At 37.9% G+C, this 72,089-nt stretch overlaps 3 protein-coding genes across 3 annotated transcripts; 1 reads left to right on the top strand and 2 right to left on the bottom strand.

The window, feature by feature from the left end:
• Window positions 1-1,692: 1,692 nt before the first annotated feature.
• Window positions 1,693-6,295, bottom strand: LOC140230230 (uncharacterized). Its single transcript, XM_072310411.1, has 4 exons — window positions 6,239-6,295; window positions 5,508-5,688; window positions 3,624-3,686; window positions 1,693-1,755 (listed from the first exon to the last, which is right to left on the bottom strand). The coding sequence occupies exons 2-4, from the start codon at window positions 5,680-5,682 to the stop codon at window positions 1,733-1,735; spliced, it is 261 nt and encodes an 86-aa protein (XP_072166512.1). The 5' UTR covers window positions 5,683-5,688; window positions 6,239-6,295; the 3' UTR covers window positions 1,693-1,732.
• Window positions 6,296-11,824: 5,529 nt separating this feature from the next.
• Window positions 11,825-26,090, bottom strand: LOC140229410 (succinate dehydrogenase [ubiquinone] cytochrome b small subunit A, mitochondrial-like). Its single transcript, XM_072309661.1, has 4 exons — window positions 25,956-26,090; window positions 20,249-20,359; window positions 19,523-19,667; window positions 11,825-15,299 (listed from the first exon to the last, which is right to left on the bottom strand). Exons 1-4 carry the CDS (start codon window positions 25,981-25,983, stop codon window positions 15,134-15,136), a joined length of 450 nt encoding a protein of 149 aa, XP_072165762.1. The 5' UTR covers window positions 25,984-26,090; the 3' UTR covers window positions 11,825-15,133.
• Window positions 26,091-26,511: 421 nt separating this feature from the next.
• On the top strand, window positions 26,512-63,820 carry LOC140229950 (uncharacterized). Its single transcript, XM_072310150.1, has 19 exons — window positions 26,512-26,631; window positions 28,391-28,497; window positions 31,110-31,154; window positions 32,206-32,292; window positions 33,279-33,345; window positions 34,325-34,396; window positions 37,284-37,372; window positions 38,698-38,854; window positions 39,810-39,887; window positions 40,400-40,494; window positions 41,722-41,827; window positions 42,762-42,910; window positions 43,915-43,975; window positions 45,099-45,173; window positions 45,876-46,143; window positions 50,710-50,767; window positions 62,115-62,247; window positions 62,868-62,939; window positions 63,688-63,820. Exons 1-19 carry the CDS (start codon window positions 26,575-26,577, stop codon window positions 63,793-63,795), a joined length of 1,884 nt encoding a protein of 627 aa, XP_072166251.1. The 5' UTR covers window positions 26,512-26,574; the 3' UTR covers window positions 63,796-63,820.
• The last annotated feature ends 8,269 nt before the right edge of the window (window positions 63,821-72,089 follow it).

Raw genomic sequence — 72,089 nt, 5'->3', positions numbered from 1 at the left:
ACGTGGAAAACACATGGCAGCCCCCTCTCCCACCTTATAGTCACGGAAATACCAATATTTACATTGCTTAGACAGGTTTATACCAAGTCATCTTTTCTGCGATTTATTCTTTGAGGATATTATTTAAACACACTCTTTGCTAACAATTTTGATAAATTTGTGGGGTTCTCTCTCTCACACACACTGTCTCTCTCTTTCTCGTTTTTGTTTCTTTTATTGTTTTCACATACTCTTTCGTATCCTTGATTATCAACATCTTACATGTCTTACATCATTACAGTGTCGAAATAATGTTCGTTCTTTTCGGTTCTTTTTGTAGCCTTAACTTGATTGCATGGTCTACACGTATGATGATTGTAGCTGGAATTCCACAAAATATTCTTTAGATCACATTCGTCATTATTCAAATACTCATAGGCGTATATACGATTGTCTTTAAACCATGTAACCCCTGAACCAATGTAAATGCCATAGCACGTATCCAATAGGTGTAGTATACTTGTATCTTGTTTTTGATAGTTTTGAAGGCCTTGGAGAAGTTCAGGAAGATTCATCCTGTATAAGGGACATTTTCGAAGGAGTGTTTCTGTTTTTTTTTTTTTTTTTTTTTTTGTTTTTTTTTTTTTAGTATGATCTGATTTACCAAGGGACCTGCGGCTGTACAAGCTTGCTTTTACGCAGGCCCCATCATATTTTTTCGCATCATGACCACAGTTCAACTCGCATGTATACAGACCTTGTGTTTATAACGAGACAAAATTTTATAAATTCCGGTGAAGTTTCATCTAATTTATATTTTGTATAATTTTCGTTTTTATATACACTGTACTTTATTGTAATATGTGAGAAAAATGAAAATAAATTGAAATGAAATGAAAGGAATTGAAATGAGGGTTTTGTAGCGCATGAGATGTATGTTTTTTTTTTTTAAACGAAACTAAGCTGAAATTGATTTTTAAAAAGTTATGTGATTGAAAATATTTCAGTTCTAGTTCATTATATTTCTGTTAATTCAAAACCAAACATATACAAAGAAATTCGTCCATAATCATTCATGTCTTCGTTGTCTCCATTTCTTCAATGTATATGATATATCGGAATAATCTTAGCAATGTTCATATTTGGAGACACAATTAATGCCACTCTCTATATAAACATTTTTTGATAAAGACATAACTTTAAATTATTTCACATCACTCAATGCATAATTACTTGGTCAATCCTTTGGTGAATTTTGTCACATGCTATCACGCACAAATGCACACACGACCAAATACACACGAACACACACACACACACACACACAGAGTGGCACCCACTTCCTTGAACAACATAGTTCTGGTCTTCTTTACACCTTGTAACGCAATTTTATCTGATATACGCTTTTCAACTTTTTAATTATACAGTGTATACTGTGTTCCAGTCGTCAACAATCAGCAACCAAAATAATAGTTGAACTATTTCCGACACTGCACAAAAAACAGACGTCAAATCATTTTGTCTGTGCTTTGCATAATCATTTCTTATCTTTATTCATATCTTTAATGAATATGCTGTCTTCTCAGGGAAATGCATAACCCTTCTATAAGGCAGCGGAAAAGATCAGTAACAACCCGTCAAGTCTATGTAGCACTGCGCAGTGCATGATGTCGTGCATAGTCTCCACTCAAGTCTGATCTGTACATTGCCAGTTTCCGTTCATCAAGGAGGCCGTCCGGAGTGGTGAGGGCGTTTAGATGGCTCCACCACCGGCACCTGTTGGAAGAATAAATAACGATTGATATAAGGCTAACATGTTAAAAGGCAAACTTGGAAAACAAAACAAGACAAAAGAACCCACAACGTGTATGGTATACATACAATTAAGTGAGAATTAAAATAAATTGCTTTGATATAATAAATTTATATACAGATAGGCATAGCTTTTATCAATCTTTACATGCTTGAACATTTTCACGAAATTTTGGAAGAATTCTCCTGTATAGTTGCCTGGGAGACGTAACATAGCACTATAGAAAAAGTGCACAAATTGGACATGCAATATTTCTTTTATGTCTGTTTATTTTTATTATATCAGGGCATCAGGGTAGGGAAAATAAAATGCTGAGCAAAATGATGCTGGGGTGTATCTGGAGGAGGGGGATGTTGTGGAGGAAAGAACTTGAGAAGGGGATGTCCCTAAATATGGGAAAGCCCCTAGATTGCAGGCAAACATCTACATGGAGGGAAATAGAGGAGTTGTGTATACACTGCCAACCTGACCCGCTGGGATCAAAGTCAGAATAAGAGGAAGAGGAAGACCTCTATCGTATGTCCAAAAAAAAAAATAAAAATACAAGGGGACCCTCTCCAAAATGATAACTCTAAAAATAGTGTATCAATCCAAATACGATTTTAGGGTATGAAACTATACCTTATTACCCACATTTTACACAAAAAACAACAACAAATCCGATTTGCTTCAGTGGTCAAAGAGAAATGTGGAGTTTTGTAGAGCATGTCAGGAATCCCTTCCCTGCAAGTTTTGTCCGTTGTGTTCACATATTATGCAGTCCCAAGAGCATCCAAGTGCCTAAACTTGGAAGAATCAGACCCATGACATGCGTTACAATGATCCACATATCTCTGTGACTACTCAACCAAACGGAATGGGGCTGTCTGCATAATATAGCTAAGATGTTATATCTTAAGACACTGAAGTAGCATTAAGACAGTTAAATCATATTGGAAGTTATCAATGCAAAAATCCGATTGTATTTTTTTTTTTAGGGGGGGACATACTGTACTGAACTATACTATAGGTTGCAACTGATTGACAAATTGCCCCACATCGACGTAAATAAGCACTGAATTGATCAGTGTTTTAGTAGTAGCCATGATAAAAATCATGGGCGTACATACTCGAGCAGGATTCGAACCTACGACCTCCTGATCACCGGACAGGCGTCATCTCCACTAGACCACCGAGCTTTCGCCCGACAGCAAGTGTTGGTTCTAATCCTTATAGCATGCAGCGGGTATACTATAGGTGTTGACTATATACTGAGCTTCCTGGCGGCAGACATGGCGCTGTTGGAGTCGGTAGAGTCGATATCGTCATGATCGAGGAGAAAATTCCGATAGAGAGCGAAGCGAGCCAGATAAACCAAGGCTCTTGCGCGCATGCTCGACCCGATATTTACTCTATTGCCCCAGTCACACAGACATCCCGGATCACTCCGGACCACCCCGGATCTGATCCGGGGAGAGATCCGTGTTGACGCCGGGAGGCCAACACGGCAACTTTTGGAGGTCAAAAACATCCGGCGTCATCCGGGGACTGCCGTGTCGGCAAAGCAATCCGGGGTGGTCCGTGTGGCTGCCGTGTAGCTGCCGTGTTGATCCGTGTAGATGCCGTGTTTGTCCGTGTAGACGCCGCGCTCTTCCGGCCTTATCCGTATAGCTGCCGTGTTGATACCGTGTGTACAGTCATACCAAAATCCCGGATCTTCCCGGACGTCCCCTGATCACCGTGCAGATCCTTGAGCATCCGTGTTTATATGTGACTGGGGCATACACTCTATACGAACTCCAATCGAGGCCATCGACAATACTAGTAATAGAGGCTGAAGATGGTGACTTACCTCCGCAGTATGCCACCTTGCCACCACGCCTCATACACCAACAGCCGGGGGCGCCTTCGCAAGCTAATGCCGAAAGAGGAAGGCAGGGAGACAAGAAAGACAGTGTTCAAACGATTATTGGAAATTGAATATTTGAATGAAAAATTCCCCACGTCCGAATTTGGCTTTCACATTTGGTAGCTCCTTGCGATGTAATGCAAAATGGTAATTATTCATTTTTTTTTTCTATGTCATGAAATTTGTATTACACAATATTTCCCTAACTTAAGAATATGGACTCTTATGGACTTAAAGAGGAAATCCAGTCTAAATATGAGTTAGTCTGATGATAAAGAATGAACTTTTACGAGTTCAACAGTGAAAATTTGACTTGAATATGCAAATGAGTGAGCTAACCATGTCATACCCGCACATTTTTCCATTGATCGTGTAAAAAAAAAAAAAGAAATGACGAAAATTCAGCGTTTCTGTCTTTGAAGTCTGAAACATGACGTTATTCCTGGTTGAATAACTGCAGAATAGTGATCAGTTAGATATAAGAGGATTTAAGCCTAAGGCATAATTGCATTTGAATGAAAAACTGGAAATTTCACAATTTTATGTACAAACTATGATTATGATAAGTTAATTGTATAGGGGATGACATATTCACTTTGCCATTTGCATATTCAGAACAATATGCCTGTTCAATACTGTTTCCCCCCGAAATAGTGAAACCTCAAAATGTCATAACTTCCTTATTTTCAGTCTGATTTCGATCAATAATTTATACAGTTGAACTTGTAATACTTTACTCTTTCTTATGAGACTAACTTATATTTGGACTTGATTTCCCCTTTAAGGCTTTTTCGTATAGACATTGATATGAACACAAGCAAATTACAAAGTCTGCACGTTTTGATTAGAATAGGTTGGTATCATACACTGAAACTCAATCTTAACATGCTAATCGTATCTGAGATGCCCGTTGTCATGATTGTAATTGTATTGACAAAGAACACTTTGATGGTGAACATTTCTTAGTTAATGTACCCAATCGCAGTTTAAACAATTTATTTGATATTGCAACTATCAATGGTTCGATATGATTCTATGCTGCAAAAAAAAAGACATAGTTTTTCTCCTTCTTCTTCTTCTTCTTCTTCTTCTTCTTCTTCTTCTTCTGTATGAAAAATATACTTAATACAGATGACAATACTGTTTCGGATTTGATTGAATGCTTCAATGTCAGTTTATCTGAGTTCTCATCTGTAAATTAGCGGAATAAACCAGGAAAATGTATCTCTACACTATAATCAGGAAAATAGATGTGAACAATCAGAGCCTTTTTCGTAGGTCACGCTGATTTAAGCTTAGTATTATGACTGGTCATCTTTTCACGTTTAACTTAAATACGTACCCTAAGAATCTTGCGCCGTGAGAGTATCTATCTTATGGCAGACTAAAATAACTATATTAGTACACACCATGTGCACACAGTGACGAAATAGCTTCTTGGAACTGCAAGAGAGATTACCTCACCAAGTATCTTGTATTAACAATGATTAAGATATCTTCAGCTGATTATACATTTTGTCTTCTCCGAGCATTTGTAACTTAGATTTCCAACTCCTATCAACTGCAATTTCCATGATTATTATCAGTTTCATTATGTTTTCGTTTCAGCTATACCACGTACAATCCTAAATAAAGCGTTGTGATTATTGAAAAGAACCTCTGAATTAAACATATGCCTGCAATTCAACTGTTGGCAAACCATCATAGTACTTTATGACACAAGAGACACACTGCCCTGCATGGGGCGGGATACGTAATGATATATACTATCATAGTCCTGTGAACAACAGGACGATTGGGGGGGGGGGGGGATTACGTAACACTCACCCTTGTATTTCCTCATGCTTTGGCCCCTCTTCTCCGCCAGCCAGAAGTCCTGCATGACCGGGTCCCTCTTCATGAACTCGACGTCGGCTGCGACCTCCTCGTCGGTAGGGTCGAATTCGAAGGCCATGGCTACCACCAGCAGGGCCATGAATGCGATGAAAACTTTGGTTGCCATGGTTTCCTGTGAGCCAACATAGTAGAGATATTATGAAAAGAGTTTTCTAAACTTTGAAAATCTCAACATAAACTACGCATATTTTTTTTTAGCATCCAACAGTACCCTGAGTATTTACAGACGATTTCACAGTGTTCATTTTCATTCAAGTTACGCACTTTGATGGCATCTGCTTTTAAGAACTTTCAAGGAGGTCAGTGCTGGACAATCATATTGCAATAAATGAACACAGGAAGAAAAATGAGCACCCAAATACCGAAAAACCAAAAGCCAGAGTAAGTATACTCGTATCGTTTATTTGTTTGTTTGTTTGGTTGGTTGATTGTTGTTGTTTTTCTTAGACTTCTCTGGTATGCGAGAAAAGAAAGATGACATTAACAGTGGGTATACAAAAAATGATATCGATCCGGAAAGTCAAAGAATGTAATTTTGGCCCCAGTGAGCACCGCCCACCCTCTCCCCACCAGGATCAAGGGCTATAAGGTAGAGTCGTACTTATAACCCTTTGAAATCTACCTACAAACATGAAACATTTTTTCACAGGTATCATACTCACTGTTGATGTCTTGGATTGAACTGCAGCCGATCAGTGCTTCTTTCGATCTTGATGCTCCGGGACCTGTGCTCTCAACGAAAGAATCTTCCTGCCATTTATACTATTTCAGCCATTTATATTCGTCTCTCTAAGAAATGACGCCACTGTCATAAAAAAAAAAATCAGTCATCGAAAAAAAAAGAGAAAATAAAACCAACGACAAGAATTCTTCTAAAAGTATTGCAAAGAAATTCTTTGACTGAGACCAATCAGCTGGAATGACCCGAGCATGTTCCATGTGAATGTTTTAATTGCATAACACTGTCGTCAACCCGCTGGACGCTTTCGATATAGCTTATTTCACACAATTTCACGCTCGAAAAATAATAAGTGAGATACAAAGAAGAATAAATGACTCTACGATGCTCTATTTTACACTGTAGTTCCACATCTAATCGTGTGAATCAAACCATGATAAACAAGCATTTTAAGAATCCTTCATTAACGTGAATAACTTTACATAAGATGCAGCAAGCACAGTTTCAAAGGAGCAGAACGAGGCGACAGCTATAGGAAAAAGGCTGATGGCTGTTGGCGTATTACAATCATAATGTTATGTTGAGAGAGTCACTTATTCCTCTCTCTCTCTCTGTTACATTATACTGGTTCATAGTACTGCTTGTTAAGCTTTTAAATTTTTGCAAGATAATTTGAAACCACGTTATGAAATAGTTAAGAGCATACAATAAATAAGAGGAATTCAAAGTTTCTTTGAAGAAAATCGGATCTTTAATGGCTGAGATATCCAAAAACAAAGAAAAGGAAAGCGATCCTATATAATAAAAGGTGTGTGATGATTAATTATGTAGATATCTCAGCCATTTCAAAACCAATTTTCATCAAATAAACTTTGAATTCCTCGTAGAGTCATATGGTCTTTCACATTATTTCATAAGAGGTTTTTCATTATCTTTAAAAAAAAAAATCATCATCATCAAAAAAAAAAACTTTGGAACCCTCAAAGTCCCTCTCAACCAAAACTGTACCACCCCTTTAATATCCACTGACGACACTTTGACAGACAAGTTGGCTTTGCACAGCAGAATTACAGAACGAAGCAATAAGCAGGTGACAGTGTGCTCACAGGAATGTGCATTATTGATCACAAGCAAAGAAAGAGAAAATACACTGTATTATATGTCATTATGTTTTTTTTTATGAAAACGCTAAATCAATTATGTTATGTGACACATTGTATCCAAAAGAAAAAAAAAATGTCGATTCAGATTCAGTAAGTTTCACTTCTCCACTTGTATGAAACAAATCAATATGGCATAATAAAAAATTTTCACATTGAAATATACACAAAAAATTCTCATTTCAAAGATGAAATTATAAGAATACATGTACGTATATTATCTAGTATGTTCCATAGTATATGTTAAAGTATACGGGTGGAGGAGACCGTTATCAATAAGCAAATCGCTTGACTTTGATAACGGCCTCTGTATATGGACATTATGGTTTATTACAGTTCTCTCTGTCTTTAACTGAAGGAACAAAACACGTATCACACAAAATAAACAACGTAAACAGTCGAGTATGTCCTTTGTCATTTGACTGAGAAGGATGACACACTGTCGCATTCATAGCTAGCTACACAATCAGTAGAGAAATGCAATTGAATGATGCATAATTCCTCCACATCCCACCACTTCCCCCCGTCTCACCCTCTCTCTTCTTGCTTTGTATTTTTAGTAAAAGTTTATTTATGATCGCTCTCTCTCTCTCTCTTTCTCTCTCTCTCATTCTCATTATGTGCAAATAATTCGTAAAATATTATTTCATGAATAAGAAATGATGTTTTTATAATCAATGTTCTGTGAATGGTCCAACATTGTTACCACGTGACATTTATCGATTACGTTATGATTCTCGATTGTAAGCTATAGTTCTTTTATTCATAGACAAAACTTAGCTTAGACAAAGCAAAGTTATAGATACGCTCTGTTTACTGTAACAAATGGTACATGCTCTTCCATGCACTTCTAACCAGTATACTCCAAACACATGCTTAGCCCTGTACAGAACAGTTCTTCTATACAAAGATATGCATTTTGTCGTGAGTGTGACAGTGCATACAAGGTTATTTACTACTTTTAATGTATAATAATGCAGGGCCATACATTAAGGTGGAAAAGGGTAAGGGGTAGATACTTCAACAAAAGGGTAATTTTAGGCAGTTGAGAAATCTCAAGCCTATGTTATCAACTGTACTGGGAATGATGAAAACGGAGGAAAATTGGACAAAATAAAAACAGAATAGGATCATAGAAACGATTGTTTTATAGGCGTAAGAATCGAAACATTGGCATGGACGCCAGTACAACAAAAAACCATGCATGTGTGTTCAAACAACGAACTCAGTTGCACTGCCATTGACCAGATTGGAGCGAGACGGCAGGCATAACTGATTGCTCTTGTTCATAACTGCATTATTAGAATGTTCTTGGCCCATCTTTACTGTTGTTTGAGTTTGTGAAACATGTTGAAGATTTCCAGTACAAAATTTGGGGGAGGGGAATGACTTGAAGGAGAAAAATCATGTGGAAATACATTATTTCACGCTTGCTTCTAAACTATACTTGAAGAAAACGGCAGTACGGGAGAGTGCTGTATTTCCTTCACTATACACAGTCATGACGGTAATGAAGGGAAACTTCTAAGCTTAATAAATTTGTTATTTTAGTGTAGGGATATCAGGAAATTAACAGTGTACTTAATATTTTTATCATCTTGTGTTTATCTTTAAACCGAAAATGGAAAAGCGCTAAGTTATGAATACCGGATTTGAAAAAAAAAAAATGAAAGTAGGCTGCGCATCTCATTCTTTCCGTTGCACGTGAAGTTTGTTAAGAGAGAGGAGGGGGGGGGGGGGAGAAAAGAACTTATAACTTCAGATGCACACATACATCATAAACATACGAACAAACACACACTCAACCTAATACATCAAACTAACTCACCATCTGTTTACCTTCTCATCCGCTTGACTACGTTGTCTCCATCCCCCACTTCCTTTCGGACGGTCTGAGGACTTTAATTTAGGGACTTTATTACGCCCTGTCTCCCGGTCGTCGTCCCGGAACACGGAGCAACGGTCATGTGTAAAACTCTATTAGAGAGGACCTAGTTATTGGCAGGTGTGGAGGGCTCTGCTAATATTTGTAAATACCAACACAGACACTGTGCGCATTGCTGTGGCGGCCCTCCGGGTTTTGGTTGACTGGCCAGCCGCCGCCGCTGGGCAGCGGAAGCGAGGTCTTCTTTCTGCGCCACAAAGCTGACCGAGAAAACAGCTGTCATATCGCAATGTTGGTATAATACATGATATACTTCAGAGTCAATCTTTCTCTCCCTCCCTCTCCCTCTCTCTCTCTCTCTCTCTCTCTCTCTCCCTGTGTGTGTGTGTGTGTGTGTGTGTGCCTGTGTTCTCTTCCACTCTCTTTCATATGTATGACATTTTTATATATAAATATATGCTAATCATACAGATATATATTTCATGAGTATGGAATATATGAATATATATATATATATATATGTATATATATATATGATATAAAGATATTAATAGTACACTTCATATAAATGAAATATATCAATATATAATAACAATATAACGTGTATCACTAATCTCTCTCTCTCTCTCTCCTATTCGATCTCCCTCTTCCCCTATGTCTGTCTGTATTCTCTTCCTCTCTCTTTCATATACATGACATTCTTATATGATACATAAATTATAAAAAGATATATACATTTCATATATATGAGCTACATCAATATAAAATAACAATATAATATATGACATTTTTTATATATGATACATATATGCTAATCATACAGATACATATTTCATATGTATGGAATATATGAATATATATATGCATATATATATGCATATATATATATATCTGATATAGACACATATATATATATATATATATATATATATATATATATATATATATTTCATATAGGCCTAAATGAAATATATCAGTATGTAATAACAATATAACGTGTATCACTAATCTCTCTCTCTCTCTCTCTCTCCTCGATCTCCCTCCCCCTTGTCTCTCTGTATTCTCTTACGCTCTCTTTCATTTTATGAAATATTTGTATAATACATATGTGATATAAAGATATGAATATAATATTATACGTATATACATGCCTAATATACGCAGAGAAATAGAGAGAGGAGAGATGATATTTAAACCTTCTCCAGTCACATAGTACACATTCAGAAGTCTTGAGTTAATATGGGTTTTTTTTTCATAGACTTCTTCACTAAATGCTGATATCGTTGTCGGTAATAAAATAAGGTGATGATATCACGGTGTCACAAGACTTACATTTGTATAAACACAAATGCTCATATAATGTTATTCACCTTTTTTGAGATACATTGTGATCACTAATTGAAGGATGTTGAAAGGTCAAGGGTAATATACTTCTTCCTGATAATGCACAGAAGGAATGAAATTATATTAGTTTTAGCACAGATCCTCCCTCTATTTACACACACACACACACACACACACACACACACACACACACAAACAAACAAACAAACAATCATTCTTTCTTTTTCTTTCTTTTTAATCTGAAACGATCGAACAATATTGTGCATCAGCTATCCATTATACCCTGTCATCCCTCATCAGGCATTATGACTATGACCTGCGTTTTCAACCATCCCGCCCTTCTTTTACCATACTTGGGTCCCTGTGGTATAGAGTATAGGACTCTTGACTTGAGAACGGAGGTATACCGAGTTCTGAGTCCTTCAGAGTTCTTAAAGGAGATATATAATATAATATATATATGTAATATATAACATATGATATATAATATCTAATACCTAATATATTATATATTATATATAATATATTATATATAATAATACATGCCATATAAATTATGTGGATGGCAGCACTGAAACTTTAAAAATTCTTTACATTTTAAGTTGTCAAGAGAGATTATTTAATTTTCCTGACTTTGCTGACGTGTTCTACTCTGCGTTCATAATAGATTATAATTACCATACGGTAATTGCTAAATTTTTATTGTCATCACCATTAGATGGACAAAGAGGGCGAAAACGTCTGTAGTCAAAGAGAAATGAAGGCCAAGTATCATGAGGAATGAGTGAAGGCAGAGATATTTCTCATAATACTTGACTTTCATTCCCCTTTGATTACAGACGTTTTCGCCCTCTTTGTCCATCTAATAATAATTACAATAGTAATATTTTCATTATCATTATTGTAATTACAATTACAATTATAATTACAATTACAATTATAATTACAATAATTTTATAACAGTATTATCATAAGCACTAATACTGTATCAGTTGTAGAAAGTAGAAGCAGTAGTAGTAGCAGCAACAGCAGTACATAGCAGTAGCAGTAGTACGTGTAGTAGCTGTAGCAGAGTATCATTGTCATCATTAATCATCAGCTTGTGCATCATCACCATAATCATCAGCATAATCAGGAGGAACAGGTGACACAATGAATGCACCAGTGGTAATACCACAAATAATATCATACTGACCCCCAAGGACCAGTTTATTGGGATATATTGACAATATATCACACGGCAGCATGCCGCCGTATCGCTGCCTCTTTAAAAATGTCATACATCATGAAGAATAACACACAACTTATACAAATACACACACACACATACTCAGGTCTGTTCAAGTCGACCAATCTTTGCAAGATGAATTAAGATTGCCACAAGATAGAACAAACAGTTTAACGTCCATGCCATGGCATAACAATAAATCTTTCTGATTGAAAAACCCTTTTCTTTCTCAAAAATGTGAAATAGCACTGTTTGCTAGAAAAGACAAAAATTATTAAATATGTGCTGTGCCATATGCTTACCTACAGCCACACCCCCAAAGAAGGGCACCGAACTTATGCCTAGATACAAATATTGTAGGGTTATACAGAGAAGAACTGTGACACACAACTTAAGACCACCTGGAACCAAGCCCTTAATAACCATACCTCCATATTCAAAGAAAGAAAATGTCAAAGGGTTGAATATTTCAGGCTGCTGTCGTACACCAATCTATCAAGTAATCACTGTTGACTTCAACTCGTCGAAAATTTAGAGTGATTCCAGTTTGAACATCTGCAAACAATGAGTGGACACAAACTTGGCCAATATGACAGTTGGATGTACATGTTAAACTCTTACCATTCATTATCAAAAGCAAGATTCAGACAAAATTTTTGCAGTTCTCAGTGAATTTGACAGTTATGCAGACTTTTGGAAAAGTATTTTTCATAATTTTCCATTCCTTGCAAACACGTCCACTGTCTTATTGGTACCTAACATCATAATAAACACATTTACATATACTGTACATGTATTTGAAATCTTTTCCAAAAGTTTAAATTTGACTGTGCATAATGAACACCAAAAAAAAAAATGATGCTGAGAGGTATATACTTTTTATTTGCTGTAAGCTTGCAATTTCAAACATTTCAATAAGAACCAAAAAAAAAAAAAAAAAAAGCTTATTGATGTCCATACAAAATTACACTTCTTCCACAACAGCAAAAACTTGTCCTTCAATTTTGAGTTTATGAAGCTTTCCCTTACATACTTTGATGGGTGATGTTTTGTAAGCCTCACATAATTTGGTCATTGGCCTGCAAAAGGATACAACTCGTTTCAGTATCATTAAACCAGCTGTAGTACATCTTTGCGAGGTGGCGGTATTCAGGAAATCACAACACAGACGTGGAGAAGAATACATGTTGCAATCATTTGTATGACATCACAATAATCTCTATTACATCACAATTATTTATGTATGACACATACAAAAAAAAAAAAACATACATCATGGTGCTTATGGCCCATACATTAGGTGACTTATTGAATAGTTTCCATTTTTATATTTTTGCAGATGCATCGACTATTTTTTCCAACTTTTCCTCTTTCGTATGTTCTGTCCACCTTCCTTTCTTAATGTAAGCAAAACAAACAAAGTGACTAACAACGTTTGAGTCTGTCTGGCTTCCCATAGTGTAATGTTTTCCACTGTAGACTCTCAATGACAGCAGACACACATAGGCCAAAAAACTGTAATATCACTGCTTCCATTCAGCAGTTCATTCTGACAGTAATTTGAAGGACCATCGCTCATAGAAAATACATGCCTCACCCGCTCACATTTGCATTGTTATTTCTGTTTTTGTTTAAATACGTTCACACTGGGCTCCCCACTGGCTTATGGTTATATGACCTGTGTAAGCTTCTTAGATTGAAAGTGCGGAGGTAAAAGAGAAAATACATGTCAGTTAAATCTGTGTGTTTGCCCACATCTGGAGTATGCCAACTGATTTTACACCAGTCCCTGATAATGTATACAACGGGACTGCACAGTTTGAATATGTGCTGAAGATACTGCTTGCAAGCTTGGAAGATGGGTGAAGAAATGGAAAGGTTATCGAAAAGCAACGAGATCCTCACAGAGTTTGTGAAAGCTGCGAGAACAATCAGATGAAGGGCTTGACACAAACAGGAGTCAAACTACACCACATGTGTATTTGTGCCCGCATGTTCAAACTTAATACAGTTACAATACAACAAAATCATTAAGTATGGATCTAACATGCCGATAAAAGGGAAGATCATACTTTTCCATTTTCTTCTCCTCATATTGCCACAGATATTATAAGGCATAAAAAATTGGGGCAATTTTGAAAGAGTTCCAAGCTTTCTTTAGCCCATATTATCTACTGACAGATTACACAACTCTTTTGATTATCCCAAGTACAGTTTACTACCAAAGGACATATGATGACATAAATGGTATCCTGGGGTACCAAATAAAAATCAGCCATTTTGTTGAATTATTTATTTTTTTAAAAAGGTTGTACCCTGGGTGCCAAAAAGAGGAAATTATTTTGGTGCTGGAGCTAGCACGCGCTAGCCACTGCACTGCACTGCACTGCACTAAAGCACACGCTAGTGGTATCGCAGCTTCCATGCACGTATAGTATAACATGCAGTGGCATGGGAATGCTATGTACACGCACACACAGTGCATTCATTTTTCTCTGGCTGTCCTCGAGTGGACGTGAGGTGGCGCTACACAACGCGGTTAGCCGGGGTACTACGGTACCCCGGGGTTAAGTGTGATGCATCATATTCAGAAGAATAATAAGCAAATCAGTAGGGGCAAGTCTGACTACCCTTTAGTATTAAAATCACTAGATAACAGTACTCACGACTGCTTTTCATTGCATCTGCCAGTACAATTGTACATTGCGCAATTTATAGTGAAATTTTGCTATAGGAATGAGTTCTGTGAAATGGGTCTCAATGGAAAAAACAGTTAACAGGTATACTACCAGGTTCAAGTAGGCGAAAAGCTCTGTGTATATGAGGGACACATAGCCTTTAGAATGGAAAGGATCCAATAGTAATAGAGGTAATTAACAATCGTGGACCTCACAGTGGTCAGATAAAGAAAAAAATCCTCTACAACAAGTGAGCCACGAATCTTACTAGCACAATCAACGCTATTTTCTTGCTAAAGGCATGCTGTGGAAAAGCACACCTTCCAAAGGGCCACGTGTCTTTCACCTCTAGGTGATCTTGAACTTAAAGTTGCAAGAGGAATGAATCTTTACATACATCCTTCGGCAGACCGACAGATCGAATCAACGGGAATTCCAGGGGGCAGCAGTCTCTTTTTAACTCATCCACACAGAGCACAAAGCACACTGGGTAGTAAATGTCTACAAAATAATCTGGGTAATGATGCCAGTGGGGAGCCCGGCGCTGCAGCATCTGGGCATGGGAGGGAAGAAGACCACGTCACTATGACGACCAGAGCATCATGACGGCCTTCGTCAGCCCCACGTCGTTGTAGTTGAAGTAGCAGAGGCCGGCGAAGGAGAGAGCAGAGATGGCAACCAGGGAGTAGTTGGCAACCTTCGATATCGTATCGCCGTGGACGTAGTCGATCAGAACTTGTTCCACTCCCCTGGAAGTTCAACACAAAAGATTTTATACTGTATTTAGCTCATGCAGCAAACTTTGGTGTTGCATACCTTTTCTTAATAATGGATTTTATTCTTGCACTTGTCAAAGGATTTTGTGGAACTACAAATTAAAATATTGAGAGCAGATGCTGACATTTGCAATCCTTTACACTTTCAACAAAATTTTTGGTAAATACATACAATGTGTAACCTAAATAAGGGTAGCTGTAGTGATAGTTTGGCCTAAAACTTCTGCTAAATGGGTTCATCAGTAAAGGCCTAATATGCTCTTCAAGTTTACTTTTACAACATACTTCCGAATTATCAGGATCTTCCAGCTGTCATGTCATCAAAATCATAGGTGGAAGCAAGCCACATAACTTGAAATTTGACATGTGACCATACATTCATTTTAACTCCCTACTTTTAATTTATTAGCAATCACCAGTCACTTCTGTAAAATCAACATATCAAACACAGCATGAGAGATGGATGAAATGAGCAGATATCACAATATTTTGATAACACTAGATCTGAACTAATGCAATGCATCATGTAATCATATGAAGATATAATGAAATAAGATGAAATAAAATGAGAATACAGTTGTACACTACTGGGGTTAAATTGCTTTTTATCTTTTCTTTTCTTTTCTTTCTTTCTTTTTTTTTTTTGGGGGGGGGAGGGGTAACTCTAGTATCTTATGCACAATATACTATAAAAAAAATAATAATAATGCAACACACAGCACACATACAACAGTGAAGTGTAGAAAGTATACAGGAGTAAATCTAGAAATCCACCTCCATCAACTATGTAGTGCTCAGTCCGGAACACATTCTTTGACTTCAACATGTGTGGTCAAGATAGCTCTATTCTCTCATGGATGTACTTCTACAACTCCATCGAGGCACACCAATTTCACACACCTGGTTCAACAAGTTTCATTTGTTGTTGTTTTTTTAGCATGTTTTGTATGTCTTTATTTTTGTTGGAAACTAAAAAGTAAAAAAATGAAATAAATGCAAGGAATTATTGAATGATACAAAAAAAATAATCAATTTCAAATCATACTTTCATCATCATAATTTAAGGACGTTCCTCAGTTGAGTTTGTGCGCATCCTAGCTGCGCAGGTGTCAGTGACGTAACAAAGAGCGTAGAAGCGCACGCACGAGTGATGAGCTGAGCTAGCTGAGCTGAGCAGCTGCTAGTAGATCGAGCTACAGTGTTGTATGTGTACGTACGGATACCCGACAGCTCCCCACCGCGGCCGCGCCGGGCAGCCGCGCAGCCTGGGCGGCCTCGCTCGGCTCGCGTGCCGACTGTAGGCGTTACAATCTGTACATACCATGCAAAGTTCAGCGGTCCGAGCCGCATATACATGGTCATTGTAGCACAACACTGATTGACGGAATCGCGAAGCTTGGAAGTGGAACAGAGCTGTTTCCATTTTCAATCCATAGATCTGTTTTGTGACATGAAGTTCATTATCCGGTCATCAACATGGTAAAGTCGAGTGCTAAGGTACCAAGGGCCTATAGGCCCTAGTCGGGGTCGATAAGGCTCACTAGTCTATTGGACTAGGTGTTAAAACAACAACAACAACAACAATAACAACAACAACAACAAAACAAGCATATGACACACATTTCATCTTTAGGTCTAGCAGCTAAAACAATCTGAGTGTCTCTGTTAAAATTTAAATTAGATCTAAACTTGTCATTACTAGTATAATAATACAAAATATTGGGTTTTTTATTTTTGGTTACAAAATACAAGATCACGAAAGTGTTATCAGACAAGACTATTCATCACTTTCACCATTCATATATTATTTTTTTTATTACCAAATCTGGTGTAACAAAAGGAGAATCATTTGTTTTTGTTTTGTTTGTTTTTTGTTTTTTGTGTTTTTTTTTTTGGGGGGGGGGGGCAGGTACTTCTCCATAGCTTACAACACGCACTTTACCAACCACTGCAACAACCAACACATGCAATCTACAATCAACGTCATTGTATTAAGATTTGTTTTTCATTTGGAGGACCGTCAGACTAATGCCAAAACTCCCATTTCCTTATATTTATTCTTCTTCCTCCATTATCACTTTTTGTACATGGTTACAGCAAGTGGGTAAAACAAACAAACAAGCGTGCATATCAATATTATATGGAGTTTTCCACGCTTGCATCCACATAATATCATTATGGCTGTGGAAGGGAAATGATAACAAAAACGCACATCGACCTTTCTTTCTGAATATTTTTCACCATATCACTGCAATTGTGATATGTTTTTTTGTTTGTTTGTGTGTGTGTGTGTGTTTTTTTTTTAAGAAAATGGGGTTTCGAGTGAACCGCATGAGATTCATGCATCCTAGCAGGGTATATCCCTGCATTGGTTCCTGACTAGATTTGGGGGTCTTACGATGATATCCGTCGCAAGGAGGCTCTGCTAGCACTAAAACGAGCACATGAACCCCCCCCCCCCCCCCATTTTTACAATTCTTCTGCATTAAGTAACCATTCTTCTACAATTTGATAAAGTTTCGTAAAATTGACATGGGTTTTGAATGTACAGCATGACATTCACGAACCCCACCTTATAATCAGGACACCCACGAAAGGTTTATTCCCAGATTTTGGGGTCCGGTGAGGTGATTTCTATCATCTGGGGATGCTGCCAGCACAAGAATTAGGACATGAACCTCCACTTTTTATTGTTTTTCTGGAATTAGTAAGCCTTCTTCTATAATTTGGCAAAGTTTCGTGAAAATGACATGGGTTTTGAATGAACAGCTAGCATAAGTTTTATGAACCCACTTGTCAGGGTATCCCTGCATAGGTTCTTGACCAGATTTTGGGGACTTACGATGATATATGTCGCATGTGGGCGCTGCTAGCACAAAAACGAGCACATGAACCCCAACTTTTAATTATCTTTCTGGAATAAGTAAGCCTCTGTCTACAATTTGGTAAAGTTTCGTGAAATTGACATGGGTTTTGAATGAACAGCATAAGCCTAATGAACTCATCTTGTCAGGGTATCCCTGCATAGGTTCTTGACCAGATTTTGGGGACTTACGATGATATATGTCGCATGAGGGCGCTGCTAGCACAAAAACGAGCACATGAACCCCCACTTTTTATTATTTTTCTGGAATAAGTAAGCCTTCGTCTACAATTTGGCCAAGTTTCGTGAAAATGACATGGGTTTTGAATGTACAGCATGAGATTTATGAACTCACCCTGCCAGGGCGTCCATGCGTAGGTTCCTGACCAGATTTTGGGGTCGTACCATAGTATATGTCGCATGGGGGAGCTGCTAGCATAAAAACGAGCACATGAACCCCCACTTTTGATTGTTTTTCTGGTATAAGTGAGCCTTTTTCTACAATTTGGTCAATTTTCATGAATTTGACATGGGTTTTGAATGTACAGCATAAGTTTTATGAACCCACCCTGTCAGGGCATCCCTGCATAGGTTCCTGACCAGATTTTGGGGACTTACGATGATATATGTCGCATAGGGGTGCTGCTAGCACAAAAACGAGCACATGGACCCCCACTTTTGATTGTTTTTCTGGAATAAGTAAGCGTCTGTCTACAATTTGGTAAAGTTTCGTGAAATTGACATGGGTTTTGAATGTACAGCATAAGTTTTATGAACGTTGTCCTTTTGCTCACCCCTAACAGAAAACGTCGATGAGAAGGATTTGAGAGATTTCGGTGTTTTCTGCCGCGTGAGGGCGCTTCTTGCTGAAGAATGAGAGTGTAAGCCCTAACTTTAAAACCTTTTACTCGTTTTGGGTACCCTTTTCTGCAATTCTTGCAAATTTGGAGAAAATAACGTGGATTTTGAAAGAATTATGGGGATTTACGTTTGTCATTGCAGATTTTGTTTCCAATCATGGTCTTGATCCTGTAACGCTATCATTTTGGTACAAGACGGCAGATTAGTCATATTCTTCAAAGTCCCGTAGAAGAAAAACAAGCACATGAACCTATGGTTTTATTTACATATTTGGGCTTCGGATGGGTCAAAGTTACTGTAGGGAAAGTTTCAAGAAAATGACATGGATTTCACTTTAACTGAGGAACGTCCTTAATGCAGAGAACCCTCATGAAATACATCACAATTCATCTTGGAGAAGGATGTTCCACTGAATACCTTCTCCTCTGAGTGCTCCTAACAGGAGTCACCGGAACCCTGAATGAAGACTTACCAGTGACCATGGAGCACGAGGCTGGCAGCCAGGGCATAGTCCATGGCGGGGTTCTGGATCATGAAAGCAGCTGGGATGATGCCCATGAGACCTACGGACAGCAACCTCTCTGCATTCCAGTGCTTAGAGGGCAGCAGACCAGCACCTAAAGAAATATATAAATAAAAGAATTGAATACATATATATACATATTTTTTAGGTAGAAATGTGCGCTTTATAAGAGTCTCACTATTATTATTATATAGAGTAATATGTGTATATATATATATACATACATATACAATGTGTAAGATAAAAATAAAGGAATGAACAAACTTTTGCCAAACAAACAAACAAGTTACAACTTGAAAATGAAAGTCTGCATAAAGGTGAATATCCACCTCAGTTGAAACTAAAGTGGAAACTTACATATAAAGACATATCTTTTAGTAGCTCATAGGATATCAAAACAAAAAACTCTTTTCTTTCATCCAGGTCAAAATCTGGACAAAAGAATGTGTATGTACTTGGTCTGCCAACATGCATTACAGTTTGCACGTGTTTATGTGTGCATGTGCGTATGTACAGATGTGTGCATTTTTTACACAAGAAATAACCCGATTATCAATTTTCAAAATCTTTTGTATAGCAATTTTTTCATTCATTGTTCACTTCTTACAAAAACACACACAAAAAAAAAAACAATGAACAAAAAATAACTTGAGGTTGGCATGTTTCAAAACTCACTCTGATGGTTCTGTTGGGTGGTGTGAAGGGCATTCAGCATGGCGGGTGAGTGAGCCTGGTATGGCGACTTGAGGAAAGTACTCGTCATCAGGCGAGGACCGCTCAGAAGAACTTTAGGGCGGGGGAGAGAACAAAAGATATACAAACTAAGGTAAAAACTCTACCAGAATGGTAAAGTTTAAGAAAAATATAACAAAGGCTCTTTGGATGTATAAACCTTGTGAAGCAGCTACTGTACATCCATCTTTATTAATTTCAGTATCTTGCGCACATATTATAAACTACAACCATAATTGTTATGGGGATGAATTTCAGAATGCAAAACCTTCCTTTAGATCACCTTACTATTAGTAGGGCCTAGGGTAAGAGTACCAGTATTTGGTCAGCTACCAGTATTCGGTCACTTATCACAAATCACCAGCCAGTAAGTTCTACTGTCACAACACACGCAAATCACATCGATCCACATACTTGCACACTCATTCACAACAGGAAAGTCCCTTAGTCCCCTCCAAATATCCATCCAAAATCCCGAATTTCACCGTCAAAAGTGCAGAGTCGGCGCAACTTTCCCAAAGCGCGCGTGGATTAAAGCCCAGTTTTAAAGAGTACAGGTCACCAAAAAAGCGCTAAAAATCGAGAAATACGCCGTTCTCTTGCGGGATTTTTTGCTTATCGCAAGCTTGGAGTAAGATGGTATCGTCAAAAACACAAAAGAAAAACAAAATTTCCGTATGTGCCGATGCAGTGACTCAATGTACAAAGGTTGAATGCAAGTGCTGATTCCCCAGTATTCGGTCACCAACGGGCGCCGCCACGTCCCCGATGCAATTTTGCACCAACAAGGTAGTGCGCGGCGCATTTTTCAGCTGCCGTGATCCCAGCGTGAACATGTATTGACTTTGAACGCGCATGTCGCGTGACCGAATACTGGTTGCGGTGACTGTATTCTGGGGGATTTTTAAGGTGATATATTTTGGAATTTTGTGCAATTCTGTGAGATATTTAACAAAATGAAAATTGAGATTAAAAATGTTTGATATACATTGTATTTCACATACATTGCTGTAGATATGATGTAGAACCCTATGTATGTATTATTTTAGCTTAAAAAATATTGTAGAAATAAAAGACCGAATACTGGGGGTTTTACCCTATTGCTATAGACTAGAAGTAATCTATCTATCCTTTGTGTTATAAACAAACAGAATCTTGGCTTTAGACCATCTATAGACCCCCTAAGCTAGCCTCTTAAAAAAAAAAAAAAAAATGGTTATACTTTAGCAAAGTATATTATTGTAGCTGGGTACACACTTTCAAGCTTTAAAACTTCGTTTTCCAGCTTTGTTGAACAGTTCCATAACTTACTTACATGTAGTAATCTTAGTATCAACTCGCATCTTATCATAAGGGTCATGTGTGGTATGTTGTACTACAACTTTACAAGGTAGAGACAGAGTAGTTTCACGTTTCAAGTTTATTCAAAGTTTCCACAATACAAAAATTACATAAGAACAATAACATGTAAGAAGGAATACATTGTTGAATATATGTGATTAAAACAATTTGCAGAATATAAAACTGACAATGCATGTAGATACATTATAGATGTAAAATGGAGGGGTCTTTGAAAAGCAAGCTTGTATAATAAGACCCCTGAAAAGGCAAGTTAAGACATGTAATATAACAACTCACTAATATACGTTGTATATATACAAACATATTAAAGCCATAGAATAATTCTAGTGGAATCCCTCAAGAAGCGCAGCAACCACACCCCAGAGACCAAAAAAATTGACACCAAATTTATTGCCCCCCCCCCCCCCCCGAGTCAATTTTAAATTTATTTTTTTATCTGCTAGTGATATATGACCACAAGAGGGAGCAGTAATTTTTTTTTTTTTTTTTTTTTTTTTTTAACTTTGTGGTATGGTCTCAGAACCCTCACTTCTCCACAGGTAAGGACCCTTTCAAAAGGAGAGTTTCTAAATTTTACCATAAACCAGAATTATACAGTGGCATTGACATACATGGATGGATTCTAAGTGCACACACACACACTACCTATGGAATTTAAAGCAACACATAATAGGCATTTAGACTATTGTTACTCAAATGGAAAGCGATGAGATGAAGTCATGTATCTAGAATTTAAAAGGAGCAGCATCAATGAGACTGAGAATATCGATGAAGCAAATACTTCCGAGTCAACACTTAAAATCTGGAAAAAGTGGTACTATCTTTAACATCTGAGGGTAATTTGTTCCATTCTTTTATGCAAGACACATAAAAAGAATTTAGGGCAATGCTGGTAGCTACATGAGGTAGATGCAGAAGGTTTTTCTGACGTGTATTATGGGAATGAACAACTGAGTTTTTGACAAACAAATCCAAAAATAAGGAGGGAGAACTGGATATGTGAAGCTTGTACATGAATGCCAATGAGTTAAAAGACACTAACTCGTTTAGAGGTAAACAACGCAGCTGTAAGAACTGGGGGGCACTTGGCCTAGTAAAGTGTGAGCTTGTTATTAGCCTGATAGCTCTTTTTTATTCAATAAACAATTTATGAAGATGGCTGTTACAAGTATTACCCCAAGCAACATTACAATACATCAAGTGAGGCATTATGATGCTATTATACAGTGTAGTCAAGACACTTTTACTTAAACAATAAATTTTAGCTTATGCATCACACCAACACCCCGAGAAGCTTTGGAACATACATTTAGAGTGTGTTGCTTCCATGACAGAAATTCATTGATAGTATTAGTAATACCAAGGAATAATATATTTTCGCTTGTAGCTACCTGATGTCCACCAATAATGAGAGAAGGGGTGTTTACAGGTATCCTCTTATTCCTTGTTCTGAAAATAACACATTGTGTCTTCTGAAGATTAAGTGACAATTTATTACAACAAAACCAACGATAAAGTTTATTAAGTTCATCATTTGCTGAAGATATTAAACTGCACACATCCTTGTGGGAGGACAGAAGACTTGTATCATCAGCAAACAGTGAGTAAGTAAACAATGATGTAGCACTGATGATATCATTGATATAGATAAGAAATAATAGTGGGCCTAACACTAAGCCTTGAGGCACTCCACAATCAATGTGGGTGGAAAGCGATTTGGTCTCATTGACAACCACAAACTGCATTCGGTTTTGCAGATAGCTTTTGAACCAGTCTAAAGGAACTCCACGAATACCATAAAATTTAAGTTTGCTTATAAGAATGTGGTGGTCAATGGTGTCAAATGCCTTGGACAAATCTAAGAAAATGCCCAGACAAAATTTCCCTTCATCAAGTGCATGAGCAATAATGTTAGTTAAATGCAATACACCCACACTGGTAGAAGAATTTTTGCGAAAACCAAATTGCTCGGGGATCAAAATGCCTTCTACAGATAAATAATTATTTACTCTTGAGCATACAATCTTTTCTAACAATTTAGAAAATACAGGCAGCAAGGCAATGGGTCTGTAGTTTTCAATGTTTCTATTATCACTTTTCTTATACACAGGAACTACTTTGGCAATTTTCATCTTGTCTGGAACTATTCCTTGCGACAGAGATTTGAAATATGTCACACAATGGGACAGCAATGCTATGAATACACTCTTTGACAACCCTAGGAGCTATATCATCAGAGCCTGATGACTTAGAGGATTTTAGTGACAAAGCTAGCGTTATTATTTCAGATGCAGTAGTGCCGTAGTGGGCTTCAAAAATAAGGATTTGCTGTTTTTTGCAGGTTTCAAATAATCCTGAAAAGTATTGGATGTACTTCGGATCTTTTCACTTATCTTAGCAGCAATTCCTGCAAAATACTGATTGAAATGTTCAGCCTTTTGCAAATATGTACTTAATGAAATATCACCATTATACATTTCTGAGGGAAGGTTGTGACATTTCCCCTTTCCGATCAATTTGTTTATATGGAACCATGTTTTTGTTTTTTTTGATATCCCCTTTTATATCATGGAATACTAGATTTCTAAAATATTTTTGCTTTGAAAAGCGCACAACATTTGTCAATTCATTCTTATAATCAACATAATTCTTCTTATTTATCCAGGTTGGATGTTTAATGGATAATTTATAGAGCTTATGCTTCTTCCTAATGGACCTAAGCAAACTATGTGTGATCCAGGGACAGGGTTTCTTACATCTCTTATACCCCTTTCCCGCTGAAGAAAATCTTCCCCGGGGGCACCTGGGGGCACCCGGGGAACCCCGCAGTGTGAAAGGTCACTCGGTTGGAACCTAGGGGAAGCCTAGGTGAAACACCGATTAAATTTTGGGCAATTTTTACCCGAGAAGCGTCCTGGGTAAACTCCGATAGTTCAACGGGAAATCACCCGGTGGTTCACCGAGAGCGCCCAGCGTGAAAGGTTGTCTCGGTGAAACACCGGGGAAAATATGCAGATTATGTCAAAGGTCATGTTTTGCTTCTGGTCATGCACACGTTTTCAGCTAGCTAGCGCGCACTCGACCTCCCAAATCCACACGTACAGGGTACTAGTAATTCGTGTTTGTAAACATACTAGTACACTCGACACTACATACTGTATGTCGTTGTTTTGCATCGTGCTGTGGATTGTATTGTTTAATTAGCACGCCGTGTATACATATACAAAGCTGATACGTGTATAGGTTTACAGTGTACTTGATCGATTTGATGCGTCCTCCCTTTTCGTCTTCCTCTAGTGTCTACAGTACTAGCTCTTAACTCTTTCAGTAAAGTCTGATACAGTCCGCCTCTTGCTTGATTTTTTCGTATTTTGTGCTTTTCTCGTCAAGTGCTGGGTTTACAGTGTGCAGGAGAAATCCGTTGACGTTTTGTGCTGTTGAAATTTGAGGGAATTTTGCAAACGGCTGGAGTGTGGACCAAAGACGAAGAGAGAGTACGTAGCGAGGCAGCAGTGAACGAAGAACTGAGCGGGACGTCGGCTGACGCTGCCGCGTACGAGTCCCTCCTCCGAAAACTTGCTGAACATGGGATCGAAAAAACCAAATCGCAGATGCACAACAAACTCAAGTACATAAGATCACCCACGTTGCGAGCAGAAAACCCGTCTAGGGGAAAGTTTCACCGAGAGCAGTGTGAAACGACGGCACTCAAACTTTCACCGAGAGGTTCCCCGGTGAATTCACCGGGGAACCTCTCGGTGGTTCACCGAGACGGGCAGCGGGAAAGGGGTATTAGAGTAGAATCTATAAATAGCCATAACACTGTTAGTGTTAGAACCTATGTTTATCAATATGTTTATGTTTTCCGGCTTTGATTGTTGAACAGTCTTCATCATCTAGCATCTTCTTCCGTGAGAGAGACCACAATCAACTTACTTGCTGATTTTTCTGTCACTTTCGTTACTAAACCTTCCATAAGTTCCTCTCTAACGTCGGTTAGGCCCATAACATAGCAAACAACGTTGCTGCACTATGTTTCTTATGTTAGCGCTAAAACTGCGTTGTGCAATTGTGTTGTGTATAACACACTCTGGGTAGTGTATGGACGGCTATGCATTAATAGTAATACGCATGTAGGCACCAATACAGGCCTGACGTTAGACCTCTATATTGTAGGACCTACAGTACGTGGGGCTACGAAAAACATACACTGCCAAAAACATAACACTTGTTTCAGAAAGCATACGACGATGGTGATAGTTTAATCAATTACTTCAAGTAAACGTACCTCTAGAACGGAGCAGATTCATTGCCATAGTGTTAATCTGCTTCAGTAAGTGCAATTAAAGAAGAAATGCAGTAAAAACGAAGCACTTTAACACGGCACCGACGGTGATTCCTTCTCGAAAACGACCACGAAGCCTGGCTGAGAAAGTTTGTTGAACCGGGCATGTGAAGAAATCGGTCATATTTTAGACTCATATTCGCAATATTGTTATCACATTGACAATTATATTTGCCTTGGTAGCAATGGAACATTCTCAAATTCGCAATCTTTTTACTGATATATATTTCTCAATAATTAATCTTATTATACATTGTTTTTGTGGATAACAGGACAAAATTGTTTTTTTCTAATATTAATCAAACACTTTGAAACCAAGTCTATCATTTTGTGTACGAAAATCGGAGCCAGGCCAAGCATCGCACCGTGTGTGTAACTTGTGTGTACTGTACGTACAGTAATAGGAGGCTCGACTCCGATCCGCCGATCATACAATGTAGACTATGCATGGTTTTATGACTGACCCTGTATAACCCCCTGACCCACCCTCGCAAGCCTCGAAAAGGAGACCTTTGGGCCTAAATGTACACCTGGATGAGCTCAACAACGACCGACATTTACAATGATTTGCATTATTCTCGTAGCAGGGCATGGTACCATCCTAGAAAATGAGATCAAGGTATTGTTTGCACTTATTTTTTTTTTTTATATTCCCGTTTTATTGCTTGCAAAATATTGACATAATTATATTGAGCTCATGTACTCGTACTGTAGCCAGCTTCCTATTTATACTGAGTACAATAGTGTTGATCTAGCTCTCAACGTAAATTGTGCCTGTTCGCTCCCGAAGCTCTGGCGGGAAGATGCCACCACGCGCCGCTACCACACGTACACTGTGGAACGAGTACAGCGTACGATCCTTTCCCACGCCACGGTACCACATCTAGAATCTAGCCGGAATTTGATTAAATTTTCTATCGAGTTCCGAATCAGTCTGTTGCCTGGCTTGTGATGTGTTCTGATGTTGATGACTGTTGACCATTTCCATTTGATTTAGTGGTTGATCGTGACAAGGCCGCAGGATAGAGCACACTTTGTAAAAAAAAAAATAAATAAATAAAAAAAAAATAAAAAAATAAAAATAAAAATAAAAATAAGAATAAATAAATAAATAATTGTTGCACTCGTGGGGAGCAATTTCGGACAGATACTATAACTGGAACTATATTTTATAATTTCTGTAGGCTATAGATCTAGGGGCTTTCTAGTGAGTGCACTGAGTGTCTACTAAAATCACTAGGAGGGGTCTACACTACAGCCCAGCACCCAGTCGGTGTACATTTGTAGCTGTAGTTTCTCTATAGACCTATTCGTGAGCTTAGTCACCTCTTTTACCTTGTACATTGGTAGTTGAATTCCTTAGTTGATTTGAAGACCTCCGCCAGGAAGGGTGACTCGGGGGTGATGAGAGTGGGGGCACTGATTTTTTGTTTTTTTATCATTTTATCTTTTGTAGATTTGTACATCTTTAATTTGATTTTGAATACTAGTATTAGCTTCTACGTACTGCTAGAAGCTGCAATTTCTATTGGGAGGTTGTTCTATAGTGTTTGGTTTTGTTTTGTTTTGTTTGTTGTTGTTGGTCAAGTTGTTTTTGCTGTTTTGTCATCTGACTGGTCCTTTTTTGTTGTCTTTGAAATCTGCACTGTAGCTAGTCTCTCAAATTTTGCTATTCATCTTTTATGACCAACAGTGAGAGAAAAAAGAAACAACAACTTAAGTATATATTTCATACACCTGCATCTGTGCATGTTATTCTCTCTCTCTCTCACTCTCTGACCCAAGAAGAATGAAGAATGCAAAATCTTCGAAAATGTTTCATAATATATGCAAGCCTATCAAAAGGGCTTTCTGTATAAAGCTGTAATGATAATAATAATGATGATACTAATAATAACAATAGTAATATTTAATGATAATAATAATAACTTATTGTCTTTTGACTCCTTGAACTGGGATATCACACTGTCTGTGTTTGGTTTCTGCTATCTACCACAGTTTTATTCTTTATAAATCAGTTACCAACCTTTCCATATATTTTAAATCATAATAGTTTTTTTTTTTTTTTTTTTATACACATGAATGTAGTTCTCTCGACCCTTCTGCACGAGCTAAACCACTAACATTTGTGATTCTTTGTCTTTAAACAGATCACACAATTCAAATAATAATGATAAAAGGACATTTATATTGCACAGCTACTATAATGATACACTCAACTGCGCATTACAAAATGACATGCAAATACATAAACACGACTCTTGTCACGGAATACAAATCTTCAAAAGGTTACGGAAATATGGCATGTCATTCCAGGAATTCTGTATGTCAGGAAATGGCTTAACTTCAATCCATTCTGTGAACTCCTATTTTTATAGACAGACCTCTCGGGCAAATATTCTTCCCTGGAAGGTGTTCCCAAGGCACTGCTCCCCGGAGTTGGGGGAAGGAAGATCTTGGATTTCTGGTGGGACGCCATCAACATGTGAGTCAGTTGCTTTTATCGCCTGCATGTATCTGACTCATTACTACGTTACCCTGATAGGGTCGCAAATCCTTGATAATGTGAGAAAAAAAAAGTGTTCACTTGTTAAGTATGCTTAAAAATGATAATAATTACAAAAATAGTAATAATAGTGATAATAATTCATTGCATATGGTGCCCTATACATACAATGTACGGGCATTTCAAAGCACACTGGTGCTATTTATATGAGAAAACTAGTATTTTGTAAGCACAATATTAAAAACACAAGGACAATGCAAAACCGAAGTAACAGGAACAAAATAAGATATAAAAGTTACAAATGCACATGTGATACTGTAATCTGAACTTGATATAATTTAAGTACCACCTCTTCTGGTGTTATTGGATATTCAGTGATCTTGCTTCTATAATGTCGTCCTTATAGTGTTTCATAAACACCAATAGCTCTTTCGTAAATGCTGAAGATACCCGTACAGAAATATGATCTGTATAATTCTTACAATATTTTTATGAGTGGGCAATTCCATAAATTTGTCAACCAGAGGGTCAATTTTTCAAAATGAAATTATCAGCACACATTATATATCATTTTGATGGGAATTGTTCAAACTGTTCAAAAATGTAAATTAGAAATATACTTAACCAAGGTCAAGGTCACAGGAGTGATTTCAATGAAGCCATTTAACAACTGCTCTGGAACCACTTTTATAATCCACTATTTCATTTGATATTTTTTGTGAAGGAAAAGGAAACTTTTCGACTCACTACATCATTAAATATGAAGGTAATGAATCACTTTTTCCGTATCCATAGGGTAGAGAATATGAAAGTGACAATTTATGTTGTTTTCTTTACTTTTATTTTATGCATTATTTCAATGTACGTCCGAAACAAGAAAACACCTTTTTTTAATCTTACATAAAAACTTGAATGCCAACAAACTGCAAAATCTCAATGCAAAGCAAGTTTTTGTTGCTTTTCAAATGTGTAACTGTAGAATTTTGTAATTATCTCTAATTAATGAAAAAATATGTGTTCGGACGTACACATTTTTATGTACGTCCGAAACAACTTTTATGTACTTCCGAAACACTTTTCATGTTGACTTCTTACTGTGCTCTGGAAGCCATTGAAAACAATGCCATTGAGCTTACATGTTTAAGGAATACATTTCTGTGTCTAATCCTCTTGTATACATGTTTATGATAAAATTTTAATTATTCATTAAATAAATTCTGTCCATGTATGTGTGTACACAAACAAGTTAGGCTGAACAGAAAGAGCGGTCTGAAGTTGATACTGTGGAATGTACGAAAACCACCAACAGTAGGGAATGGTCATAGCAACATTCTGGGACATTCTTTAGACAATGTGTCTTTACAAAGACAGATATTGATTACTTGCTTTAACTTACATAGAGCAGAGAAGGTGGCTTGTTGTATGAAATACCCTCCTATTTTGGCCAAGACTGAGTATTTCAGCTTCTTATCACCTTGCGTTCACATTGCAATACTACAATGTACTGTTTACTACCATTTTTGTCAGCTGGTGTTTACAATCCTAATCCTGTGACTTGAAGGTATCATCTGCATCTTCATGCTTTTTTATTACAGATATATGGACACACAACCTGCAATTTAGGCAACAATAGACATTGTTATGACCTAAGACCTCAAAAACATACAATGTTCAATTCACTTCAGTTAGTTCCTAAACCTTAATTGTCAATTTTCTTGACAAAGCTATGATGTATTTATCTTCTTTCAAAATCGGTTTCATGGTCTACTGTAGTATCTATGTCATATCATATCTTTTTAATTTAATGATTTAATTCAATGCGTACACTGGCACTGGTCCGATGGTCCAGCACAAGTAAAAATTACTGTCGGACCAGTAATTTTTTTTAAAGGAATGGACCAGTAAAAGATGGAAAAACTGGTCTGACAGACCAGTCTGACCAGTAGAAAAAATGGGTATTAAAGTGTGCAGCCCTGTCTAATTTGTGATTTATCTTCATGCACTGAACATAATCATTCATTTGAAAATTACAAACTAATGTTGCTGCCGAAGGAGTACTAGAGCAGGTCATGACGTAAAAATGGTCATGATAGTGTTAGTGATCTATAATAATAATGATAAATATTTCAGAGTGAATAAGATTTTTTTCATATTATGCAACAAAAATACACTGCATAGAGCCCAATGTTTAGCAGGCACTCAATAACATTTCACTATTAAAAATCTAATATCTAAAAAAACAACAACATCAAAAGGCCTATGATTACCAGAATATTCCAAGCATAATGCAAAACTGTCCAGTGATATGTTACTTTCTTCATACATTACCATGCATGTTTCTGTGAGCTTGACCTCACAAAAAAGGAACCCATAATGTTTAAATTACACTGAATGTTGTGTTTAATAGCGTCTTGAAATCAAGACTGAAAGCACAGTTTATCATTCAACTGTGCATTATTGGCCATCATGTCAGAAGATTTGCAGCACAGAAGAAAATATCTACATTGGTTTTGGGCTTTTTAAATTGATATATCTTTATTTGGCATTATTGATATTTGTTACATAATTTGTTTTGCTTGTTTTTTTTCCAGGAGGCAACTTTTCAAAGAAGTGTATCTGGTGACGAATGCAGACAAGTAAGTTCATGAACAAAATTGCCAAACAATTTAATTAGTCAAATTTGTATAGCGCAGCTACTATACTCTACTGGGCTGCGATGTAACAAAGCTCCTAGCAATGTTACCTCATTAGACACACAAAAAATAAGTAACAAATTAATCAAAGGCTTCTGAAAAAAAAGGTAGTCTTCAACAAAGATTTGAGGACAGTAAGTAAGTAAACAGTGCATCTTTTCAAGGACAAGACGGGTTTTTGATGTTCTCTCACCCGGCACAGCAAATGCCCCATCTACAATTGCCGATGACAGCAGGCCAGAGCTAAAATCAGACAAGTCTTTTTACTCTCACATTGTGTATAATACGCACGCTGCCCCTAAATGCAGCTGCAATACCACAATTCTACAAGAATCATAAAGTCTGAACGAGACAGATGTAATCTGAAGGAGATGCATTTCTACTGCCATTGATGTCTCTTTATTCTGCACACAAAGTCTTTGATTCATTTTGTAATGAGAGTATTCTTTTGCAGCTTTCTGTAATACAAAAGGGAAGTGGCAATATTGATGTAGTCTCAAGAGAAATCCATACTGTAAAGCAATGCATTTGACAAGAACAATTGAAAACTCAACATGTCACAGGAACAACCTATTCTACATTTTGTTAAAATGTGGCAGGAGCAGTATTTGGAGTTTGAGGCAATACTTGTAGAGCATGATTCCTGGGTAGAGGAAGTTATAGAAGAGAAAACATGGGATGAAGTTGCAGCAAGTGTTGGGGCAAAACATTGAATTACTGCACATTAATTGAATATTAGACCATTCTGAAGCAAATGATTTTCACACAACAATAGACATATAATGTACTCTTAAATGAATCCCACAAGGATTGGAACAATCATTCCCAAGCATTCCCACTGATCAGTTACTAGCCATTCCCTTAAACTCTTCTTTATGGGTAAAAACTTGCTAAGAAATGATTATAGTTATACCAGCGAATCAACAGCCTATCGTATAAATGCAGAACAAAAACTATGTGTGTCATATAAATGTTTCTTGTTACAATCTGTCAGATACAAGCACTATGAAAGATGGGCCACTGCCAGTGATTTTCCTGTCGACAATATCATCAATGATGGCACAACAACATTCAGTGGAAGGTGCTGTCTATATTTTGTCTGTGCATCTGTCTGTGCATCTGTCTGTCTGTCTGTCTGTGGTTGTATGTTTGTGATGAAAGGGAGAACAAGGCAGATGCTCTATTGAGCAAAGTTTATGGCAGTCTGTGTTTACTTTGAATATGTGTCGATACAGTGTTCACCGTATGCAAACAATGAACAAAACAAACAGTAAAAAGAAAGTAAACAGAAGCACAAAATGTAACCTCATGAATTAATAGTTATGGCACTCAGACAGCTAGATTTTAGATCTCTCTCATGACTAAAACTGTATTAATATCCTGTTTTATTGATACTTTTGTTTAATCCATTTCATTATCTTATGACAATATTTAGAAGGACTGTGTTAGGTACGGTACTTCAGAAAAATCACTTTATTTGTATATTATTCACTGACACCTTTTTGTTTTGTTTTTAACTCGCGGAGCCAATTATTTACATAAATTTTGGGAACTCTAGCTCTGTGAGCAATGTGATTTCTTTCATTGTTTGAAAATCACTGAGTTTTCATCAGCACTGAACTTGTATCAATCTACTGGGCTGATATATTCCCTTTACCCTAGATTATGCACTTTATCAATTATCTTTTGGTCCTGTATTTGATCACAGTGATGCTCTGTGTGATAATTACATAAGTAGATCAAATCATTGAATCCCTTCATTGTGCAACAGTGGTCAAACCTGTCCTGACGTTTACCTGTCTATAAAGGTCACCTGTTTATAAGACCATTAAATCTGTCACCCTTTGCAGCATCAAACATGTTTTGAGCTGGTTCACAAAGATTATCAGCTGTCCATTTAAGACCACTTAATGTGTATCCTGTAAGGGCGTTCACATGTTATTAATGAGACTTCATTTCATATGTTCATAAAGACCATCAATTTACCTTGTACGTAGGAAGATTTTCTGCCTCCCTGTGGTAAACTTTACATATGTACCATGGTGCCACTTTCTCTACATCAACCAGATTGGGTTCTGTTGGAGATCTGGACCTGGCTCTCAGGCATAAGCAGATTCAAGATGACATTCTGGTTGTAAGTATCTTTATGTGATTATCTTTCATCATTTATACACTGTATTTAAAGGCAACAGTAATAGCAACCATACAGCAGCAGCAACAACGACAACAACAAAGGTATACATACTCTGGGTGGCATTTGAGCATACAGTGCCACTTGTTTTACCCTGAAGTGTTTTGGCAATAGGCAAAATTTATCCCCAAACACAGTCAAGCACTGAGGATGGGTTAGTTAGTTAATGAAAATTTAATGGATGCTTTGGGGATGTCAACCCTAGCTTCACAGTTTGTCCAACATTGTGAACACATGGGTATGTCAATGGTAGTTTGAATTACAGTGTGTATGTATATTGAATCCAGATGGAGCTGTTCCATGATGATGGAGACATCTTTATTCTGACGTTGTATATTAGGTTTTGTGTTGTCGTAGGGACAGTCCAAAATACTCAATGTAGACATGAATCAGGGATTGATATGTGTACATCAAGATAGATTGTTAGTTTGGTATACAGGAGAATGATTAAAAGCTGGCTTAAAGAGAATGAAACCCATAGACAGTACATGAGGATTACGTTAATTTAGCAACATCAGTCGAAATATTCGGGAAAATCACACAATCCAGTCAAAGTTGCACATTTTTACAGATTTAGTGATGCTGTAGCTGGATGACAAGACTAGAACAGTTTGTGACGTTACTGCAGGACAATGTAAGAAAATGTTTAAATAGAATTCAACATATTTTCATATTTCTAGCAAACTGAAAGAGCACTTGACTTACAAGTGTACCTCTTCCAGAAAGCAGGCAGAACATTATTACCCTTCACATGTATCAGTAAAAAGTCAAGGGGATGTGTACATTTTACTTTTCATTAAAAGGAAATAAAATTTGTGAAATTGTGGAATTATGTGTACATTTTCTTGTTGTCTTTTCTTGTTGTCTTATGATTTTCTGTCTATTCATTTTTATTTTATTTTTTTTTTTTTTTTGGTCACAGGTGGCTGGTGACATGCTCTTTCAAGATCATAAGTTTGATGTGACCCAGGTCATTCACTACTTTAAGAAGAAGGTAGGGAAGACAGTTCATTACTAGCATTCACACACTGGAGTTATCAGTTTGTGCATCGAAATACAAAAATGGATTTTATTTGCTACCATTCACACATTCCCCCCCCCCCCCCGCCAAAAAAAAAAAATAATAATACTAATAAAATAAAATAGAATGATAAAAAATATGCTTGACTGTAAAATGAAGCGCTTTGAATCTTCAGACTGCACAGTCTACATAATGACTCAAACGCTTGCTGGGCACCCACCTATGTGGAACTAGTGTTGAGAGTTGCATTACATGATTTAAAAACAAAACAGATTTCTTTGCTTGCAGTTCACCTACTCCATGCAGGCAAACTATCACAAGAGTATCAAGAAAAAAGAAAACAGGCTGGACCAATTTGAGCCCCGTAATGCATAAATTGTAAAAGTTAACAATTTTGTTTTTATGTCAATACACAAAGATCAACAATATTTGCAGCATGTTGCAAAGATCAATTTTCAAAAATGGTCAAATTTCAGATGAGTGTAAATGGGATTATGAATGCAGTGAATAGACACCTTGTTCTTTGCACCCAGTAGGAGCAATTAAAGTCCCTGTTTACCTTTGGGAACTGTGATTTAAAAAATTTCAAGATATGACATTCATACATATGTGTAGGTCTGTTGTACCACAAACCATCCTATCATATAAAATTTTCGTGATAATGCCTGAAATATAAGGAGATATTTGTGTTTTTTTTTCGATAAACCGTAACTGATGTAGACGGTTTAGTCTGGAAACATTTTTATCATAGCTATTGTTCACATTTTGTGTATTTAACAATACTTAACATTGACTATACTGATTCAAATTTTTACAGTGGTTCTTTCTATCCATAACTCACATTTCAAAACTATTTTAATGCACTAATGCTGGGTTTTTGTTTCATCTGCAAATGTGACCCGCGACAACGGTTTCAGGCAAAAGTCGCAAGAGCAAATTCCCTCCTAGGCGGGGTACAAAGATTTTGACCATTATTTTTGTCGATTTAGGTTTTTTGCAGAAATCGAATCTTTGATATGTTTTCTACATCTACACTAAATTTCATAGCATAAGACTAAGTTTTTCCTATCGAAAATGGAATTTTAAGCACCCTATGTTGGATCGCACTCGTCAGTTTTGAGCTTCTTTCGAACGCCGCGCCAATATCTCCAGCGTTGCTACGGCGCAGGGTCTCGCATGCTATTGGCCGGTGCGTCGCATACATTTACATAATTCGGCTTTCGGAGACACCAGTTGCAGCATTTGGGGAATGCTTTGTCCACGCGTGCACGATTACATGCTCCATTGTTCTTGCTATAGTGGTTTATATACGCTCGCTTTGTAGTGCGTGCTCTTCGTTTGGCTTTCTATCCAGACTATTTTACCGCAATGTTCGACAACGGAAGTGAAACAAAAATCGTGTAGCATGACATAACCGTGTGAAAAGAAAACTAGATATTCTCAAATTTGTCTACTTGTACATGTAGTAAAAATTGTGACAGCAGACTGGAAGGTAGATGAGAGGAAAGGAGCGGTCACATGTGACTAATTATATTTAAATACTACATGTCAAGATCGCACCAAACTAACGAGTCGTGTTTGTTTGTTTGTTTCTTTTAATTTAATTAGCACCACCGAACAAAGCAACATATGCATGTCTTGTAAAAGCAAAACAAACAGGAAGCGTGACCCTTGCCAGCACTAGCAATTTTCTGCCTTTAAAAGGGTCGCCAATGATATAGACAAATCAACCACAATGAAAACGCGATTTGTAAAAGTGTGGATTCGCCACCGCTCCTGTTATATGCACACGGTCATGGCGTGTGGATGCCATTGCGTAATGCGTGCACCAAATACACATGTACATGTACACCATACAGCTGTACGTGCAATTATCGTATTCGCCATGTTGAAAGACGTACTGTAAACAAACCCGAGCGAAACGCATTGTTTTTCGGCTCCATACGCTGAGCTCCGAGGAAGGTGCCCGGGAAATTTGACTCTCTCAGTGAGCCAATCAGAAGGCGATGTGGTTGCTAGAGGCGGAGCTTAACATCGATTGGCACCATCGTACGGATGGGTGATTCTCCCCTCGCATCGCCGCTCGGACATTGTCTTTGAGAAAGAGGTGAATCTTCAAAGCCTGTTTTCTCGCAATTTTGTCAGGCTAACAACTTAAAAAGTGCATTTTATTTCTCTTTCTATGCCCACTTATGGTGCCGAAGAATACAAGTGTTTTATATCAATGTAAAGCTTAGGAAATGGGCAATGTGATTCAGTGAAAAAATGAATTTTCAAAATTCCCTGAAACCGTTGTCGCTGGTCGCAAATGGTAAATTATACCTTTAAACATGGAGTGATCATGGAGTTTAAGTTATTGTGTCACCCACAATGCTCACAAATTTCTTATTTGTTTCCACATCACATTTGAATATATCATGTACAAAACAGGCAGGGTTGATTGCAACATAAACAGGAGCTGAGGAAAGCAAGGTACAGTACTTCTTAGGATGGTAGAGAGCTAATCTTGCCTTTCAAACTCCATGGCACTCAGTAGACCATGTTTTGACTCAGACAGCCTATGATTACCAGTATTGGACAGAGATAACTTTCATGTCGTGATTTTTTAATTTTGCTACAGTGCATTCCCGTCATAGTGAACACAATTACACGTATAATGAAATTCCAGTTACAATGAAATATAAATTCAGACCGCAACAGCATCTGCTCTATGCTTTTTTTTTTATTGTTTATTTGTTTGGGTAAAACGAAATTTCGATATAACGGAAAAAAAAATGCCAGTCTCGTGGACTTTGTTATAACGACAGCCTACTGTACATATATTGCATTCTACACACACAATTTCTTCTGTTTATACCAGAAAGGTGAGCTGGCCATTTACTATGACATGGAACCAACCGAGAATATCACCAGCCGTGGCATTGTGGAAGTCTGTCCTCAAACTAATAGGTAGGTATTTTCATATGCAGGGCTTGACAGTCACAGTTTCTTGTGGTGGTCCATCTGGGCTACTAAACTCTTTGAATCTGAAATTTTGGTGGCCCGCAAAAGAAATGTATTTACCCGAAAGAAGAGGAAACATAACAGTCCATTTTGAATCTCAGTTTCCCGATTGGGCCTCCAAAGATGCCCTTTTTTTTCAAATTTGGTGATTTGACATCAATTTTTTGATTCACTGCTAATGTCAATCCCTGCCATATGTATGAGAGAATTGGCTTTGAAGTTAATAGAAGAACTCAAGCATGCACGGGATTGGGCATTCATATGCAAATACAAGTTCTAAATCACTATTACATCATGTTTTTTTATGCCCTGTAATCTGGACAGGAAGTATATCAAACTTCTGATTGTTCAGGGTATATTAGTTTTCTCATTTCTTGTCCCAATTTTGTCAGTGTTACAGTATTTTGAGCTGTTGTATTTTCATCTTAATCATGGATAAAATGGTAGCAGGTCATACATCTTTCAGTGCCCCTTTGCTGGAGTATTTTCATCTCTTATAAAAAAAAAAAGAAAAAATCCACTCTTATCTTTTGTAATAATGTTGTGATTAATGGTGAAATTAATGCATTTGTGCCTCCTGGAGAAAAAGAAAACTTGTCTAAATTTTTATTTGGGCTTTGCAGAAACAAACTGTAATTCATTGAAGACTAGTCCCAAGTACACTCATACTGGTGTCTATAGGGAAATGTGTGTTCCAGCAATTTGAGCTCGTCCTCAGAAGGTTAACTCTTTATGTGCCATGGTGTAAACCCCCTGTGTGCCACATTATTCTGAGACACCAACCAAGTCATGCTTTGAGAAGACAATTTGTTTTTCAAACCTATATGTCTCTTCTCTAGATCTCTGTTACCCAGGACATGTAATGAGCAAAATGGCAGAGAAAATGCCTAGCTTTGCTTTGATGTAAATTGTGTGAGAAAGCTATGCCTACTTTTCTTTCACATGACCAGTAGCTACATTATTGTAGAGGTATGACTTTTGCACACAAAACAGTAGTGGAAGCCTACAGTGTTCTCGCAAATCCACAAGGGAATGCCCCTTGATTTTCAATCACCGCATCAAATGCAAGCTGTATATGACAGGAATAGAATCGTGAGAAACGCTTTCATTGTACTGCGGCTTTTGGCGATTTATTGATCGGTTGGGCGGGTCTGTGTGTTTGAGCAGAATATGCGAAGTTGTCACACCGTTCATTGAGTCTGGCATGCGAACGTGTCACATAAAGAGTTAACAATTGCTTAAATCTGTACTGTCATTGGACAATATTGCAGGATCACCAAGTTCCTTGAGAAGCCCAGAGAGAATGAGACTCAGTCCCGTCTCGCCAGTGTGGTTTTCTACTGCTTCAGGAGAGAGACGCTGCCAACAATCCAGACATTTCTTGAAAAAAACAGATATGTCGAGAGCAGGACGTTCGGCCAGTATATGGTCAGATTTATGATTATTATTTATTACTAATTCATAATGGTCGTAATGCCAAATTATTTTCTTCTTTTTTGTGTGTGTGTGTGTGTCTTATTTGTGGGGAGAGGGAGGAAAAGGGTTGCTGCAAGCCTCTCATATTTTGCAATGTGGCAATTTTTAGCACATTTTGTACTCTGGTAAAATTGGCATAAAAGAAAAAAAAAAGATGTGAATATGTTTTGAGAGCTGTTGACATATATGTCAGAAAAACACTCACATCTGTAATTCAATTAAGCCAGTGATTTTCACTGTAGTATTGGCTTATCATGAGACCTTCCCCCCCCCCCCAAAAAAAAAGAGATAATGATAAATAAATAAATAAATAAATAAATAAATAAATAGTTAAATAAATAAAAATAATGAAAAATAGATGATAACTGTCAAAATAATTACATGAAAGGTTAGTGCTTGTAACAAATGGTGTCAATATGCATCAACATTCCCGTGCCATTTTATAGTGTATAAATGGTCCGTTGATAATTTGTGAAGCCTTCAAGTGTAGTTAAAGTGCTAAACTATTCTGTACATCAGCCATGCCTTTTGGAGGCATGACAATTGAGATTTTTATCTTGCCCTACAGCATACACATGATTCTAGACTGATTAATGTATTTTTGCAATTTGTGTACAGGATTGGAGGATTTGTTGCTTTGCCATTTACCTATATTTTGTATTTCTGGTCTGTCCACATTTGTAAATTTGTTTTTATTGCCCTGAAAGCATTGATAGAAAAATGTTTTGCATTTGTCATCTTGATGTAATGTAAAAATCTACATCAGCTGTTATTGTTTTAGACTACTGATATTGGTCAGATAATAAGAGATGTGTTACTGCTATGCTGATTTGTCTAATGTGTGTTTTCCTTGCTTTTTTGTCTGTCTTTTTCTGTTGTTTTGCCTTTTCTTCATCTGCGTGTACAGCAATGGCTGATCAATGAAACAGAAAATGTCATCTATGGCATGAAACTACCTACCGGCTTTCAGCTCATAGGTCAGATTGTAAGTAGTTTTTACAGCATTATTCTTTCTTGATCCATGTTCCAGCCTAGTATAGAAACAAGCATTTTTCTCTGTCCAGATTTCTTGATCTCTCCTTTGTTGTTGCTATTGTGTTTTTTTTTTTTTTGTAGTATAACTGTTGTTATTTTTGTTGGTTTCTGAAGAGAGACAGATGTAGTGATTCCAGTACTGGTAAAAGGCAAAACCTGTTTTGAGATGACATGTCAGTTTTTGCACAACTAAGTTTCAGTCTGCAGATGATGGTTGGTGGACTTTGTTACTTCAAAGCATGTTTCAAATTTCTGTAGATTTTTTGAAAATTGTATCAATAGCTATTCAAAGTTTGAACAATTATTGAGGGCCTGTTGTACAATGATACAATGACAGCTATGCATTTGGTTTGGTGGGGGTTTAGTCAAATTTGTTTTTGTCGTCATTTTTTCCCCACAAAAGTAGCTTAATTCCATAGGTCTCTTTTCAGACTGTAATCATTTTCTCCCATGTGTTTTCAGGGCTTAGCAGACTATGAGAAATGGCTATCTTATTTCTCAGACAAGCAGACCGAACAAAGGTACATGAAACCATACACTGCCAAGGCGTATGCAAGGTAGGACTGTGGACCTTTTGTGTGGTAAAGTCATAACTTATCCTCAAATGTTGGTATTAAAGTTCTTTATCATGATGTGCAAGTGTAAGCAATCAAATACCTAAAAATAAGAACGGCCTACATTTAGGTCTAAATTTGGCTGTCATTTTTCGAGACCCCTTACAAAGTAACACAAATATAGATAATTACAGAAATGACTGTTGTACATTTCAATTTGTATACATAACCAGAGATATTGGGATGTTATTTATTCGAATTTTTAAATTCTTTACGATTTTCTTTATGAGTTTTTTTTATATTCAGGGATTCTGTTTAATGTTACATCTAATCATTCTCCAGTGTACGATGTGCAGTAAAACTTTGAATTGCCAATTTATGAATGAAGACATGATATATCTGTAGCAATATTACTTCTGGATTTGAAAGGTAAAAGAGAAAAAAGGGGCTGTCTGCTGCCCCTTCCCAATTAATCCTTTGAGTGCTTTGAATGCCAATTGGCACAAAAAGCCGCATAATGCATTGTGCACACTATCCAAGGTCCTTGACACAAAAAGTGTTTATTAGAGATGGTCACAATGCATGGTCTCTTCTATCTTTTACTTTGAAATCCCCCTCCAACTTGTCCCCCTCCAACTTGGGCCCCTTCTCACATCATTTTCCCATCCCATTCCTGATATGTCTACTCACCCCAAATAAAACTTATCACAACTTTGAGCACTAAAGTTCAGCTATATGCCATATTTCACACAAGAACTACTGATATTCCACCAGGTTGAATGATGTTATGATAGCATTTTTTGCTGGAATAACAATTTCTTTTAGCAACAGCCAATCAGAAAGCAGGATTCTTGTCATTACCATGACACTTGCATTGCAGCAAGAGTTGCTATCATAGCAACATTCTAGGAATGTGCATAGGTGTTGGTTTTTCATCAGTTAAGGGGAAGAAAGATTATGTTGGAGTAAGACCAAGTTGCAGTCTACCTGTCTAGTATCTATTTATTTATCTGTCTGTCTATCCATCTATCTATCTATCTATCTATTTATCTATCTATAAATCTATCTATCCATCCATCTATCTACACTATCTATCTACATGTATCTATCTGTCTATCTATCTATCCATCTATCTGTCTATCTATCTTTCTATCTATCTATCTATCTATCTATCTATCTATTTTTCTATCTATATCTATCTATTTATCTGTCTATCTCTTCTTTCTCCAGGATTGGTTTGATGGGGAATCCTTCCGATGGTTTCCATGGCAAGACTATATCTGTGTCAATCAAGAACTTCTGGGCTGAGGTCACGATATCAGAGAGCCAAAAGCTTGTGAGCATCTCCGTCCTTACAACCACATATGATCGCTGGAGCGACAAGACCTCGTATCTACAAAATGTCAAATGTTCAGGAGAGGAAAAAAAAAATGGCAGCCAAAGCACTATATAAAATGGGATACTTTCCTTTGTCATGCCGTGGTGGCTTCATTTTGGGGGTAAGACAGCTAGGATTTGGACAGGACATCACTTAACTGATTATCTGAACATTAATAAAAAAAAGTCATTTTCGCCAAAATTTGGATTCCTATTCTGTTGAAGTTTTGTTGCCTTTCTTTTAAGGTCTTGTCACCCCAGCGACGATGTGCAAGTTGGATAACGTGATGATGTCATCACTTCACAATTCTTCCGACAGTTTTGTACACACAAAGAAAAAAAAAGGACTGTAATTTCATATTTTAGTCATTGATTAGCAGCTGCACCCTCATCCTGCCTGAAATAATTGTTGAATGGTTTTTGCAACACAGCCATGATTAGATGCAAAGGATATGCCTTTCTGTCCTTGATTTCCTTTTACATGAGGAAAGTTAAGAAAAATATCTCAGCAGGTCTCGGGACGATGTGTTCTAATATAATTTGTATTTGCAGTTGTACGTGTAGCTATTTTACCTTGTCTTTCAACATGTTAAACTTGAAATTCTACAGATTTCTTATTCTTTGTCAAATTTTTTATTTAACTTCAATCTATTCTGGTTTAACTTCAATTATTCTGTTTGTCCTTTGTGCACTCTGTTTGTTTTAAACTCAACACTAACTTGAGGGGCATCAAGAGAGTAGTCCATCATTGTTTACCTTTCAACCCTAGCATCCTCCAATAAAGGCAAGCTCTTGTGGTCTGTTCATAAACTTCTTAAAAAGTTCTCCTCAATGTGGGATTCTCTCGCATTTGCCACTTCCCATTACAACATTTGACTTAACACAATTTTCAGATCCTAGTGCCACACCCGCTGAATGATCCGACAGAGTTTGGGAGTCTCGGTGACCTCCACGGCATCAGTCGGAAGGAGGGGTATCTCGGCGGGTTGCGGTTGCTACAGGCAACATGCAAGAAGTTTTATGAGTATTGCTCCGAACAAGGGTAAGCATATGCATGGTGTTTGGATGCGTGTGCTAGGAACAACTTATCAACTGCAGTAAAGCACTTCTGCACACCTTTCAAATGTCTACATCTCTTGAGTAGATTTCTTGAATGCCTGCTCTTGTAGTGTAGTAAACACATACTGTATAATCTGTTATTTTTGCGAGGGTTTAGTTTTCACAAATTTTGCGAATCACAGTTGGATCGCGAATTTAACAGGCGAAAATGTCTCCATGTGCTTTGTTAATAGAGCATTAACGTAAGCGTCGGCGTCAATTCGCAAAAACAACATGTCGCAAAAACGTCTATGACCTCGTCATTCGCGAAAATATCTTTACGCGAAAATAACAGCGTATACAGTAGTCAATATTAATCTTTAGCCTTGTGTCTGGGAAGTACAACTGTAGTACAAGCTGTTTGAACTGCATTGTATTCATAACAATTTGTGTTTTGAAAGCATGCTTATTGAGTTTTGGAGGACTAAAGTATTTAGACCTTTGAAAGGCATGTTTATGCATAACTTAATCTTCATGATGTATTGCACAGCACTTCAACAAGAAAAATATAGAGTCCCTGGATGTTTTTATCTTTTTTTCTTTTTTTACCTTTTGGAAAACTTCAGGGTTGAATTTTTATCCTTTTTGTCTTCAGTACCAGCACGATTGAATACCAAGTTGGATGAAACAACAGTTGTTTATTCAAACTATTTTTCAAAATTACTGGTACAGTGCACTCCCATTATATCAAACATGGGTACCATGAAATTCTTGTTGCAACAAAGTAAAAATCCAGGTCCCCAACTTATTCTACTCAATACTGTTCCACTGTAACAAAATTTTGATATAATGAAAGAAAACCACCAATCCGAGAAGGATTACACTGTATAAAATTCTTGTTGTGATTAATATTAAGGTTGTCTCTGGAAGTATTTGTCCCTTTCATGTCCTTATTTTGTTTATTTGTTCATTTCTCTGCTGCTGCTGTTGTTGTTGTTGTTGTTACAGTCTTGCTTTGCCGAAGAGAAATTTCAAGCTGAAGTATGATACCAACATTCCTCGCCAAGTAGTGAGTATGCAATGTAGAATACTGTAGTAGAATGATCTCTCACACAAAGCATTTCATATCACAAAGCAGCATGTAGTCATTTTTCTGCAACCAAAACAAGGTAGAAAGTGGCAAGGAATACATATGCCATGCATTCAGTAGTGCTTCTATTTTCACAATTTTGACAAGTCAGTTCAATCTAATTCAGTGTCCATACATTGTCCAGCCAGAAATGTATTATTGTATTTCAAGTCTCCACAAATCACAAGTCATTCATTATGAATATAATTTTGACTGACAAATAACATACCACGTGTCATAAGTTCAAACACTTACCTGAAAATTTGACACTTTGTTAAACTCAGATTAAATGTTGCACATCCCCAAACTGTATGACACAATCTAACATCATCATCCGATAAAATTGTGAGATTATTAATTTGTGAGGTAAATCATGAAATTTTGTATTCAATTTCCAGAAAAAGCAAGGCCCTGCCACCAAAAGTTACAAGTGGCTAGATTTTTAAATAGATTAAAAATTGATAAGTTCCTCCTGGTCGAAGACATTGTAATATTACCCATAAGCTATTGGATTGAGATGGTACATTCTGAATGTAAGAGACAAAGTAAGTCTTTTGTTATAGCTTTGGTTAGAACCAGGTGCAAGCATGGTTAGCATCAGACCAGATTAGGTTGTTCAGAGCCAGTTTGCATGGCATTGAATGGCTATGAAATCACTCTTAAAGGTCCTGTTTACCTTTGGGAGCAGGGATTTGAAAAATGTTCAAGATATCACATTTGATGCATATATGTAGGTCAGTTGTATCACAAAACATCCTACCACATTAAATTTTTGCAATAAAGCCTAAAATATAAGGAGATATCACTTTTTTTTCTCATGAAACCATGACTGTAGACGGTTTGTTCTTAAAACATTTTTATTATAACTATTGTTTAAATTTTTTATATTTAACAATACTCAACATCGATTATACTTGTTCAAAGTTTTACATTTGATGTTTCTATCCCTAACTTACATTATAGAACTATTTTGAAGCAGTAATGCTGGGTTTCTGTTTCATCTGCAAATGGTAAATTATGCCTTTAATAATTGGTACTCTGTTATTTTCAACGCTCTCACTAGGGTCTTGCCGGAAGCAGTGCCATAGTAACAGCAACACTGAGATGTCTGATGCACTTCTTTGACCTCAACAACTCGGTGAGTGGCGAAGATTTTTATGATCATACCCTCATCCAGACAACCAATTTGAGTGTCATGATCAGTGATATGTGTGGTAAAATTACAGCTCTATTTGCGTGTACCAAGACGTTGCAGGGTGATGTTGAAACTCAGCATGCAGTGTCCCGCAGACTGAGAAATTGTATTCATTATTTCATGTATTTTGGTATTACCAGACGCAGAAAGTAACAAAGTTACAAAGAAGTCATCTTCATTTGGTTACTCCTCGTGTTTTCTTCCTCAGTGGGACTGCAGACTATTGGATGTTTTCTCTCCCCCTTTCCTCCTTTGGTTATCTGATTTTAGTAATTTAAAGTCTGCAATATAGAAGTTGGAAAAAAGATTCTCTTGAAACAAACATTGCACCAGGCTTCAAGAAATATCTCCTGTAGCTTCCCTTGAATTTGATTCCTTTGAAGAGAGTTCCATGTTATATTTTATCTGTGCCAGGGGTGTGCCATGTCTAATTCGACCATTGCTTTCAGGGTGATGAGACATACATGTACAGTCGCATGAGTGAATCAAATAGTACAAGGAGAACCTAAAAACCGTTACAATTATGTTGCTCTTTTACGTTTCTCACTATATCAGAATAAAGAAATGATAAAGAGTTATCATCATTATTGTATTGATTGTTTTCATATTGGCAACAATTTCTGGAACTGCCTTCCCACCCAACAGGACCTGCCCAAACAACTCCAGCCGCAGTTCATCCTCAACGTCGAGATCGATGAGCTCTTCATCAACGCCGGGCTTCAGGACCGTGTGATCCAGGTCTACCAGGGGGCCGTCTACATGGACTTCTCCAGGGCCAAGCTTGAGGCCCTGGGCCATGGGGAGTACCAGTACCTGGACCTGGATCTAGTGCCCAGTCTGTGGCTGGCCTACATCAGGAACCCCAGTGACTCGGGCAGGATACACAATACAGTGAGAGAAAGGTGGAATGCAGGTAGGTCCACACTCCCCATTTCAAAGAATAAATTTTAGCAATTAATGATGTTCCCGAGGTGTGAGTTTTCTTCAGTATGTCTCCCTCTACAAATGCAATTTGTAAGATTGCAACTGCTGATCTATGATTTAACAAACATGTTGGGGAATAAAAGGAACCAGTGGGACTTGAACCTGTCATCTACTGCTTTCCGGGCAGCGACACTGCCACCAGGCTGTCCGTGGTTACCAGTAGTGACAGGATGAACTTAAACAAATATCCAAGCTCTGAAATTCTGCCCCCCCCCCCCCCACAGAAAAAAGCAGTAACTGACATTTTTATGAATGTTTACTTTTTTGCAAAAATGAATAGTTTACCCAATGCTCTCCAATGTTAATAGGTCAGGTTTGCAAAAAAAAAATAATGAAAGTGACTAAAAATGCAATTTTCACTTTTGCAAAAAGCAGTAACTGCATCCAGTTGATTCAACTTTGCAAGTTTCCCCACGGAAGAAAGCAGTAACTAACAAAGCCCACGGAAGAAAGCAGTAACTAACAATTTAGTCTAATCATTCAGACTCTGTATAGTCCTTCCTGTATATTTTTTTCCCTAATACCATTTATTTTTTCTACTATTTTTTTTTAAACAATGTAAACAGCAGTTTCTTCCATAATTTAGGGGAGTAGATATAAACAGATTGTTTCATCAGTAACTTGACTCTGCCCGCAGGGAATCATATGACAAGTTGTAGAAAAAGCTTCTTTCTGGAGACTAGCAAACCTGGCAGACTCAGCGCGCTCAGAGTGCAGAATACGCGTGCAGCTAGCTGCATGCGCATAAATTCTACAGCATACAGTAACTAGCTAAACATTGCATCACATCGCAGTCATCACTTGCACAGTATTGCAGGTTTGGTACAGTCTGAGTGATCATGCCAGTGCTAACCATGCTGTCACACAGTTTCTGCGGTCCAGGCATGCCTGTAAATCTATCATGAATTGCAGAGGAAAAGTCATGGTAGCCATGGCTTTGGCCAGAACCAGAAAATCTAGGTGAGCTGAAAATATATTGAAGGGAGATGAGCACTAGTATTAATACACTAACGTTAGTCTAACGTTAGATGCAGGCCCTATAAAGTTAGGTCTACCAGATGTAACGTTACAGAGTAACTGGTTAGATCTAGAGTCTAATCTATTGTTAACTGTTAAGTGTTAGACAAAATGTCAGTAGGCCTAATCTAACGTAATAGATCTAGGTCTAGCACTAACATTGGGCATAGATCTGTAGTCTAGCTTAAGTGTAATGTCAGAGTTCGACTAGGATCCAAGACGAAGAGACTTGACTTTATTGTCTAACGTTAGTCCAGGGTCATGTGTCAGGGGCCAGGCCGGGCACTCCAAAAGTTCAGTTAGGATAGGCCTATGTAGGCCTACCTTATTTTTACACAGAATGCCATTCAATCGACAAGACCTAGTCTAGGTCAAGCGTTAGGTCCTAGATCTTATAGATCTAGACTAACCATAAAGTAGAAGAACTTTATAACCTGGTGGTGGTAACAGTTCTCCTCCTATGGTCATGTGACATGTGCAGTTACTGCTTTTTGTCCCCGCCGAACGAGTTCGAGCAGGGGACTATGAAACGGGCTCCGTACGTGTGTGTGTCCGTGTGTCCGTCCGTCCGTCTGTCCGTGTGTCCGTCCGTGTGTCCGTGTGTGCGTCCGTGTGTGATCAAAATCTTCAATTTGCTACTTCTCTGTCATTTATGAGCCAATTTCGATTCTGTTTGCTTATATGATAGCACTACAAGGGAGCTTTGAAACTTCTACTTAGAATTTCAGTCGTGACCTTTGACCTTGACCTTTGACCTATATTGTACATTTTGCTACAAAATGCTACTCCTTCGCCATTTCTAACCCGATTTCGATTCCGTTTGCTTTATATGATGGCACTAGGTGAGGGCTTCAAAACTTCTACACAGAATTTTGACCTTTGACTTCTTTGACCTTTGACCTTGATTTTTGACCTATATTGTACATTTTGCTACAAAATGCTACTCCTTCGCCATTTCTAACCCGATTTCGATTCCGTTTGCTTTATGTGATGGCACTAGGTGAGGGCTTCAAAACTTCTACACAGAATTTTGACCTTTGCCTTCTTTGACCTTTGACCTTGATTTTTGACCTATATTGTACATTTTGCTACAAAATGCTACTCCTTCGCCATTTCTAACCCGATTTCGATTCCGTTTGCTTTATGTGATGGCACTAGGTGAGGGCTTCAAAACTTCTCCACAGAATTTTGACCTTTGCCTTCTTTGACCTTTGACCTTGATTTTTGACCTATATTGTACATTTTGCTACAAAATGCTACTCCTTCGCCATTTCTAACCCGATTTCGATTCCGTTTGCTTTATGTGATGGCACTAGGTGAGGGCTTCAAAACTCTACACAGAATTTTGACCTTTGCCTTCTTTGACCTTTGACCTTGATTTTTGACCTGTATTGTACATTGGCTACAAAATGCTACTCCTTCGCCATTTCTAACCCGATTTCGATTCCGTTTGCTTTATGTGATGGCACTAGGTGAGGGCTTCAAAACTTTACACAGAATTTTGACCTTTGCCTTCTTTGACCTTTGACCTTGATTTTTGACCTGTATTGTACATTGGCTATAAAATGCTACTCCTTCGCCATTTCTAACCCGATTTCGATTCCGTTTGCTTTATGTGATGGCACTAGGTGAGGGCTTCAAAACTTTTACACAGAATTTTGACCTTTGACATCTTTGACCTTTGACCTTGATTTTTTACCTATATCGCACATTTTGCTACAAAATGCTACTTCCGGCGGGGACATATATTACGCACCGCGTAATTTCTACTTTTCCTTGTTTCCATGGGGAAAACAGCAGACTCCTGGCCGTCTGCAGTTACTGCTTTTTTCCGTGGGGAAACTACCCAGAATCAAGGGTGAGCCACCGCAGTAACTGCATTTTCCTAAATAACATTTAAAAAATAACGGAAACATAATTTTTTCCTAGGTATTGTTAGACAACTAGGTATGGTGCATAATCATACCACAAAATTATTTTTGAATGTTTCTGTGTTTTTAAAGAATCTGCAAAAAACACAAAATCGCATTTATCTCAGCTCAGCAGCTGTGCAGTTACTGCTTTCTTCCGTGGGGGGTGGGGGGGGGGGGGGGGGGCAGAATTTCGACATTGTTATATTAAGTATTCCAAGGCGGACATGGCATTGATGAAAGCAAGGAAGTAAGCAGTATGACAGGTTTGAGTCCCATGGTTCCTTTTTCTGACATTTTTTTTTTTCATTTATAGATCAGCAGTTGTTATCTTACAAATTTCATTTGTAGAGGGAGACAAATTGAAGAAAACTCACACCTCAACCTTCACCCCTTTGTTTGATCATTTCTTGCTTTCAAATGGTGTTCCCACCAAAACTATCAAAAAAAAAAAAAAAAAAAAACCTATTATGTTGTCCGTATAATGCTAGTACAAATTTTATGAATATCCTCTTCAGTGTAAGATTCATTCTTTCAAGAGGATCTGCTGGTATTCATTCATATTCAGCTTTGTCTAGTTCCACTTTTAGATCTGGGACAGCAGTAATAATGAGTGATTGCTTTGTTGCTGGACACATGATGACTATTCCCTATGTTTCAAGACCCAGTCAGAGCCATTTGAGGGCTAGTAGATTTTCCAAACGCCTCACATGGTGGTCTCTTCTTCCTTTTTTTTTTTTTTAAATTCAGATTTTAACTTTTTGTGTGCAGTGTTCACACACCCAGCTCAATCAACAGCTTCACAATTTTGCATAGTTTGCTCAAGTGCAGAACTGCACAAAATTTTTCAAATTAATAAAGCAAAAATGATTAAGAGAAATGAAATGGTTTCAAATAATATATCCCTATTACTTGCATGAGTTGCATTCTTGGGGATATCTCATAGAAGCGCGATCACAGTCCTTTTTTTTCTTTTTCTTTTTTTTTTGCTTGGATATAAAAGGCCCATTGGTGAAGCATAGGAAAATCCCTTTTTTATCCAATATCCATTCATATGTGGTTATCAATTTGGCATATCACCATTCATTGGGTAATGTCTTTGTCATTGCAATATATTTGATGAGTTCTTGGAGTAACGGTGTTTATTTGAAAGAAGTTACTCCATAGAATTTCAGTCAATTTGAAAACTGGTATTCGTTCTTGAACTTCAATTGTAATTCTGCCCAGGTGAATTTTTGGATTAAGTGCCTGGAGTCATACGCCAGACTTTATGTTTTAATTTCCACACATCCAAGTTATGATATTTGACAAATGACATGATATACGAGTCGTTTACATGTTATCATTTATGATCACCATGATATATGATTTGTAATGTATGATTTGGTTTGGTACACCCCCGGGTATTGTTGCATGATATGATAGTATAGATTGATATGATTTGACATGATATGTGATTTGATGTAATTAAATGTAATTTGTTTGACGTCATTTGATGTCGTTTGATACGATGAAAAACAGTGAAAGTCAATGCAATATTATCTTCATCTCCCTTTTCCACTGTGTAGGGGACCCAGAAGTCGTGGCTGGAATGCAGAAGTTTGCTGATCTGACAGATCAGTGCAGGTAAGGACAATGCTGCCCTCTATTGACTGGAATTATGCAACGTAAAGGTTTCTCTTGGCGCTGATCCATGTATGTTTTATCACCTCATCCAGAGCTTGTCATCAGACAATCTGAAGATATTTGAAATGTACTGAAATACAGTAACAGAATGAGTGATGCTGCGAAATGAACTCTGTCTTTGGTCCTGTCACATGGTGGTGATGGTGGTGGTTTCTTGCAATAGTTATGATGATGATGATGATGATGATGGTGATGGTGATGTTAATGGTGATGGTGACGGTGACGGTGACAGTAACGGTGATGGTGGTTGTGATGGCGATGGCGGTGGTGGTGGTGGTGATGGTGGTGGTGGTAGTGGTGATGGTGGTGGTGGTGGTGGTGATGCTGCAGTAGGAATAATGATGAAGATGGTGATGAAGGTAATGATGGTGATGATGGTGGTGATGATGATGATGGTGATGATGATGATGGTGATGGTAATGGTGATTGCTATAATGGTGATTACTATGATGGTGATGATGATGATGGTGATTGGTAGTGATGGTGATGTTGATGGTGATAACAATCATGGTAATTATAATGATGGTGGTGATGGTGTTGGTGATGATAATGATGCTGATGATGGTCATGATGATACTGATGATGGTGTGATGATGGTAATGGCAATGGTGGTAGTGATGACTATGATAATATTTGAGGGAGATAATGCTAGTGATGATGGTGACGTTAATTGCAGGGCTGCCAAGATTCATCCATCTAATTCAGGAAGATTACAGAATGCTTCCAGGGAGACATTCATACATTGTATGTTAAAAACATCTTGGTAGACAAAAGGAAATCCTGAAATCTTGGAGACTGTCACTTTCCTTTATCAGAGCATGAAGAGATAGTTTGTATTCTCAGTGAGCCTCCTACAGAGTCAGGTGGACTTAACTGCCCTGTAATGGACATTTCGATGATACAATTGTATGTGCAACAGCTGAGATACTAGTATGGATGATGATGATGATGATGATGACGATGATGATGATGATGACGTTGATTGGTGTGCAAAAGTGACTGTAAGCATGATGCGATGAAGCCGTTGACTGCAATGAGGTTTCATCAGAATGATGGTAGAATTGCATCTATGGTTGTTTCTTAGTTTGTTTCATTTCCATCTGAGAAGATGGCTGGATAGCCCATATTCAGCTGCAATAGCTGGTCTTCCTTGGGGTCCAGTTGGATGTTAGACGGGATCATTTCACCGGGTTAAACACCCTGCTCTTTGTGATGAATAAATGAAGCAGGATCATTTGCTTGCATGAGTTGTGACTCTCTCACACACAGAACCTCCATTTTATGTCCTATCCGAGGGACAGAGTGTTGTGCCTTTCTATAGAGGCCTGTGGGGATGGTATGATTACACTCTACATTGCTCAGTGGGACTCGGGAATCGAACCCAGCTCCTTTGGGTCGTGAGGCAGACACGCTACCAGCTATAAAGCAACTCATAGTGATTGTGGTGATGATTACGACATGAGTAATTGCATACGTGTATTGAAATGTAAGTGAAGATTTTGGGCTCCTTAGCACAGATGACAAGAACATTGACGCCTACAATGTATCACAAGGCTGCTAGTTAAAGGCATTGTTTTAGTCAAGAAAAACTTCTTTGCTTACAGGCAAGTCTTCCCTAACTTTCCATTTTGAAATGAATTTGAGAAGAACAGGTCATATCCTTCACATATAATTGTTCACGAGTTCCTACGGCAGCGTTGACCATAAAGTTGCTAAATTATTGATAAAAGGTGTAGTTTTATTTATATCTTAATGCAAGGCAATAATATAAACATCTTGTGTTTCTTATATCATATGTGACCAATTATCACTGTTTGGTCTTTAAAAAAAAATCTTAATAATAATGCTTTACCTGAAAATTCCATAATACCCCTATTTTAGTCTGATTTTAATGAAACTGTTACTGTTCTGCTTGACCTTTTTTTTTTTTTTTTTTTTGGAACACATAGTAGAAATGTTTATTGTTTTCATTTAGGGTTTTTCAACCACTTCAGGGAATATCTGAAAAGAAAAATATCTAGAATCATGTATAGCAGAGAGGAACTACATTTCCTTTTTTTCTCCTTCTTCTTTAAGATTTAGTGATCCTCGCAAATATGAAATTATGATGCCACCTGTTCAGTTTTCATTTCTCAAAAGACAAAAAATAGCACTGAGGCAAAATAGAAAGTAGGGTGCATGTGTGTAAAATGTCATGTATGAAATGACAGGGTGCCTAGTTAATGTTTCAGAGATCTGTACTAGTTTATCATCTATTGTGTTGTTGAGGGCACACATTTTGCTCAGTTAGTGCCACATCCTGTATGCGCCGCTTGTTGTGCAAATCAGATTTAGTCAGCTGGCCGACCGCTGTGTGAACTCAAGTACAATGTAAGATTTAGAGCATTATGCGCTATTATGAATATAATAGACATCATCAGTGATAAGAGCGTAATAGTAAGAATTACCCACACATGGGGTGGTATTCTGAAAATCTTCCTAAGTTTCTTCCTAAGTCAAAAACTTAGGAAGTGCCTAGGAATGACAGTATTGGTATTCTGAAATATTTTTCTTAGGAACTTCTTAATGCAAATTAGGCTATCCTTATCCCTGCCCACATCCTTCTTAAGCCAATACAAAATGCCGTATCATAAGGAACCAACCAATGACAATAGCATATTACGATGACATAGGGTTAAAAACATGTGTGCACGGCATGTCCCCTTTCTCATGCCCATTTTGCGCATCAAAGTACATGTTGCACGCAGTGAGTGATAAAAGCGCTAATCACAGTGTTTTGCAGCTTGCTATATCTTAACAACATACTTAGGACAGGGGTGGAGCTTTCCTAAATATCTTCCTGAAATCCTTTCGTAAGTGCATTCTAGAATACCAACTTTTTCCTACGTCAGAAATTTGCATATCTCGTCCTCATTTGCATTTCTTCCAAAGTTTAGGAAAGAGCTGGGAAGATACTTGGGAAGAAACTTAGGAAGATTTTCAGAATACCACTTAGCAAAAACTCCTGACTTAGGAAGAAATTTCTTCCTAGGAAGGATTTCAGAATACCACCCATGGTACATTCGGAAGAGTCTATTATTAATCCGTTGAGGACAGGCTGATTTTGATATAACACACATTTCCCATAGACACCTGCCAGAGTATTCTCACGACTAGTCTTCAGCGGGTTAAACACACCCGAGGTGACAGCTGAGGTGTTTGAGCTCTTTTGAAAGTATCGAGTGTAGGTAATTCTGCTAATGCCCGAACAAAATGATGTGCATTATTTGTTTTATAAGATGACGAAGTAGATCCTTGTTTTTTGATGAAATTCCAGTGTGCACCCACTATTTTTGCAAGTCAACGAAACGATGAAATCTTGCCTGTTCATGTAGGCCTATACTCCTAACAAGCCAACTGAATGAACAGAGACGTGTATTTGAGCAATGATAGCTCTAGGTTGTCGTTGGTACCGGTCATTAGTAACATTTTACAGTATGCCAGCTGAGCATGTTAGGCGAAATGAAAGGCTAGTCATGTGATTGCTCTCAGCCAATAGGATCCACATCATCATTAATATCCACTGTTTGCAACCTCCCCCCCCCCCCCCAAAAAAAAGCAAATGTGTTGGTATCATTTTCAAATTGGTATTTGAACACTGCATTGAAGTAGTATCCTCTAAAAGTTTAGATTTTTGTTTGAATTTTGTCTTGTATTTGTTTGCCTTGCGTGGTTATGTTTCGTTTTGATGATTTTCTTTTTTTTTCAGGGGGGGGGGGGGGGTGACATTGTCTTTCAGTGCAAAAGTAGAGTTGAGGGGGATAGATATTGCCAGTGACTATTAAATAGACTTGTGAGATTTCTAATTTCAAAAGAAAATCAAAAACTTGAAAAGAAAAACAATTTTAGTATATCTAGAGTTGTCTTTTTGCCAACATTTTGGTATCGGTACTTTTCCATGAATTAAATGATTAAATGATTTCTTTAACAATTAAAAGTGTTTTCCTGCTAAATATCATACATATTAAAGGGTATGTACAGTTCTGGTCGAGGTGAGGATTTGCTTTTAACATTTTGCGAGATATTCAGAAACCACTCTATGAGATGTCAAAGAGCATGCAATTCTAGGGGGTATCAAAAGTTTATTTTATGAAAATTGGTTTTGAAATGGCTGAGATATCTAAAAACAAGGTGAAACAAAGAGATCCTAATAAAAGGCGTGGCCTGTCGCCTTTTATTATTATCACTTTTTTGAATATCTCAGCCATTTGAAAACCAATTTTCATCAAATGAAGATTGAATCCTTCTTAAAATTACATGCTCTTTCATATTTCATAAGAGGTTTCTCGTTATCTCACTTAGAAATGTTCAAAACATGAATCCCCACCTCAACCAGTACTGTACAGTCCCTTTAAATGAAAACAACTACAACTGTCTGTTTTTAGTCAGGATTGCAGACAAGTATGTAATGCCAGCGAATGTTTGCTGACCAAGTACAATCTAGGAGACACACAACTGCTGGCAGAATTTCAGTTTATGTTTTGTGTATCACATCATTAGTTTTTAAACTACAAATGATCGGAAACGATGCGAAGTCTATTTCAAAAGAGTACACATCTACGATCTCATGTCATTCTTCTTCTAAGAAGACGATTCTTCATTTTTAGAAGACGACGGTCATTACTATTTCTGTCGCTGTCTAGCACACATCATCTGCATCCTCTCTTTAAAGCTTTAGTTTACCCTGTAGAGCATATTATCATTGTCTGTACAGAGTGACGCTGGAAGGGGAAATGGCTAATGATGCTAATCCAAAGTTTGCCAGGGGGAAACCGCATTGTTCTCTTTCGGTGAAATGTGTTGTACCTGGCAGTATCCGGATCCCCATTTTACCATGACGGATGACACGAACCTTGTATGTTTGTCAGTTGCTGTTACCTTCATATGAAAAATAAAAGAAATCACAGGAAGTGAGATGAAGTGGAGATTAAACAAAGATGGAAGGAAAGTTTCTTTGATATTAAAGTGAAAATATGTTCTCAATGCAGTTTAATTTTATTCATTCCCTGATAATTACACAACTACTAGTAGTGCAAATGTCGTTCCTACAAATGTGTGTTTTCATTATGTATTCAAATTTATGGATGTTTCATTCCCGAGAACATAGAGATGAGCCATTCCATTAACCTGCTCTTCTTTAAAATGAAATTCAATTACTGGAATTGAGTTTGCATACATTACTTGTTGCTATGTTGGACAAGCCTCTGACAAACTTTGGCATTGTCAAGAACAACCTTTGTTTAAAAGGTATGCATACAATTTCAATATATTAAAATGGAAACAGTGTATTGCTGTTTCTACAAAAACTACTAATCTTCCTCCTAATACTACTATTACTTCAGAGTCGTCTTCTTTAATTACAACTACTGCAACAGCTCCGAGCCACTATGACTGCTGTTACCAGTAAATGTAAAGCCACCAACACAATACCACTTTTGCTGGCTCTACTTTATTGTTGCTGTGGCTGCTACTAACTTTTAATAATGCAATCACAACAACTGATACCGCCGCTGCCTCTCTCTCAACCATCGTAACTAGCTACAAGTGTATGACTGCAGCTCTTGTTTAATATTACTACGTGGATGACTGTTTTTAATATGCACCTGCAGTCGATGACTACCAATATGAGTGCTTGTCAATGCATCGGCAGTATGCAGTCATTGTTCCTTCGCTCGTTGCTGGGGTCCTTTGCAGTTTGTCTTCCTGTGTGACTCACCAGCCACAAGTTGCCACTTTAAAGTAGTGAACGTGGAAGTCGAGCGGAGGGAGGGGGGTGTGAGAGACTCGTGCCTCCCTGTGATGCGCGTTGTGAGGCAAGTGCAGTCGGCGTCTAAACCCCACCATTGTCCCTCGGAGCATGTGTCTTGGCTAAGGACAGAACGCTCGGGGGGGGAGAGAGTGTGTGTGTCGTTGCGGTGAGACAAGCACGCCGCCGCCGGCCCCCACGAAGGCGTCGCTGCGATGTCGCCGCGTCCCGCATATGACAACTCTCATTTCCCATTCGCATGCATCACGCCGCGAGTCGGCGACAGAAATAGGCTGCATGTTCCCATTGGCCCTCTTCACAGTTGTTTCTCTGCACAATTAGCCCTTTGTTTCATGAGGTACTCTGCTTCAATCGACGTAGATGACCCAGAAGTGTGAACACTTGATTCTTGTTACCTAACTCGGTAGAGACACCTCTCTTGGCCTTTTGTGATGATGTAGATTACTGTATAAACACATAACTAGACATGTATACAAACTTGGGTCATACACATCTCCACAGAGAATGTCAGAACGAATTAACAGTAAATCCTGCACTCTCATTTGTCACATTACAAAAGCTGGTGACAGTCTGCAGTGATGAATTTGGCACCCGTTTCAGACCTTTCCCAGATTTCTAATTCTGGCTATTTTTTGTGTTTCCATAAATCCGCCATCTGAACAGGTCTAACACGTTGGCCGTCAGCTGCTACTGTGCCGTCACCTGTGTCTGTGTGTTATTGACTTTTGGCAAGCATCCTTTAAGCTGAACTCATTGTTCTATATTGTATACAAATGTGATTTGCATTGAGTTGTAGGCCCCATCCTCCAGATTATACACACGGCCATCTTTTACAAGGTGATTTCAATGGCATTTTATCTGTAACAGTCTTGGCGTATCTCTTAGCGTGACACATTGTATCTCTTAGATTTGGGCCAGCATACCATGGCCGGAACACATTATTTTTCATTTTTAATTATGTAATTTGGGCCAGAGTCTCTACAACCACATAAATTGTCATGAATGTTTTGTAGTTTAACTCGCACAAGCCTGTCCTTATCCACTGCTCACAGTAAAATCTTTATCTTGTGATTTGGATAAGCTCAGCCACAACCATTGTGGTTGTGCATGATATGACTAGCCAAACATTTGTAAGACATACTGTCATCTCTCTCACTGGGATATTGGCAAGCGTTTAGGGTAAAATTTACTCATCACAATCCTTTAAAGTGTGACTGGGGGATACGTCTTTGCAATCAAAAACACATTTTCCTGTGTACATACAATGTACGTGGGATGGGGAAGCATCTTCATTAATACTCAAGCACTAAAATATCCTGTGTGATTTGGGCAGAATATTTCACACTGTACACATTGTCATATTTTACAGTGTGAATCGGGTTAGCATTGTCATGACTGTACTCATTGTCATAGTGTTCCCCTCATTTTTTTTTCTACTTTTTTTTTTTGTGTGTGTTAGCAAACATAAATGTGTATTGTAGGGGTTAGGGGTAAGGTTATTAATTGTACCTTGATGTGTTTCATATTTTAAATCTACAAGGCAAAAATTAGCAGGACAACGGATTCAAATCTCCCTAGACTGCCATTGGCAAGTTCTCGTGGCTGCTACACCTGGGCCCTGTTTCACAAACATGGGAACTATATCGAGCCAAACAAGGATAAGCCCAGTGCCAGATATTTAAACAGTTCCTTCTTTCTGAGAACTGATTGATCCCAAAATTGTCCTGAAGATTAGTTGAATTGAACTTTCGTAGGATTCAATTTTATTGTAGTGTTTAGGGACTGAAGCAGCCCCCAGGTAGTTTTGTCTACATACTATAGGGGCGGATCCAGGAATTCTGTAAAGGGGGGTGCAACTGATATTCCTGGTGCCACTTCCGGGTTTCATTTCATTTGTTACTTTTTATTTCTTTTGTTTTTAATGAAAAATAAAGGGGAGGCGTGCGCCGGTTGCGCCCCCCTCTAGATCCGCCACTGATACTTGGTAGGGTTGATTTTGTTCTCTCTGTTTGAACTCCAACGATCATGTCAGACGCAAGCTTGGCAAGCTGTCGCCCCCAGAGGGCAGGTAGTGGGCGTATGAGTTCCAAAATTAGCAGAGAGTGTGTGTACATTTGGATGGCAGACAAAGCAGAAATTTAGAGGGCAGATTAATCAGAAATTTGGAGGGGGGGTTGGTGAACAGGTCATTGCGGATCTCCATTTAATGTGCAGATTGAATGCCTGGATGTCCTTGAAAGCTACTCGGAAGCGATACCTTATCGACAAAGAGAATAGCGGATACAAGGAAAAGGGAAGTCAAAGATTACACACTAGCACCTACTACGTGTACATTGAGCTTCACCACGTCTTTATACATGTAGTAGTAAAGTCGTGTGACCTCTAGGCCTACGATAGGCACTTGGCAGCGAAAACACAATTCATTACAGTGACTACAGTCCATGTTCATGTAGGCTTCCTTTTTTTAAAGAAGTGACATCAAAACAACAGTGTGCGTCTCAATGAAGTAGTTCATAGAGAAAAAAAAAAGTATTTCAAATCTTGACATTTTGGGGAATAAGAAATATCAAATCACGATTGCATTTTCCTACACAGTAAATTACATAATGAATGTAAAAGACATACTTTGACATTAATTGAGTCACTATTGTATTAAAACCAGTTTTGTTTCTAGAACATCATACATTTGAAATAATTTGATAGAAGTACAAATAGTTGTTTGTTTTTTTTTGTAAATTTACTACAAGCAAGAAATATAATGATTTATGAGCAAATACAACTGATGGAATATGACCTTTTCATCAATATCTCATTTGCATATTCAATTGATAGGGGATTTTGTCAACATTTCGTAAGAGTAAAAACTGCAAATTCCATAACATTATTGATATACAGTGTATCTTCGTATCAATGGAACATAGAACATCTGTTTTGTTTGACTTTTTATTTCTTTCTTTCCTTTTTATGCCTCCGGCAACGAAGTGGCCAGAGGCATTATGTTTTCGGGTCGTCCGTCCGTCCGTCCGTACATACGTCCGTACGTCCGTCCCGTTTTGTTTTTGGTGATATCTCAAGAACCGTGTGGTGGTTTTACATCAAACTTGGTATGAGGGTATATCCTGGGGGGATAATACTTTGTTTGGATTTTAGGGTCACTGGGTCAAAGGTCAAAGGTCACAGGTTATTTTGTGAAAAAAAGGTTGAAATTTCATGTTTTTCTCCATATCTCGCAAATGGTTCAAGGTATCTTCATGGAACATGTACCGATAGGCAGTGATTGTCTAGGGAAGTTGGGGGTCATGGGTCAAAGGTCAGGGGGTCAAAGGTCAAGGTCAACTCCTCAAAATATCACTACTTTCCTTGTATTTATGCAATGCCTGAAGGATTTTTTTTTTACTTGATGTACAAGTATGCATGTATTACCCAATATATATTCTGTGGGAAGTTTCTTGCCAAAAGGTCAAAGGTCAAAAGGTCAAGTGAAAGTGCTAAATTGCACTTTTTCCTCCATATCTCGAAAGTAACTCAAGGTATCATCATGAAACTAATACATATTTATGCATGTTCTACGTAACAGTGATTCTCTTTGGAACTGCGCCTCTTTGGAGCTGCGCCTCTTTGGAGCTGCGCCTCGTGCATGTCGCACCATTGTCAATACTCTCGAGCGCGCCGCACCTTCACTAACACACTCTATCCTGTGCATCATTTGTATACTATAGACCTATCAGGAGAACCATGCATTATGGCGGAGGCATACCAGTCACCGTAGCGACATTTCTAGTTTTTTTTTATAATTTTTAAGTCAACTTAACCCCTTGTCTGCTTTTAGTGCTGAGTAGCACAGATTACCCCTTAGCATTCAGTGGCGGATCCAGGGGGGGGGGGGGGGGGGGGGGGGGGGGGCAACCCAACCCTCCCCCCCCTCCCTTTACAGAATTCCTGGATCCGCCCCTGGTATTGTACACACTGTCCATAGTCCCTGGCACAGGAAGGCTTTTGCATGGAGCCATAGAGTGGATTTTCTCCTTATAGATGGGACTGTCACAATTTGAGGGTAGGCTCTGTCATCGCAGCTCAAGAATGGTTTGATAGAAAAGGTTTTTTATCTTCTATACGTATGTTTGTTTTTTGTTGTTGTTGTTTAATTGTTGACTTAGTCCACATTGATAACACTTCACATGTGACAATCAACAGCACTGACAAATCAAATTCAGTGGGGATTGTCAATTGTCACCTCCAAACGACCGCAACGGGGCAGCTTTAAAATGCATTTATGATTATTGCAAACAGTTTCTTTAGTCATAGTCGATACCTATTGTGTTATGTTCCCTGAGCTGCCCTGGGGCTCCAAATTACCTCTGTTGGTGCAGTGCAGGATGCAGTGAAAATGTTTTTCCCCCTTCCCCACCCCCCACCCTATCCCCATCCCCCCACCTCTTTTTCCGTTTCCCTTGTTTCCCGGCAACTTTTTTTTCTCTTTCCGCCCCTTGTGACACATTGCGCATGATTCAGCAGAGATCAGGGAAGTCGCATGTATGATTCCTAATGAGTTTGTGCGATCACATGGTACGGTATGTCAGCAACATTAATTCATGACAGACTTTCGGTTCGATGCGTCAACTGATTTGCTGCAGTGGTCTCGTTTTAAGGCCTACGTCCAAGTTTTCTGCAGTCAGCCCATCCAGGGCTGAGGGTTGTATGTGTGGAGTATCACTTGGAATACATTGAGAGTTTTCACACTTGCAAGAGAACCTGCACAAATAATTATGTTTGCACTGTTTGTTTGTTTTTATCAGCCTTGTTTCCACCAATGTATGCACACCTGTACCAATTCTCAACCATTAGTTGTGATACTCACGCCTTGGGGGTCTTTCTCGTGCTCACAAGCCTGTCAAGCTTTTTTCATGCCTTAACAAGATGACTCCCCCAAGTAACCCCCCCCCCCAAAAAAAAAAAAAAAAAAAAAATACATGGAAAGAAAAAAAATGGATTTCGAGGTGTGAGTTTTCTTTGATTTGTCTCCCTCTACAAATTCAAGTTGTAAGATTGCAACTGCTGTTCTATAATTTTAACAAACATGTCAGAAAATTCAAAATTATAGATCAGCAGTTGTGATCTTACAAATTTCATGATTGCAGAGGTAGACAGATTGAAGAAAACTCATCCCTTACCCTTCACCCCTCGGCTTAATAATCTCTTGCTTTCTGAACAGATATCCTGTAAACATAAAAAAAGAGAGTTTCACATCTTGAGCCTTGTTTTTTAAATCAGAATAAGCCAAAATGTTACATTTAGTATGCAGCAGATTGCATGATTTACAGCTTGATTTAAATGCTGAAACTCTTTTTTTGATACTGTGAGAAAAGGAAGAAAGACATCCTCCCACACCCATCCACCCCCCCCCCCCCCCAACCAATTCAGATATAGAAGCTTTTTTATAATTTTCTCCAAATATTTCTTGTTACTGTCTTTTACGCTCAGGAAAGCTCTTGAATCAGGGAACCACACTGAACTCATGCGACTGATGAATGCCAACTTTGACCTCCGGCGACAGATGTACGGCGACAAGGTCATCGGGCCGGAAAACCTGAGGATGGTGGAACTCGCAAAACAGGTATGAAATGCTTGATATGTGATGATGATTATAATGATATTTTATCTCTTCCATCTCTCTTCCATTAATAGTGGATATACAAGAGTATTATTACAATTTGTTTCAACAATTTATGAACAGCGGAGTCTTGTTTTACAAATTGCTGATGGCACAGACCTAAGAAAATAAAGGTGTTTTGAATCAGCTTTTGTTCAATTTCACGCCATGTTTGTAAAGTTGACATTAATGAAAAGACTGTAATCTTGGAGACACGCCCACCAACACGGCATACATAATGTCTGTCATTCGCATAATCTATCCACACGATGCACAAGGTGCATTGCTGTGCAGACACGCCTTCTTGGCACTCTTTGTGCTATAATGCAGAATGGTAGGAGATGCTTCATTAAAAATCAGACTATAACTGTGGAAGCTATAGGAATATTGTTATTCTGTAAATCATGTCCTTCATTCTTTGTGTGTGTGAATGTTGGACCATTACAGAATTAAAGACAATGAAAAGCACTTTTTTATGTGTATTTTTGTGTGTGTGTTTGTGTATGATGTTGTTGAGGATTTTCCTGTCTTATAGATTTAAATCAATTAATATTTGTGCTTGGGGTTTAATTCTACCCATTTAGTATGGTTCCTCAGCCAAGTTCTCTGGCAGTGGGGGTGCTGTAATAGGCATGTGTCCAGACAGTGACAAATTGGTGAGTCTTTACAGGTTTCACTTGATATTCTTTTATGCTTAGTGATTAAATGTAATCGGTTGCAATATTTCATCGTAATCATTTGATCAACCATGTCTGGTAGAGGGTAAAACAATTACTTTCTGTTTCTTATAGAGTTTGTTGAATCATTAACAAACATGTCGGAAAAAAAGGAACCAGTAGAAATCGAACCTGTCATCTACCGCTTTCCAGGCAGCGACACTACCACGAGGCTATCCCTGGTTGCTGGCAGTGACACAAAGAACTTGGAACAAATACATGTACCCAAGCTCCGAAATTCTGACATTGTTATGTTATACATAGTAGGTGACAGGTTCTATTCCCTGCTGGTTCCGTTTTTTCAACATGTTCCTTATGTATATATGTAGATCAGCAGTTGCAATCTTACACATTTCATTTATACAGAGAGCAGACAGATTGAAGAAAAACTCTCATACCTCATACAAGATCTTGTCCCCCCAGGGATGATAGTCTTAACCAGTCGAGGATGGGCTGATTTTGCTACAACACGCGTTTCTCATAGACCCCTGCCCAAGTATACTCGGGACTCCACCTCAAAGATTTGAAAGAACAGAATAAAACAAAACAAAAACAAAAACGGATGCCCTAGCGATAATGAATGATAAAGAAATATCTAGTTGCCCCTGCGCACTGTGTTTCTCAGCTTAAGTGGCATACAACAGTCATCTTATCTTGTCTTTCCTTCCCGTTGTGTCTCTGTTCCCAGGCTGAGCTGAAGAGTGCATTCCAGGCAGAAGGCTTTGTCATCTGTGACATCATTCCAAATCCACCAATCACGGGCAGCGGCGGTAACGGGGCCGTGACGAGCCGGTAGCAGGAACATCATTTCCCCATTTGATTACTTTTGTCTCTTCTCCTGTAAAGTGGCATACCACATGGTGTCCTGGCGACATTAGAGAATAGAGTTTCAATTGTTGTTTGAATGTGTGGCATTTTCATCCAGAATGATTGGTTACCACCAAAATGTTTTAAATGACAATTCTGTTTTTACAGTTACATGTGTGTTTGTATAATTTTATGAAAAAAAAAAAAAAGAGAAAACGGGTTTCATGATTTTGATAATTTATGACTCTGTCTCCCCCATCTTTATTTATTTACTTATTTGTGTGACATTTACTCTTGTACTCACTGGCTTTCCCCACCCTTTACCCTTGTTGGCCTGTTTAATAGCCCGATGTACTTACTAGTGGTCAATTTAGTAAACTGGTGCAGTTATTGATGTACATTGTATTTTCTGGCCAGCCTCGCTCAATACATTGAGTTATCTTTTCAGCGGGGCACTGCCTACGTGTAGGCCATTCCACTACCCAGCCACGATGACTCGAGACTTGGACACTGCTGCATAAAACTGTGGTAAATTTGCAGTTAGAGTCAACTGTGAAATCAGTGGTAACTACCATAGCAACACTATTCCAGAGCCAATCAAAGCCAAGTAATCACTGATGGTGAGCATTGATTGCCAACTTGTCGCTGATTATACAGATACCACAGTTTTATGCAACAGTGCCCTGGGGGGTGTTTCATAAAACTGTTCGTAAAGTTACGAACAACTTACGAGCGACTGGTGATCAGTTCTGATGTGCTATACTGATCAGAATTTCCATAATTCAGCACAAGAACTGACAACCAGTCGCTCGTAAGTCATTCGTAACTTTACGAACAGCTGTATGAAACAGGGCCCAGTAGTGATATTAAAAAGCCCCTTTTCAAATGTAGTTGGCCCACTAGGAGTTATGGTGTGGTTTCCTGTTACTGTAAAAGTGGATATATTGTCTTGCGAGTAATTCTTCACGCTCGGCCGGATAAGATGAGGTTTGCATGTTTTAAATTCCACAGAATCAAGACATTAACTACTGAAACATAATTATTATGGCAGTCAAATATATTCGCATGCTTTTATTTCCATGCTAGTTTCTGGTTTGTGCTAATAGCACTAAATACCCAACACTGCAAAAATGTCCACTTTTACAATGTGTAGTTTGTAATCTTACGTCCAGACTGTTTGTTGATTTCCTTCACCTACCTTGAATATGAAATCATATCAACTGTACAGACCAGTATTATAGGTCTGTGTACCATCACACCATGGCAGGATTACACATCTTACAGACATTCATCGTAATTATGGTTTCAGTCACCCAGGATAGCATCACGATTCTTCAGTGTTGCCGTTAACCCGTTGAGGATGAGTCCCGAGTATACTCGGGCACGTGTCTGTGGGAAATGCATGTTATAGCAAAAATAGCTCATCCTCAACACTGCCATCATTACTAAAGTCATTATTACTATCACAGCACTGCCAAGACACCCATTTATGTGCAATCCCCAAGTTTTGTTGTTGTTTGCCAGGAATAGTATTGTCAAGTGTTTGTTTCTCTCTCTTTCGTTTCTTCAAAATGCGTTGACTTGATCTAGCATGTCCAGACTTGCTCTGGCGTCATGCTTTGTTATGAGTCAACAACAGCAACAAAAAGAAAATACAGGTTGTGGACTACTTCATCTGTTGAGAATGAGGTAATTTTGCTATGACACACATTTCCCATGGACACATGCCCTATATTGTTAGTTGGGACTCTAGTCTCCAACAGGTTAAACCAAAGGACAGCAAGAAATGAAAACTAAAAGAAAGCAAAGACATCTATCCAGCCTGGCAGTCATCGTATGCTGTTATCATAGATTGGTGTGAGTAAGAGACTTTTACTGCATGCAACATCATAATAAAATCATTAAAAAAATTGTATTTTTCAGTTTGAAAATCTTGACAAGTGGATTGGCAAGGGAGCCATGTTTTGCCAACACTTGAAAAAAAAAATAAATGAATAAATAAAAAGCTAAACCCAGAGCATGGTTTAAGACCAGAGTATGTAGAGGGCATGTCTCAGAAATGACTGACATGCCAAGACCAAAATATGGAATCCAGTGGGCCAAGTCAATTTCCAGTTTATATGATAGTGTCCTACCATACTTCAAAATAATGGGCAACGTTCATCATGCAATGCACTATCGTTATAACAACGAAATTTCGGTTACACCGAAGTAAAAGTCCATTCCCCACAGTTATCCGCTCTATGTTTTATATTGTTTATTTGTTCGGTTAAATTGTATAATGAAATTTCGATATAACAAGAGAAAACTGCCCGTCCCGAGGACTCTTTATACAGTTGTATCGGGAGTCAACTGTAGTTTACAGTTCAAAGTTCATTCTCCATAGATTTTACACAACAAAAACTTTTGTTAGTGTCTCCACAACAGATACTACTTTTTCGGTGCTATTCGCAGAATTTTACTTTAGTGCATGTTGGTATGATTTTACCAGTATCAGGGGTAGCAACCGTGTTTCACATCATGTCTGCATTTAGTAAAAAGGCTGAAATACTTTTGTTTACAGTGTACATTTGTCGGAATTTCCCAGCCATAATTCCATCCGTAGACAACCGTTAATATTTGACAATCTTCCATGATTTTACTATTTACTATTTAACTGGCCTTATGCTAAGCAGTTCATACTAAAAACAATTAATTGTTGTTGTTTTTTTGATAGCCACACTTTAGAAAAGGTGATCTGGGCACCGTTTCATGAAAGTCGTCAGCCCCGACAAGTTCACAGTTTCTGACAATTTCAGTGAAATCTTTGGTTTTGATTGGCTGAGAAGCTCTGGTCACTGACTGTTACTGGGGTAATTTTCAGAGACTGACAACTTGTCAGGGCTAACAACTTTCATGAAACGCTGCCCTGGAAATGGAGGTTAAAAAAAAAGGAAAAACAAATACAAAACTAGCAGGACCAAAGCATAAACATTTCATGAACTTATTTATTGCAGTGGGACATTTGAACATTTGTGGAAGTGCTATTTCCATAGACATATGAATTTCTGACAGACAAAAGCGGGGAAACAAAGTTACTTGATTCTTTGCACGCCCGACGATGTGTAATGCGTAGTCACTCAGTAATCCGAGCAGTTAGTTGCTCTTCCCCCTGTGGCTACACTCCTTTTGTAATCATGGTCTGTTTGCATTCTAAGCTCATTATCATAATAAGATTTGTTAGAGTTATGAGTGAATAGTATGTAGACATTACCTCGATTTACACTAAACACAATTTGCAATCAGCATCTGTCTTCATTCATGTGAATTGCTGTGATCAATCGCAAATCTAACCACTGGCAAAAGTGTCGTGCAGTATAGTTGCATGTCTGTTTTTTTACATACTTAAATGCCCTTGAAGTATATGGCATATACAGTACTTGGCTGAAATGTTTTGGGGTTGTTTTTTTTTTTTTTCTTTGGTTTTTTTTTTTCTACTCAGTATTTAAAGTTAACAATATCATTTGACGTGCATTAAGTTTGTACAAGTATTTTGGTATACTTCATCAAGAGCTGTTGTCATGGTTACCACCCTCTGTGCTAGTCCAAGGTCTAACTGGTTTTACAATCATGTTGCTAACATTTGCATATAGGCAGAGAAGATTATCAGTTTAAGACAATATTGTGCCCATACTAGTACTCACATGATTAAGATCACACATTTGAAGTCCGTTGTCTCTTTCAAAACCTTGAAATGGAAAGAAGCAGAAATCCCTGCCAAAATCCTTTTGCGATGACAGTTAGGATACAAGCATTTCTTGAATCTTGTAATGAGGTTATGAAGCGTGTGCTATTTATTTGCTTGACTGTAGGGGAAGTGTGGGAGAGTTGAGCCACTGGGAGAGTTGATCCAGGCCACCTCACATCTTCATAGTAACTGACAGCAGTCAGCTGATGCCATTTCTTGTTCATGTCTATGATTAACTATATACCAGTGTATGAGGCAGCGACGTTGGACGAAGCATGACAAAATAGTCAAAGAAAAACCATTTTTGGTCACCAAAAGTGAATGTCCACTTGTCAGATATGTGGTTTTCTCTCACACCTATGGTAGAGGATAAGTGCGAATCAGTTGGAGTAGCAGATAGTCTGTATATCATTTGTTTCTTTCAGCAAATTTCAACATGTTTGGTGTGGTCACTTTCATAGGTTTTGAGGGTTAGTTTAAATGGCGACTGTGGGGAGAGTTGTGCCAACGTGTGGAGGGAGAGTTGTGCCATGGCTAAACCCTGTATTCCAATGGCTCAGCCCTCAAGTGGCTCAACCCTCCCTTCAAGTGGCTCAATGAGTATCATTTTTTGGTCAAAGAAACGGGTCTGCAATTGGATGAGGTGAGGAATATTGGAAAGGTATGTGGTGTTCTCGCCAGGGGTGACGCCCTACGGGCGGTTTCTTCTTCCTAACACCAAGAGTTGACTTATTACGCAAATCCAATCAGGGTGCATCTAGAAATCCTGATCATGTGATCGTAGGTGGACCCCAACAACATCCACATTATCCATCCAATGACCCGTAAGTCAAACAGATGCCCCGCCCCCTCTGTTACCATTACACCATCTTTCCTTAGATAGGTTTCCATAGTAATTTTCTTTTATAAGCCTGAACTTCTTAATATGATATGTAGGGCCTATAGCATAGTGGCTCAACTCTCCCAACCCCGTGGCTCAACTCTCACCACATCAAGGGAGACTTGAGCCATTTTGCAAAATATTTTTGTTGAAGTGTCACCCCCAAGTTGTTTGTGCTAGGTGTCTTATTGGGCTATCATATTATGCCTGAATAGTTGTAGTATACACCAGCGAATGAATAATCCATAAATTGTGTATAGTTATTGAACAGTATCACTAAATGTAAAAACTGGCTCAACTCTCCCACACTTCCCCTACACGTAACTCTGTAGAGGCTGTTCTGAAAGGATGCGTTACTCAGCTACCAAAAAATATAAACCATCTCATCAATGTGGAGGATAAATCGGAGTCCGAGGGATTTCTGATCAGAAGAAAACATGTACTGAATCTTTTTGAAGAGATGTGTAGAACTATATTTATGGTTTCAGTGATAATGTAGTAGTGGTAGTAATAGTAGTAGTAGTAGTAGTAGTAGTAGTAGTAGTAGTAGTAGTAGTAGTAGTAGTAGTAGTAGTAGTAGTAGTAGTAGTAGTAGTAGTAGTAGTAGTAGTAGTGGTGGTGGTAGAAGTACTGTTCATGTAGTGTTGTGGCACGCACACACTTAAAAGTTTGTACCAATGACCTGGGTCATTTGTCTACATGAAGAATCTGCCATTATCTCAGCATTGCATTGGTTCTTTGTAAAGTTTCTTCGTAAAGATTCTTTGTGAAGTTATTTGTGTCACAGAAAATGTACTTAGCAGCACTCTTGGGGCTCATCAGTGCACCTTGCCTATTAGTGTGTAGCTGCCAAATATGAGTGCCAAGAAAACCCCCGAGTTCCGGTTTTGATTATTGCCATCACTGCCACAAAACCATTGCAAATCTTTCACAAAACATGAGAAGGCTGACTCATGTGTAGATTTGCCACCTTCTTCTTCCTTTTGATGCATACAGGGCTTCTTTGTTTGTTTGTATGTATGTTTGTTTGTGTGTTGTTTGTTTGTGTTTGTTTTTCTAGCTGTAGCTGTGGGTAGATACATAGGAAGGGCTGTTTCAAACAATCAGTATTTCCATGTCTATGGGCATTTTTCTCTGAATCTAAACACCATATGTTGCATAAGCTTAGTTGATTCTTTTCTGAACATCCATTATTGATTTTTTGCCATTTTTGTTCATGACACTGCCAGACTATGTTTATTTGAATTTTGCATTAATATGCAGTAAGCAAAAATATGCAAGAATGTTACATTAAGTTTTTACTAAGGTAAATATCTATGATTATTTTGATGCAATTTTTGTCATAGCTGAACAGACCTTTGTCTAAGAATTGTTTCGGTTGTATGTGTATGTGTGTGATCATTTTTTCTTTTTTTTTTTGTGCAAGCATTTTTTCTGTAATGCTAGTGCGTCAATAGACATCTATTATCAATCTTGTGTAATTTTTGCTCATAACTCTGCGGACATTGTCTATATCAAAACATTTCCACCATCATGACCTCAAAAATGTGGGATTTCACAGCTGGAATAGGCTCATTGTAATGTGGCCATTTAGCTTGAAGCACTCTCAACAGTTTTGCCAGAGAAATAACATTAACAAATGAAAAGGGCTCCCTCTTGTATTGGATTATAGATGAGTAGACATGGCCCATCATGTCCCTACACCCTGATAAAATTGCCATTTTTTTTTCTAATTTGGGGAAAGTTAGTTCTCCAGAATCTCAACTTTCCATTAATGTATTATTTGTCCAATGCTGTTTCTAGACACCTGATGCAGAAATGAAGAAAGTGAAGAAAGCTTGCATTAAGATACGGACAGGTTTGGGGGAGTCAGTCTTGCATTTAGATGCAGTCATGTGTGGCCCATCCAAACCAAATTGTAACATGCAGTGTTAGTGTCAATTATTTTTATTTTAACAATACTGTAGTAAAAAAAATAAAATAAAGTAATAATAATAATAATAATAATAATAATAATAATAATAATAATAATAATAATAATAATAACAATAATAGAAATCGAAAACAGATAAAAATGTTATATCTGCCAATTCATATTTATATCAACAAAGGCTTATCAGGTTGAGGTGTCAGTAAAAAGTTTGTGATTCTGCTCGTACAGTCTTTTTGAGGACAAGCAAAATGGAATCAGATGGCAAAAGCTTGCCCCAGACCATGTGCAGATGTTGAGAAGAAGGGATTATATACTGGTAACTCCATGTCAATCATGCGTGAGAATTTGATTGGTCCAAGTTTGGATTTATGCCAGTATGATTTTATGTGGTCCGAATTTTTGATAAACTCTGCACTGTCATTATGAGATTGACTCTCGTGTTAAGTATAGAAGCAGAGGAAAAGGATAATAATAATAATGATAATAGGTGTAGAGAAATCAAAAATTCAATATATGTTACATGTGTTTGAAATCTACTCATGCAAGTGATATCCTATCTTTGAAACAAGAGAATACTATGTCGTAATTTTTGATGTATTATTTTTTGGAATTTGCAATATTTGTCAATACATGTACTTTTCTTCTTCAAAGATAGAGAATGAGGTGTGCTTGTGGCCCATATAGTATAATTATGGCAACAACAAAAAAGTGGAAAAGTGTAAAGAGACTGACAGTATATCTGTAGAAACAAGACCCAGCCTTTTGCTACATATTTTTAAATGTACACGTATGTGTAGTTTGCTGGTAACTTGCTTGTCATTTTTATCTTTTTTTTAGCAGAGCTAATAAATATATTTTGCAACATACAAAAGAAATTGTCTGTCTCGTTCACATTCTTTCTTTTCTTTTTTTTTTTTGCATTTTCTCAACTGTTTTGTAGTTGCTTGCAGTATCAAGGGTTTTGTAGCCTTTTGTCAAGGCCCTCTTGCTGTATGGTGAAGAGAGCCCAGCTGAGTGGGGTTGCTCGGCTGGGCTCGCTTCGCTCGCCCATTACAGCGAGAGGGCCTTGACAAAAGGCTAAGGGTTTTGCCATGCATGTTACAAGGGCTAAAGTGTATATAGGGATGTAGGAGAAGCAGTATAATCATAGCAAAAGGCGATGGGCTAGTGTATGTATGTACACTGTATATTTGTTATGTATGTGTGTGTGTGTGTGTCTGTGTGTGTCTGTGTGTATGTCTGTCTGTGTGTCTGTGTGTGTGTGTGTGTGTGTCTGTGTCTGTGTATACAGAAGATGAAGAGGTATTTTGTTTTGTATGTGTATGTGTGTCTTTTGAAATGTACAGAATTCATGCTTTTGTAGAGGTTTTGTGAGTGTGTAACCAGGTGCCCCATTTCAGAAAAAGTTGACATGACAGCAACTCTTGCTGAAATGACAGATGTCATGGTAACGACAAGAATCCAGCTTCCTGATTGGCTGTTGCTATGGGAAGTTGTCATTCCAGCAAGAGTTGCTCTCCTATTCAACATCTTATATGCAATGGGGCCAAGGTCCACATGTTTTTCCTCCCAATAAAGAATACGCAGTTACATTCTAAAATGATGATTCTAGGAGAACAAGGAGATAATTCTGGCATCAACATTACCCAACTAATTAATACTGGTTGTAACTTTATTCACATAACCTTTATTATTCACATAACCTTTATAATGGTTCTTCTCAAGCGATGGTGCATTTACTAG

This window comes from Diadema setosum, chromosome 6 (assembly GCF_964275005.1).
Source record: "Diadema setosum chromosome 6, eeDiaSeto1, whole genome shotgun sequence".
In the NCBI taxonomy this organism is placed as follows: domain Eukaryota; kingdom Metazoa; phylum Echinodermata; class Echinoidea; order Diadematoida; family Diadematidae; genus Diadema; species Diadema setosum.
This window is presented reverse-complemented; position numbering and strand designations above follow the sequence as displayed.

Excerpts from the sequence above, each read along its gene's own strand:
- LOC140230230 (XM_072310411.1), bottom strand. The coding sequence starts at position 5,682 with ATGGCAACCAAAGTTTTCATCGCATTCATGGCCCTGCTGGTGGTAGCC. Across the intron at positions 3,687-5,507 it reads AAGCATGAGGAAATACAAGG|CTTGCGAAGGCGCCCCCGGC; the intron begins GTGAGTGTTACG and ends TTTCGGCATTAG. Across the intron at positions 1,756-3,623 it reads CAAGGTGGCATACTGCGGAG|GTGCCGGTGGTGGAGCCATC; the intron begins GTAAGTCACCAT and ends TTCTTCCAACAG.
- LOC140229410 (XM_072309661.1), bottom strand. The coding sequence starts at position 25,983 with ATGGCAATGAATCTGCTCCGTTCTAGAG. Across the intron at positions 20,360-25,955 it reads GAATCTGCTCCGTTCTAGAG|TTCTTCTGAGCGGTCCTCGC; the intron begins GTACGTTTACTT and ends CCCGCCCTAAAG. Across the intron at positions 19,668-20,248 it reads CACCCAACAGAACCATCAGA|GTGCTGGTCTGCTGCCCTCT; the intron begins GTGAGTTTTGAA and ends ATATTTCTTTAG.
- LOC140229950 (XM_072310150.1), top strand. The coding sequence starts at position 26,575 with ATGATTTGCATTATTCTCGTAGCAGGGCATGGTACCATCCTAGAAAAT. Across the intron at positions 33,346-34,324 it reads TTCAAGATGACATTCTGGTT|GTGGCTGGTGACATGCTCTT; the intron begins GTAAGTATCTTT and ends TTTTGGTCACAG. Across the intron at positions 45,174-45,875 it reads TCTTTGACCTCAACAACTCG|GACCTGCCCAAACAACTCCA; the intron begins GTGAGTGGCGAA and ends CCCACCCAACAG.